At 37.6% G+C, this 72,089-nt stretch overlaps 6 protein-coding genes and 1 long non-coding RNA gene across 10 annotated transcripts; 2 read left to right on the forward strand and 5 right to left on the reverse strand.

Annotated features, from left to right (window-relative positions):
* Positions 1 to 1,614: 1,614 nt before the first annotated feature.
* Positions 1,615 to 2,466, reverse strand: LOC116167469. Its single transcript, XR_004144538.1, has 2 exons — positions 2,356 to 2,466; positions 1,615 to 2,296 (listed from the first exon to the last, which is right to left on the reverse strand). It is a non-coding gene; the product is annotated as an uncharacterized LOC116167469 (long non-coding RNA).
* A 7,503-nt stretch (positions 2,467 to 9,969) lies between these two features.
* Positions 9,970 to 10,608, forward strand: LOC116166525. Its single transcript, XM_031481498.1, has 3 exons — positions 9,970 to 10,306; positions 10,373 to 10,474; positions 10,538 to 10,608. The coding sequence occupies exons 1-3, from the start codon at positions 10,092 to 10,094 to the stop codon at positions 10,545 to 10,547; spliced, it is 327 nt and encodes a 108-aa protein (XP_031337358.1). The 5' UTR covers positions 9,970 to 10,091; the 3' UTR covers positions 10,548 to 10,608.
* A 1,721-nt stretch (positions 10,609 to 12,329) lies between these two features.
* LOC116167335 lies at positions 12,330 to 18,316 on the reverse strand. 4 transcript variants are annotated; one of them, XR_004144506.1, is made up of 8 exons: positions 17,246 to 18,316; positions 17,126 to 17,187; positions 17,004 to 17,069; positions 16,885 to 16,944; positions 16,760 to 16,828; positions 16,533 to 16,703; positions 12,884 to 16,477; positions 12,330 to 12,814 (listed from the first exon to the last, which is right to left on the reverse strand). XR_004144506.1 is itself a non-coding variant. In XM_031482675.1 (7 exons), the coding sequence occupies exons 3-7, from the start codon at positions 17,019 to 17,021 to the stop codon at positions 15,536 to 15,538; spliced, it is 1,260 nt and encodes a 419-aa protein (XP_031338535.1). In that variant the 5' UTR covers positions 17,022 to 17,069; positions 17,126 to 17,187; positions 17,246 to 18,316; the 3' UTR covers positions 12,330 to 15,535. The 4 variants fall into 4 exon arrangements, 2 of the variants coding, with proteins under 2 accessions (XP_031338535.1, XP_031338536.1); XR_004144507.1 differs by having other exon boundaries at positions 12,330 to 12,822; XM_031482675.1 differs by having other exon boundaries at positions 12,330 to 16,477.
* Positions 14,773 to 15,243, reverse strand: LOC116167084 (probable DNA polymerase). Its single transcript, XM_031482323.1, has one exon. It carries the CDS (start codon positions 15,241 to 15,243, stop codon positions 14,773 to 14,775), a length of 471 nt encoding a protein of 156 aa, XP_031338183.1.
* Positions 18,317 to 29,077: 10,761 nt separating the features above from the next.
* On the reverse strand, positions 29,078 to 30,075 carry LOC116167141. The gene has a single exon (XM_031482385.1). It carries the CDS (start codon positions 30,046 to 30,048, stop codon positions 29,104 to 29,106), a length of 945 nt encoding a protein of 314 aa, XP_031338245.1. The 5' UTR covers positions 30,049 to 30,075; the 3' UTR covers positions 29,078 to 29,103.
* Positions 30,076 to 32,966: 2,891 nt separating this feature from the next.
* LOC116167085 lies at positions 32,967 to 33,974 on the forward strand. Its single transcript, XM_031482324.1, has one exon. The coding sequence runs from the start codon at positions 32,967 to 32,969 to the stop codon at positions 33,972 to 33,974; it is 1,008 nt and encodes a 335-aa protein (XP_031338184.1).
* LOC116166357 lies at positions 33,714 to 37,673 on the reverse strand. Its single transcript, XM_031481315.1, has 2 exons — positions 36,782 to 37,673; positions 33,714 to 36,722 (listed from the first exon to the last, which is right to left on the reverse strand). Exons 1-2 carry the CDS (start codon positions 36,879 to 36,881, stop codon positions 36,034 to 36,036), a joined length of 789 nt encoding a protein of 262 aa, XP_031337175.1. The 5' UTR covers positions 36,882 to 37,673; the 3' UTR covers positions 33,714 to 36,033.
* Between the last annotated feature and the right edge of the window lie 34,416 nt (positions 37,674 to 72,089).

Below are 72,089 nucleotides of genomic sequence, written 5' to 3' on the forward strand. Positions count from 1 at the left end.
TTTTCCCCTTTTTCTGCCTTCAGCAGATTGGGGGGTTTTCAACTTGAGGGCACATTAATCTTTCCGCGAGTCCCGACATCTGCCATCAGCAGGCACAGGGTAGTTTGGCCCATAAATTTTAGTACAATTAAATAACAATAGCCTAATGCAAGCTATGTTGCATTCTTTCACCTTTCTTCTCACTTCGTCCCGTTACCTAATCCGGCCCTGTTTAACCTTGTTGTTTTTAAATTTCCCGCTTTTTATTTCCTTCTTTAACCTTTCCCTTTTCGTTACCTTTCGAGTTAAGTCGTTGACTATATTTGTACAAGATGGCTGCGTCCATTTTCTAATGGCATGAATTAATTAATCGTCGTTGTATCATGACTATGTTAATTTTGTTCCACTTTTCTATGTCCTAACACCAACTGTTTTATATTGGATAAATTTTTTCCTGTAAGTATTAATTATGTTCAACTAGTGGTTAACACATGTTCTTTCCAGCATACTGATAAAAAAATGTAACTTCTGTACTTTCAATTTCCTATTTGCTGTTGTTGATGTTTTAAATTTTAAGGTATGTATAGTTCAAGATTGTTACTCGTTATTAGTTACAATTTTCCTACAGCTTGAAAATGACTTAGGTCGAAACTATAGTCGCTATGTGATTTTATTCACAATTTTTAATAAAGAAGTATGGGGAAGGTTTAGTGTGTTAAATTCCTATTCAACTGTAACTGTAACCCCGTTTTGAGCTTTACCACCATGGATTCCCACCAAGACTATTTATTGCCTTAAAGAGGTACGAATCATGTCCACTTCTGGTACGGAATAGATTCCTCTTTTATTTAACGGGACAGGAGGATTAATAGTGGACATTATATCAATTTCACTATATTCTAAAATATCGTCTCTTTCCGGCCACTTCCAATTTTTTCCGCTCATGGCCGTTGTTTTTACAGTTGCTCCTTTTTCATTTTTTTTATTATTAAACCAGGAAACAGTTCCTGCTCATATGTAACGATAACGTATAACGCGCAAGCTGCAAAATGCTAGGCGCTACAAAATACCATGTGCTTTAATAAAAAAAAAACACACGCCGCTGACCGGCCAGCTAGCTCTGTTGACCAAATAGTAAACAGCGGAGAGAGCAAGACAAATACACAGGGTAGTGGGTGACAGAATTAATACATTTGGTAATGGCTCATCATATATCATCGATTCCAAATAAATCTTCACTATTTACTTTTGTGGCTTCTTGTAAATTTCCTGGGCGCCACCTAATTCCAATATAAGTTTCGCTTACACTATCGGAACTAGGAAAGGTAGCTTTAGCTTTAAAATAGGCAACTAATGACCCACAAATAAAAAGTTTTATTCGGTGCACTGCACCATGAAATAAATTCAAAATTGCACAACTTAGATTCCCCACTGGGAATTCATAATCTTATTTAAGGTAAGCAGCAACTCAAAATATGAATCCTCCCAAAGTTAACAAAAGAAGAGGTTTACATAAAATTTCCCATAAAATGTTGAATAAAATACACCAGAATCTCTGGAGTTAACACACAAATATCGTTACAGTGGCAAAATAATGAATTAAATTGAAAATAGATACCTTAATTTATAGCTTAAGTGGGCAATGAAATTATTCGGTTCTTACGAGCTCGTTCGTACCTTACATAAATTGTTATCACTCCATAACGAGAGTAATCTTTTGACTAGCTAAAATATTGTACCCCAAAAATGTCAAGCTTACCAATTAACAGTAATAATCTTGGCTCTATGCAGGCCAATTATCAATTGATCACCACCGAGGTGGGTCAAATGCAAACACACAAATTTACAAAAAGGTTTAACAATGCTACATCACCGTACGATCAATATTTAGGTCTTCTTTTCCACAGGTCCTGGTATATGGTTGCACGTTGAATGACAAATGCTGCTGTAAGTGTTACACAAAGTGTCGGAAGTAAGGTAGCGGCTTCAAGATATGTACGACTCGGCCATTAAGTTATTTCAATGGTTTGATGCTAGATCGTACACACTGCACTCCAGTACTTAGTCGATTTACTTTCCTATGCCCCCTTATCCGCAACACAATGTGGTCTATAGTTTCGTTTCACAGGTAAACAGTCGGATCGTAGTTCTTGACCCCAATACGTGAACTCTAAAATAATAAACTAATGGGTGGTACGTTTTTACACAAGAATAAATGCGAACCTCTATATGGAGAGAGTCAACGGAAAATAAAAGAGCTTCGTGAACGTACGAAAGTGAATGGAAGTTATCCTACGATCGTTGTCAGAATGGTCCCCTAAAATAGAAATAACGGTAGTGTGGATTCGAACACACAGAGAACTTACAAATGCTTACGTTCCTTTAGAAGAACTCCTTTCGGATTAAATGGTTACCATGCCCAAAAAGAAATGGCAGGTACAATGATGGTTCACTTGTTTTTAAAGATGCTTTCGCCAAATTGTTGAAAACAAAATGAACAGGAACTAAATTAGCACTTAAATCAGGATGAACCGCACGACCGTTCTCTTCGGGTTAGCAAGTAAAACACGCTGAATTTTTCCATTTCCGGCCCCAATGAAACAACGAAGTTTTGCTCCAACCAATAACGCGGTCAATCGAAGCTTACAATACCATATATGGTTACGGTATCAAATTACATAGGTTATCTAAAGCGGAAATTGGCTTTTAGACCAATAATAGAAATATAAAACATTAAAACGGGCAGGTACGGAAATAAACGAATGTGAAGGTGACTACCACAGAATAGAAAAGTTATAAACAGGGTGATTGAAATGGAAATACGAACAAAATGTTGATATCATAATAAAACTGTTACAAACGTAACAACCCTCGTCATATTTGCGATTTCCCTCACTTTTGTTGAGGGTCTTGGAAGCATTTCCTTTTCTCTTCACAGTTCTTTCCGCTTTAGCCGTCTCTTTCCTTTTCTTCTCAGCATCAATTCTTCTTTGATATTCAATGAACTCTTCATGAGTTTCTGAACTACCACTACATTCGGCTTTAAATTTTCTCCATAGAAAAAAGACTCATCATTGATTTTACCAGTCCATGATTCTTTTGACATGCGGAATTCCATAAGGGTATATGGATCAATCCTTTTCTCTAATTCTAACAAAATACTTGGTGATTTTCTTGAAGTTTCAGTATGAATTTCATTGTCACGTGCGGAAACTGTGGAAGTCTCTTTTGAATGTTGACGTCCAACTTGATCTATTAATTTGGGAAAGTCAAAATAGTCAAGTGAAAATGGATACAAGCCACAAATTCTAAATCCATTTTGAATTGTATTCCCTGGTAGAACTTCTAATATACAGATCTCCATTTACGAAGAAAAATCCTCACGCTTTAATTTTTGACCGTTATTACTTAATCTCCACTTCTGCACTTGATTTTTCCATGCTACCTTTACTGGCCGAAAAACTGCAACATCCAAAGGTTGAAGGCGATGAGTTGAATTGGGCAATAAAGCTGTCAAAATGATTCCTCTAGCTTTTCAAAACTCTGATAGATGCAGAGTCAAATGAGAAGAATGGCCAAGAATAAAACTACTGGCATTGGTATCTCGAATTTCATTAGCCATGGATGAAATACGTTGGTTATGTACTAATAAAAGTTCTCCCCCGTCATCAACCCTTTTGTAGGACATTAAGACTAAAGGAGGTTGCCTATTCCCATCCGCAGATACCGTAACCAACACAGTCAAGCACTCCTTTTCGTCATTTTGAATCCTCGTGTAGATTTTTGTTGAACCCTTTCTAACAACGACTTGTTTTTCGTTCGGTGCCAAAAAGAACGCGCTTTCGTCACAGTTAAAAATACTTTGTGGATCTTTGAGAACATCGCCGAAGTTATTTTCTTGGAAGTAGTTTTTCACCCGATCGAGCCAGTTACGTGTGGCTTGTTCTGTTATGCCGGCACGACGTTGCGTTAGATTTTGCGATATACGGGTAGTTCCATATGTCTAGATAAGAAGCCTTCATACCTATGCCGACCCGGCATTCCATTTTTAAATGTATTGGGTCGACCGAGACTAGTCACTAACTTTGCTACACTTTCCATTAGTTGAGCTTTTGTTACTGGAAAGCCCACCCTCCCAAGGTACAAGATCCATTCCACTAAACTTTGTTCTCCTCCCGAGGAGAGAACTGTGGGAGCCCCAGGTCTTGCCCCTTCTTTATACTTGTTCTTCATTTTATCTATTAACGTTGTTTTGGGTATGTGAAACTGAGCAGATGCTCTTCTAATACTCATTCCCTCCTTTTTACTAGTCAATGCGTTGAGCAATGCCTCATTAGTTTTCTTGTTGTTGTTCCATGGTTTGTCTATGCACAAAAATAAGTTATGGTAGTTTTTTGAAATTTTTTATTAAATTAAAAAAATCCGAAATATGGTTGGTATGATCTATACGATAAAAATCATGCATTGCACGAATATCGACCATGTGGACAGGGTTCGATACACGAACAGAATTATTGTTCATAAATACCGACCACACTTCAAATGCAAATTATAGAAAACTGGGTTTATTAGATTAATATCTACAGGCAATTTATTCTCCCTCAATATAATATTGTATACACTAGGTAAGTAGTTGTTCTGTCTAATTAGATTAGAAATAAATGAATATGTAAGTGCTGTGTAATGCAAGTTAGTTCATTGAAATGAGCACGAGCACATTTAGTTTAACTTATGTTAGCCAACACATCGATCCTGTTATTAAAAAGGGTGGTCGGAATTACATTTTTGTGTTGATATATGTCAAACAATTTTAAATTGTTCTGCCAATAGATAATTTATGGCTAATATAAAAATTAGGAGAGTATTTATGACTAACCCAATATTCTCCATTTGCGGTTTTGGGCAAATACTCACCTAATATTGTAAAAAACACAATTCAAAATAGCACACTTTACAGTGACAAGCATGCCAACTTCTGCAAATAATTGTACGCTTTCCCACAAAAATACCTATGTTGATAAGTGCAGGGTGAATCATCAATAAGTTGTATAAAAGTGCTTAAATTAATATTTTACAACTTGTTTTCCTTTTTTAAATAGGAAACGAAAAAATGCGTCCGGGTAGCATTTAGGTAGAACGTACCACGTATTAACCATTCGGCAAAAATTGGCCGTTCTGATTGGACCACGGCGAAACGCGGTACGTTTTTCCAAGTTGGGTCCTAACGCGGTACGGTTTGTCACCGCTTTGGTGATGGCGGCAACGAGGTACATTTTAACTAGATGGGTTCGGAAGTAGGTATAGGTACATTTTGCAATCTTGCGTTGTTGATGCAGTGTGCATTTATCGTTTTGTTTTCGTGTTTTTAAACGAGAATAATAATATGGAAAGAGATGTACTAAATTTATTGCCACAAGAATTAACCTACAAAATTGAAGATAATATAAACGGTGAATTTACTCTTTATTCTAATCTTGACAGTGAAGAAATGGATGAAGCATTTTTCGCAACTAAGTTCAACGCCGTGGATTGTACGACTTACAAAATCATAATCAAATAAAATTTTACTTATGTAATCAAAATCTAAAATATCTTAACCTAATTATTCATGTTTTTTTTTTAATTTGCTGGCGAATGTGATTAGTTTGTGCTATATAGAGCCGTTGATTGTATTCTATATTTTCATCAGTGTTGCCAGATCAGTGACACAGTTAAGCTTGATCTAGAAACTGGTTAAAGTAGGTAAAGAGTAGGTGGAGCAGGTTCGGACATGGGGCACCTCCGGACAATTCAAATTTACCACCTTAAAGTACTATGACACTTGCCATATTGACAATGCAATATGTTTAAACACTAGTAGTTCTGTAGTACGTAAATGTTTGGCGACTTCGATCACTCAGGAATTATTTATTTGAGAAAATTCAAAAATAGAGTTGTTCTTATAAATTTCAATAGAGCTATCGTAACCTTTGTCGGCTTGAGAACACCAGTGAGGTAAGTTTTATCCCATTTACTGTAGATAATAATATGTTTAGCGATACATAACCTCATAAAACGGCATATAATTATATCTCTCAATTTGTGTTTAACTATGAATCATCTTATTTTGTTATTGATATCTCATTATCTTGTTTAGTATACTATCATCACGCTGTTTGCCTTCTCTTCATTGTACTTTAGCATTAGAAATTTAGTTACTTAATTATTTCTTAATTTGTTTATCGATAAGAGGTATATAAAATGCATCACAGCTTAGCAAAGTCAGAGATTATTCATATTGGCTTCGGTTAGTGAGTATTCTCGTGTATGGTAGAATTATTTTACAATAAATAATTATCAACTAAAACGTAATTATACAGGGTGATTCCTATAGTACCTGCCACCGTTTGGGAGCGTGTAGGTGGTGCGTAGGCGAGTATTTTGATATAGGACACTTGGGGTCGGAAATCTAAAATAAGGGTGCCAGAGCCAAATTTACCTTCTGGAATTTCGCGCCTGTAGGTAGGCAACCCAACCGGCCGGCTGTGCACACGGATTGGCAAATGGTAACGCACGAGCTGCACGACGAGCGTACGCTGAGCGGTATCCAAACCGTCAGTTACCCTGCAGACAGGTCTTTCAAGTAGTTCACTTCCGACTGTGCGAGACAGGGCAATTGCAGGTAAGCTGACGGAGGCTTAACTTTACACACAGATTCGTGATGCACATCGATACTTGGGTCATTTAAGCACCCAGTTCGAAAAGTTTGTTTGTTTACACCGACCTCCTCCTATTTCGCAGCCCACTAGCGCCCGTGATCGCGATCGCCCGTTGGTAAATGCCTTAGAGGAGGATGTGTTGGAAAGTTTCGAGGCAAACCCGCGTACTAGCACTCGACTTGTAGCAGATCAGGTGGGTTGTAGTCAACACACAGTGTGGAACATCGCCAACAACAACAACTTACACCCTATAAGTTTAAGAAAGTGCAAGAGTTACGGCCGGGTGACCATGAAAGGAGGCTGGAATTCTGCAACTTAGTCGTCCAGGAGGAAGAAGCTAATCCGAACTTTCTGAGGAGCGTGCTAGTTACTGACGAGAAAGGATTCTCAAGAGAGGGGACCTTTAATCCTCGTTACAGCCACTACTGGGCGGAGCACAATCCTCATGAAACGTTTACGCGAGGATACCAGGACAAGTTTTCTTTAAACGTTTGGGCTGGCATCCTGGAGGACAACCTACTGGGGCCTTACATCCTCCCTCCGCGTCTAAATGCCCATAATTACCTGATTTTCCTGCGCGAGGTGCTACCAGAACTTTTAATGGATGTTCCAGTGAACTTGTACTGGGACCGCTGGTTCCAGCACGATGGGTGCCCTGCTCACTACGGGCGGCAGGTGAGGGAACACTTGGACCAAACCTATCCGGACAGATGGATCGGCCGTGGAGGTGCGGTGGAGTGGCCTGCCCGCTCGCCCGACATCACCCCATTAGATTTTTACTTGTGAGGTGTGATGGAAGCGCACGTCTACGAGACTCCCGTCGAATCCGAAGAGGACTTAATTGCGCGCGTCGTCATGGCCGGAGAGGCTGTTCGCCAGGACATAGGAGTTTTCACGCGAGTTCGAGGGGAGTGGTTGGCTAGATGTAGGAAGTGCATTGAGAACAACGGTGGCCACGTTGAACACTTGTAAACGTTATTGCTTTTGACTGTCGTTTTCCCTCCTTTCCTCCCATGTCGCTTCCTCGCGCTAACTCGCTCTGCATCGCTCCGCGCGAAACGTCGGTCGGTTGGGTTGCCTACATACAGGCGTGAAATTCCAGAAGATAAATTTGGTTCTGGCGCCCTTATTTTGGATTTCCGACCCCAAGTGTCCTATATGAAAAGACTTCCCCTAGGCACCCCCTATACACTCCCAAACGGTGGCAGGTACTATAGGAATCACCCTGTATATAAACCATGTGCGAATTTTTATTTTATCATCTATGGATTTTTGTAACATGGGGCACTTCCGGACAAATCTAGTGGGATAGCTTCGGACTGTCCGAATGTGCCCCATGTTACATATTATGAAGTGATACTCTTAAAGTTGCTCTGTCCGATTCTCTGGACGAGTTTCAAGACAATGACGATGAGCTCATGCTATTGGATGATGACGTAATCCATAGTAATGATTATTTGCTTGTCAAATTTCCGACCAACAAAAGGACACTTCATTACATCGGCAGAGTGGAAGCTTGCAATAATGATGACTCTTACACCTTGAATTTTTTGAGAAAGTATAAAAACGGATTCCGCTTTCCGGACTTGCAAGATATTTCGACTGTTTCCAGAGAAGATATAGTTTCGAAAATACCTAATCCCGAGGCAGCACCAGGCACTTTCAGGATGTGTTCGCTCTTCAAAATCCATGTCTATTTTGATGGTTATATTATAACGTTCAATAAACTTTTTCTGATATATAACCTTTTATTTCTCTTAAAAATTAATAAGTTCTGAATTTTATTAGACTTGTCCGAATATACCCCACTAATGCATCTTTTTGGAAAAACTGTAACTGAACGAAAACCACTGCAGTTTTTCGCTTGAGATAATGCCAAAATGTTAGAAATAGACTAAGGTGTGCATGGCAGCTGAATAAGTTTCAAAATGTTATCTTATCTCTGAAATATTAATGTTTGAAAAAACTTGTCCGAACCTGCCCCACCCTACCCTACTACAACAATTTAAACGGAGGTGGTTTGGTTATCTATTTTTGCGTGGTAAAGGTAACTTCTCAGCATCGATAAAAAAATGTTTTTAGTTCTAGAAATCACAGTTCGTTTAAAAAAACCAAGTCAATCTAAGAATCTCAATTGCGAAGCTTCAATTTCAATCATCGTTAAACGAACGACTAAGGACACAAAAAAGACACACTCAAATAAACGTATATATATATATATATATAGTGTGGTGGTACACGCGCCGATCACGCGTAACTTCGGCAGGTACACGTGTCGATCACATGCCAACGCCATCGAGCACACGCGATCAACCCATTCACCGTCGCCGTCAACGACCCAAGACGTTTCGTCGTACGCGACCGGCATCGGAAACAACTCGTGCTCCGCCTTTTCGGCGACGATTAATACCTTTGTATATATTATCTGTATTCTAATTCATGTAAAATAAATAGTTAAGACCACCAATAAAGAACACGCACTCAACCACCAAAATAGCATTTGAATTAAAAAGTAAAAAAAGCTTACCTTGTGAAATCAAAATGGAAAATGGCAGTTTACTGTTATTCCTAATAAATTCTAATAAATAACCTACAGTCTTTGGTTTTTTAAATCAAAACAGTTAAGACAAGCGCAGTAATGCAAAAAAAATCAATTGATGTGATGATAATCCGTCTGACACCTAGTTAGGCAATACGTACCTTGTTTCGTCGCGGTCCAATCAGAGCGGCCAAATTTGGTCGTATAGCTAATACGTGGTACGTTCTGCCTAAATGCGTCCGGGTAGTTATATAGAGGAGTTTGTTAGCGCGGGGCCTACAAAATTTGTAGTACACCCTATAACTATAATTTAATTATAGTTATAGGGTGTACCCGTAACCGTATGCAAAGTTAAAGGTATAACTTTGAATTTCAAAAATTCTTCTGTAATAAATTTCGATCTGATGCGCGATATGGTTCTTAATAACGATAAGGGGTCAGTATATGTTTATAATGACCGAAAAAGTGTTAGAGGTAATCACTATAATGGGATTAGCAGAGCAGAGTCCAAAAAATATAGAATAAGCTGTTCCAAACGACGAAGAGTAGAAAATTTCGAAACTTTTGGATAGGTATAATGAAAATTTGTAAAAAAAACAAGAGCATTTTATAGTAGACAAAACTCCTTTGAAATATTTATTTATATCATTTTTAAGGTTACCTACCTTAAAAATGATATAGGTAATTGTGTAAGAAAGTGTAAATTAGCAGGTACTTAAAAAAAAATTAGTACGTTAAAGTGCGTTACATAATTAGATTTTTTTTGTCTAATGACGAGCTTCACTACTATTACTAATACAATACCGAAATTCAATAAGTATTCCCACATGTCAATGTTTTCATAAAATAAAATTTTATTAACACTGTAAGAACAGATGATAAGTCATTCAAATTTTCGCTATAATCGTTATTCTACAATTGCACGTGTCCAGAAACAATGGCATTCAACTTCCGTTTCCAATACCGTCATACGTCGTCATGTAAATGCAAAAAACGAGATTATTACATTTAATTTGATTTTTTTAAGAAGTGACAGCGATACTGAAGGAGATGATGACTTTCAACCGCTGCCATATGTGAACTTCGACACGTAAGTACCAAAACTATATTGTAAGATGTTATTTTTATCATGTAATTGGTCTTTTTTTATTTTAAGGAGTGACAGCGAGGCTGAAGGGGATTCCGAGGCAGTGAACAACAACAACAACGTTCCGCCGCCGCCGACCTCGTCCCCTATACCGCGAGAGTATCTCTACAAGTAAGCTCCAAAAATTGTTAATTATTTTGGTTGCTTTTTTATTTTTTTTTTAATTTTAAGTAGTGACTGGTGACGAGACTGGGGCCTTGATGGATCGAGATGATGATGATTTGCCTAGAGTTACAGATCCTGACGACTTCTATACTGTAATATATAGAGGAATAGAAGAAGAAGAATTTTATTATTAGTATAGAAATGTAATCGTATAAAAACCAGCATAATATAAATACTTAATATCTCATCGTTTTGAATTAAACACGTTGTAAAAATATCTACAAAATCGGACATTATTATATTGTAAGCTCTAACTAAAGTAAAGGAACATTAAACAGTGAAGACCACACACGTCCGAATGATAATCTTGAAGTACGTTGTTGTTATAACGAAAGTTTACAGAATTTGCTTTCATAAATCTCACATGATCGTGTTTTCGTCGATATCGTCGTCGTCGTTGTTGGTTCCTCTGTTTCTATCCTTCCGCAACTAATCTGCAAATTCACATCGTTGAAGATTAAAAAAGCAAAACCCCTAATCCTACCAGAACTCAAGTTAACTCCGAATAATAAATTCAAACTTTTGGTAACACCAAATATTAGTAAAATCGATATGGCCGGAATTTACGAATTAAAGAACCTTGCCAACCAATTATCGCCTGTGCCACTCGACTATCCGGAATACCACCCAAATCCTTTATTTTGGACCATCGTGGGTCTTGGTATCATGTGTACCGGAGTTATCGCAATAAAGCCTCGTTTTCATTAGTAGCGTTAGCAGTAGAGTAATCTGGGCAAGTACTAACTATACTTCAAACTCTACCAATGAAAACGTAATTGGGCGAGTAGAGTACTAGATTTTAGTAGAGTAGAGTTAGATCGCACGGTGGTAAAGTAACTCGCCGACTTGCCTTCTCCCACTACCGATTTCTCTCTCCTCTACCGTCACTCTACTAATGAAAATAGTCTTGGTATTAGTGGAGCGTGTACTGAAGAATCGCCGGTTTATTCTTTATTGTTTAATGTGGTGCATTTTGAAAATGAAGTGGTCCGAATCCGAGACTATAAAATTAGTTGAGTTATATGGCGAGTACGAATGCCTATGGAATATTACTAGTGTCGATTATTAAAATAAGCATAAAAGAGAAGCAGTGTAAGTAGAAGACCGACACTTCGCCCCTCCACTTTTTTTTAATTCGCGGGGTCAATCAAGGTTAATTAAATTGATTGGTGGGGTTCGCCCACGTGGGCGGGGTTATTTCTGGGAAATTTGATTAATTTCTTGGAATTTGGTCTTAATTAATTAAAATTGGTACGATTTTGGTCTTTATTGGCATTTGATTTGATTGATGACGTCATCAATTAATTTAATTCGCGGTTTGATTGCTCTAATTAATTTAATCCGAGGGTGGATTAATTTAATTCGCGGATCGATTAATTTAATTCGCGACTTAATCAATTTAATTAGCGGTTTGATTAATTTAATTCGCGGATCGATTAATTTAATTCGCGGCTTAATCAATTTAATTAGCGGTTTGATTAATTTAATTCGCGGTTCGATTAATTTAATTCGCGGTTTGATTGATCTAATTAATTATCGATTAATTTAATTCGCGGTTCGATTAATTTAATTCGCGGTTTGATTGATCTAATTAATTTATCGATTAATTTAAATTGATCGTATAATCAAGAATTACACACATGTGTAATTACATTTTAATTACTCTAATCAAAATAAAATGGCTGAAAAACAAAATGGCGGATGGCGGGAAATTTGAATTTTTTTTGTATCTCTTTCTTACACATTGCGTCTATCTTTCTCACTTCAGTATTCTGAAATAGAAGGGAGAAATAAACAAAGCACGTTTTAATGATGTTTATTATAATACTGAAATAAATGAACAAGAATAATTACAATCACCAAACAAAAATTACAATTTAAAAAATACTATCGTACCACCTTCTAAGTTGATCGTTGCGACGTTGAATATTTTCGTAATCGCTTATCAGTTGATTAGCGGTATTAATAAAAGCTTCAAGCATATCCAGGGCGTGAGTTGCTAACCTAGGAAAGTCGTTATCGGGATCTAGCGGGCTGTCAGTAAACCATTCGATTAATATCTGTATTGCTTCGATTCGCGTGATGATACTGTTGTAAAGGACAATCCTGTCAGCGTTCAGGTATGCTACCGTTAGTCTAAGGTCCCGGGCATCATTCCCAAACATTACTTGCTCTTCCTGTAGCGACCTAATCCTGTTAGCAAGCACGAGTGGTAAGGTTTCTCGTTTTACTTCGGCATTGATGATTCTTCTTATAGTTAAATCTTGCAATGTCGGTACACTGTATCTAAAAAACTAGATATTTACATAACAAAATAAAAACTATACCTTATACCCATAAGGTAATGTATCGTACCCCTGTTCTAAACGACGACGTTTCGTGTAATGTACACGATACGTTTTCTTTTCAGGTTTTGAAATGACCTCGAAAGTACATGTCCGTGCAATTCGGCGATCCGTCTCCACAAACGTTTCAGGGGTATTGTTCAAAACGTGATCTTTAATTGTGTCAAAGTTCACTATTGCACTATTTTTATAGTTTAAATTTAGTCCTTTAACTTTACACATCGTCACTTCACGGTTATCACCGAGAACAAACACATTGTACGCATAGTTTTTAGGGCCGCCACTCACAAATTCTACTATACGGCTCCCCGGACCGTAGCACTCTATTTCGTCCGTCATATCACCCAGGAAGTTTCCGGTCGGAGGTGACCATTCTCCTGACTGTTCGGTAAAGATGACGGAGTCTGTGTCAAAATATAGTACACGTTGGTCAAGCCGTTCCAAATACTCGTATAGTACTAGGCGAGCGTTAGCGGTTGTGTAGGCCGCCAGCACGACGCTGCTAGTCTTCAAAGGTTCCACGGCTTCTTCAGTCAGGGCCGAATTGACGAAGATGACTTCGTCGTTGACAGGTATGATGGAGGTTACTTCGATTGAAGGATTCGTCAACATATTGAAGAAATCGTGCGCTTTGGACACGATAGCTGTCTTGGTGAGGTTATCCCTCTGGCCAAATTTCCCCCAGAATGAATTTAAGAACAGTTTGGTGATATACTGTAAACCTGCGTTGTCACCGATTTTTGTAGGGTCTAACCTAATTCCCTCACGTTCCAAGTACTCGAGCACGAATTAGTCTTTTGTCCTTTCCTCAGTGCACCATGATGGCCATCCGCTGCATTCTTGTTTCAGCGGAAGGAAATTGTCCACGTACCCGGCGAATAATCCACCGCTCTTACGTGCCCTGTCGTATTGAGTCATGGTGTACTCCCATACCTCATGAATCTCCTGCACCACGTACCCTAGGGATGTGGCTTTGCGTAGCTCATCAGCAATTTATGTCCCCGTAAATTGTCTATCCTCTACAGAGTGATTGCAGACCTCCTGTTGCATGGTCTCACAGCATGTGCGACACAAAGGGAACATAAGGCGCTGATGACATCGATACGGTAGTACAGGATAGTATAGATTCTGCGGAGGAAGTATGGTGCACTTTACAAGTCCTTCGGCAGTGTTTAGGTTGACAATTCCAAGTTCTTCAGTCGTAACGAGCACCCATGAATGCACAACAGGGTACTTACCGTACTTGTTCACGTAGGGGTATAGTGAACAGACGTCAAGGTACCTTATGGCTTCTTTCTCCTCGGCTTTGTGATAAAGTTTGACAGCATTGGTCCTGCCCTCAAAGAAACCATTGCGTGGATTTAGAGGCTCGTTTTTCATAATGTTGTTACCTTCCAACAAAGTAGCAATTTCCGGGTTGCTCGTGAGAAATGTGCGGAATGCACATTCCCACATCTCTACAAGTTGGTATCCGGCTGCTCGTATACGGGATGAAGTGGCTAAGGTCTTCTCGCGGCGCATGAACATACTGTCTTCCTTGTTACCATTCAAAGGAGCCGTTTGATCTGGGTAACATTCTTCACAGCCGTGGTAGTAACAACCATGAAATTGAAAAACAGTGTTGGTTGCTGGTGAGAATCCATCTACGAGAAGTCCTTCTTGGAGACGAACTTCCCGAGAATTTCCGATATGTTTGAGATCAGGCGCATATTGGGCTTTCAACAGCAACCATTTGATGGCTACTTTACTTTGTTTGTCACCACAGCGATAGCCACCAGGGGGGATAAGACCTATGGTGTTTTCTTGAAGGAAATTCCGACGAAAGACAAGACTGCACGCAGAGGCAATCGTACAGCACTCTCGGAACGGATCCACCATATTCTCCTTCACAAAGTTTGCTCAAAATGCTATGCAAGCACGTCGCAAGATGTTGACGTCTTGGGTGCAGTACGTCACAATTTCACGTTTGAAATCGAAGATGACGTCCCTGGCGATTTCTGCGTCGTACCATTGCATAAATTCCTTACGATTTTTCGGAGACATTTCATTGGCTCCGTAGAAATCTATTGCAGGTAGGGCTCCGACGTAGTCTTGGTTAGCAATCGTGTTAAAGAAATGTGGGAAATATCCTTTGGAGCCTTCAAAATTGAATGTCTTTGGCAACGCACTTAAAGGGACGGGTAAAAAGTTCAAGCTATCGATGAAACGGACGTTGTTGTTGCACGCTAGCGACGTAATCTTAGTACCCGTTGCGATAATTTGAGGGTTCCATGCCGAAGGGTTCTTCATAATCTCCCTTAGGATGAATATGCTGTCGTAACCCTTACTATTGTGGGCTATGGCAACAACTTCACGATTTTTTCGGGCCATATTAGCAATGTAGTTTAAAAGTTCGGTAACGGGGGATGTTTGAAATATATGTTGTCGGGGACCCCAATTTACACACGGAGTATTGATGCTTGTATCATTATTTATACACTGACGGCACATATGCTGCACTTCACACAAATTTGGCACGTGCAGAAAAGTGGCTGGGCGGTTTTCATACGCGTCGTCCTGTCGGCACTCGAAGTCATAGAATGCAAATACGAAGTCTTTCTGTAACTTCTTATTGTTCGGTGAGTTCTTTGACATGTAACACAAATGTCTTCTTATAGGACGATCAGCTTGGCACGTAATGCATTTTTTTGAATCCGCACTTGTGAGCTTTCGTACCCTTCCAAATGGAAGCTAAGCAGCTACGGCATCTTTTAAGACTGTCGCACAATCCCTGATCCTTGTGCAGTTGAAAACACTCTTGTCCCCGGAAATCGTGATTACAGTTATCACACTTGACTTCAGCGTTGACTTTGCTGCACGGCGGATTGTTGTGACAGCAAGGGCAAATATACTTGCAGTCCTTATGTTCCCGACGACCATTCATTCGCATACGACACAGCTCACAAAAGTACCCACACGTGAACGCAGACGTCAAACTTGTGATGACGTTATAGTGTTCCTGTTCAAAGAGGAGGTTAAGCACTTTACGTTGTGGAGACCGTGGCCCCTCAAAGTACCCCGTTTTTCCCATCCTGTGGTTGTACACTACGATGGTGTAATCCTGAAACTGACGTATGTGATCGATCGTTCCTCCATTGCTCAAGTCGACACTGGCAGCAGCGCACAATTCCAGGGCTTTCTGCCGCTGAAGGGGGTGACCGGACTCGAACAATCTTAAATTAGCTGCTTTGGTCTTGAATGCTATGACCGTCACCAGGGCACGGGCAAGGCACAACGTATCGTGATTCTTTATTGAAATGATACCACGTTTCTTAAGGCAGAACTCTTTAAAACTGCATCCTGTCATCCATTGTCGTCCTCGCCCAGCGGGTAGAGTAATCAGGCTTACGTCTATACGGAGAGCGTCGCTGCTGAAGAAGGATCGGTTACTCTGCAGAACTTTCTCCATCATCTTTATCATAACTTCTGGCGACAGCTGATCAACGCGGCGGAAGGAGAAAGCGAGTGGTTTGTCAGGAAACTCATCATTGGACATGAGCATCCCGATTCGGTCATCCGCAGCACGGCCCTTAGTTATGTACTCAATTAATTCAGTTAAGGATTTCTGTAACAAAAATTTCAGTTGTACATATATCCATAAAATATTAGCGAATGCGTACCTTGAGCCATTCTAATGCTAATTCATTGTCTGTGACTTCATTAAATTTAATCGTTATCCGCTTAGCCGAAAGGTTAAATTTTTTTACCACAGTTTCCCCTTCGGAGAGTACCTGGTAACGGGTAGTGGTACCGCAGCCCGTAAGAAGAGTGTTTTCCGTAGATGTTTGGGGCTATAACAAAAACGGAAATTAAAATTTGTAGGCAAATGATTAAATCCTAAACTTACATTATTTACACACGGAGCAGCACGCTTTCGTTTAGGCATCGCTCCTGAAGTCGAAGGTTGCGCTGGATTCTGAAATGATGATTCAAATTAAAAATACACAACGTTAGAAATTAAAGTAAACTTACATTGACAGTAAGATCTATCGGCTGCGATTGTTCCTTCGCAAAATGAGGTTGCGGAATTGCCTTTTGCCCAAATAAATTTCAGTTAGGAAACATCAACTTAAGAAATAAGATGTACTCACATTTACAGTAAGGTCCATCGCTTGCGACTGTGTTTTAACAGTAAACGCAGGTTGTTGTGGAGGATTCTACAAAGAAATTTACAATTAAGACATGCACAATTTTAAATTAAAAGTAAACTTACACTGACAGTAAGTTCGAGGGGTGCGACGGTGGGTTGACTGCCGCACGAACCTGATGAGCATTCTACGAAGAAAATTTGTTTCTAGAACACGTAAAAGTCCTACAAATATTAAAAACTTACCATAATTTGTCCAAGAAGTCGAGTTTGAATTGCGCCAGCCGCTTCACGAAGGCGCCTAAAGCGCACAATATCATCGGCGTCGGGTGTAACTTCCCCGGAAGTAACCATCCTAAGCATGTAATAATATGCCTGCACCATATCATCTTCTGAGAGAAGGCCACTCTCGAACACACGGCACAACAACTTAAAATGGGTAGCCATTGCACAAATTCAACAAAAACACAAACAACGTAAAAACACGAAAAAGCACGCACGTACAGAGTAAGAACGCAAGTAATTTTCTCCCTTGAACATCTCTGATTTTATACAAGCATGTACAGTCCCATCAAAAGTAGTCTATCGTTCTCACAAAATCTCTGATGACGCATCGCAACAACTATGACTCATAGGGCTTAAACCGATTTTCTGCGCAAGTATGACTCATAATCACCTGCAAAATGATGACTCATTGTCAGCTGCACAACGGTGACTCATCGTTCTATTGTTATAGTGTAGACATGATGTCGTCGCTGTCAATCAGTTTCTTTTGTTTTCGTGATGACTCACAAAAATGCAGGTGCATCAATATGACTCATCTTTTCAAATTAATTCGCGATATTATAATGACGTATTAGATTTACAGTTACGCGGGATTTATAAAGCTTCTGCATAAAACCATCTTAAGGCGTATGGTAATACCCCGAGAAAAGATAAAAAAGAAGAAACAGATACTAATTCAGAACGGAGGTGCACTCTTACCCTTTGTGTTAGGTCCGTCTTTTTCAATAATCATGGAACACGCAAAGAAAATGTTACTCGTACCGCAGGAATTTATGCAACGAATTAAAGCGAATGAAACTAGGAAGGAAGATGTTTTATCACAGATTGATGACGAAATGTCACACGTATTAAATTCTACACATTCTCCATATGAAAAGTGGCAACAGTATTCTCAAGTTTTACAGAAATATTTACATTTTGCGGAACAAATGCGAAAACCTGTAAGCATAGCAATTGAATCGAGGCCTACAGGAATATCACAAGATGAAATAAATGCGTCAATGCCGCAAACTTTTAAGAAGAAGGCCGAAAGTTTTCTACGAATACTCAACGCTTCGGGCGATATTTTATGGGACAATAGAGGAATTGTATAGTCAATTACTAGCTCCCCTAATTATTTTAGAGCAAAAGTCTAAATACGTTTTCTTTAGAGAAAAAAATACTGCATCTGTTTATACTATTACTTATAATTTTCCGTTTTTCAAAACCGTAGAAATCGACAAAATAAAAAGGTTCATTTTACAATAAATCAAATATGCCTTTGAATTACCTAAAAAAACGGCGATCACGTTTCATTATTTGCCTTTGACGTATATTAAATTTATACTTGTTTATAAATTAGTTAAAGAACTGCAAGTGCAATAACGTTCAAAATGTCCGTCAAAACCATCAGGAAAACGACAATACATTCAACGTTTTGGTTGCAGTAGCGGAAAATCCGAATATAAGTTTAAGAACAAATCTTCTTCAAATCCGTTTTTTTTCTTCGATTATGTAGGAGGTACTCTGATTCCGGAAAATGATAAACAAATAGTATCTGATGCAGATGCAGCATACATTCTCTAAAAAAACATTACCCTAAGATGCCTTTTATTGCGTCGGTTAGTAGTTAGTTGAAACAGAATTAAATATGAAAATCGTTCGACGTCAAACAACCATAATAAATTTAGATGCGATGCGCTTGTAGTTTGTTAAAAGGTTCCAAAGCATCACTGATTTATAAAAATGTAATTTTTTATTTTGTCGATTTATACGGTTTTGAAAAATGGAAAATTATAACTAAAAGTATGAACAGATGCAGTATTTTTTCTCTAAAAAAATATATTTAGACTTTTGCTCTAAAATAATTAGGGGAGCTAGTAATTGACTATAAAGAAATTACCATTGAAATCCCTATGCTGCGTTGCGCTAGGCACCACCCTGTATAGAGCCGTTGATTGTATTGTTCTATATTTTCATCAGTGTTGCCAGATCAGTTACACAGTTGAGCTTGATCTAGAAACTGGTTAAAGTAGGTAAAGATATACTACAACAATTTAAACGGAGGTGGTTTGGTTATCTATTTTTGCGTGGTAAAGGTAACTTCTCAGCATCGCTAAAAAAGTGTTTTTAGTTCTAGAAATCACAGTTCGTTAAAAAAAGTAAAACCAAGTCAAGGAAAAAAATCTAAGAATCTCAATTGCGAAGCTTCAATTTCAATCATCGTTAAACGAACGACTAAGGACACAAAACAAGACACACTCATATAAAGGTATATATAGCATTTTAATTAAAAAGTAAAAAAAGCTTACCTTGTGAAATCAAAATGGAAAATGGCAGTTTAATCTTATTTCTAATAAATAACCTACAGTCTTTGGTTTTTTAAATCAAAACCGTAGTAGTATATCAAAGTACGTTCTGGACCAGGAAATGACGTCAGTCCAATGGGGAGCGTGGAAGTTGGTCACGTGGTCACGTGTGAGCCAATGGGAGCATATTTGTCGGCCATTTTGTGACGTGTTGATTAAACTTATTATGATCTGTACGTTCTGGGCCAGGCGTGACGTCACAGCAATTAATGAAAGAAAAAAAGATTTTTGCCGTTGCGAGGGTTTGAACCACGGATATGTGAATTACGAGCGTGACCGTTTAGCGTATTAGACCAGCAGCGTATTCGTGATATGAAGATTTAGAGGTTGAAGTATTGCGAGAAGTTTTGGCGCGCGATGCGTCGCCGGTGTGGCGATAGATCGTACGGCGTAAGGGGTACCCGGTAGGAGGTACCCCCTAAAGGGTAGGTGCTACCTCAACGCTTTTTTCCTATAGCTTATCCATAGCTCGCTCGAGATTAAAATAAGAGACGTATAGAAACGTAAATCATTTTATTTTTCAATGTATATAATAGGAAATTATGGAGTTACATTATTTTTTAGTGTACGGTCTAGCATGCAATTTCTACAATAAATCATTAACGGCGGTGGACCATCGATGTGAATGCGATCTTCCGGTCTGTTCCAATGTGTTGTACACCTTATTTTATCACGCAGCTGACGATCTCCTTGAAATACAGCGGGGATCTTGGTCCAGATTTTCAATAGATCATTCACGCTTAAACTTAGCAATTCACTTTTCGTTTTAATATAATTACTTTCCTGTTGTTCCTCTCGTTGAGCAATGTTGCGAAGTATTTGATCCATTTTAATGATCGATATGAATTGAAGTGTAATCACCTGACAACTGCAAATTCACATTAGGCGGCTCTTATTTTATAGTTTCGGACGCTGAAGAAATTACATTTTTCTTTTTAATGGAGAAAAAATAAGAGGATGCTACAATACTTGCAATCTAACGTTTCTGAGAGGATGCAACATCCTATTGTCTATTCATAGCAGATTAGATATAAAAAACACTGGCTCGCAATCTCTCTGAACTTACTGCATGCGAGAATTTTAGATAAGAAGAAAGAGAAAAATAACCGCATGAGATTTATCTCACTTTTTATAATTATGAGAGGATGCTACTAGATAATTGTTGACTAAAAGGAAAATGTGTCTATCTTTTACGGATGTGCAAATTCTGTATAAATATAAATGTTTTTAATATCATCCCGTAGTATTTAAAAAGCGCGTGCAATTATGGCTCAACAAGAATCTGATATGAATAAGTGTCAATGGGTGTACAAACAAGTGTGTGATTTTGTGCCGCGAGTAGGTTTATTTATATATTATATTATTTCTTTTAAATTAATATTCTTAGGGATACAAGGTGATGTGTCCCTGCTCGCATAATTTACACTATCAGGAAAAACGGGACGTGCTGCTCTATATGGAGCCCTTTTTCGGAGACAATTATATATGGCTGTTTGCGAGCTCGTTGATTAACACTGCGTTCATCAGAGTTGGACCGTAAGTGAAAAATTGATTTGCAATACAAGTATAATAAAACCGATATCTTTGTAGAAGATACCTTTCTCCACCAGACAATTGTCTGAAAGAATAAAAACAAGTAGATAAATATTAATATTTCATGCAAGTATAGATTATTCATGATTCTATAATTGTACGCTTTTTAAATACGTTTGTAAATTCGATATCTCTTTAGAAGATACCTTTCTCCACCAGATAATTGTCTTAAAGAATAAATATTTCATGCAAGTAGATTATTCATGATTCTATAATTGTACGCTTTTTAAATACGTTTGTAAATTCGATATCTCTTTAGAAGATACCTTTCTCCACCAGATAATTGTCTTAAAGAATAAATATTTCATGCAAGTAGATTATTCATGATTCTATAATTGTACGCTTTTTAAATACGTTTGTAAATTCGATATCTCTTTAGAAGATACCTTTCTCCACCAGATAATTGTCTTAAAGAATAAATATTTCATGCAAGTAGATTATTCATGATTCTATAATTGTACGCTTTTTAAATACGTTTGTAAATTCGATATCTCTTTAGAAGATACCTTTCTCCACCAGATAATTGTCTTAAAGAATAAATATTTCATGCAAGTAGATTATTCATGATTCTATAATTGTACGCTTAAACGCACTTGTAAATAAACAATAACATTTTGAATATTATTTATTACACCCATTTCAACTACAGCTATCAAGGTAAGTTTGGTATTGTAACAAATCAATTTTTGTAGGATCTACATTTACATGTCTATAAAATCTATGATACGGTAAACTTTCCAATTCTAGTTGAGGATAAATACGTAGACTTTGTTTATCCAGTTCAATTCGATTAACTAAACGATTGATTCGAAATTTATAATCTACTTCATTTTCAAGCTCATTCATTTCAATCGATCGAAAATCTTCCTGCTCATCCTCACCACTAGACGAAGGCATTGAAGAAGTAGATGATAACGATGGAGATGCCGGTGTATAAGGTGTTATCCAGGGATGCGTATATTCCAACACTTGCGCAGCCTCCTCATACTGTTTACGAGTGAGCGTTCGATTCAGAACAGAGGTGTTATTAATACCAACGATCAAAGTAGAAGGATATGATTTTTTTAAGTTTTGAGTTATTGTTGTCTTGTAGATTCCCCTGTTAGATAACGTTTCAAAAATTTCGGTTGTACAGATAATTTTTAGTGTTCTTGCTTGCCATAATTTTAAAACACTTTCAGGTAAGTGGATGTGCCCAAATAAATTTTCATGTTGAAATGATCGTAATTTAAATTGGTTTAATGTTACAATTGCGCTGATTGTTTTCAAACTCCTAGGTTGGTGGTGATAGATTAATTTGGAAACGCCTTCTGTAGTATTTACAAACTGGAATTGCACTAGACCTGCTGACAGCAAAATTTCTTCTTCTTGAGAAATGCGGAGAGTTTGACGATGACCATCAATAACTGGTAAACTGGCAAACACAGTATCAACAAAAGCTTCATCGATATCTTCCATTATGATTTTTTTAAAACGTGTTGAAATAGGTGTACTAAATAATATTGAAATTGAGAAGAAGCATCAACATATTTATATGAGGATTCGCTATGGTCACCAGGTCTCCCCCCGCCACTTGCTACATCGTCTGATTTCATGCTGGCATTGTTTCACTTTTTACTTTTTGTTCTAACGTTTTTCCTGCTGATTAGTGTTATCGTTGCATTTATAGTTTCACTGTTTCCTGCTGATTAAGCCGCCACTCGCCACATCGTCTGATTTCATGCTGACATTGCTTCCTATAATTAGCTTAACAACCCGACTTCTTTTTTACTTTTTGTTGTAACGTTTTTTCCTGAATGTTATCGTTGTCTTTATAAGTTCACTGTTTCCTGCTGATTAAGATTTCCGTAGGTTGCCGCGTATTGTTTTTATGTTAATGTTCCTCGTTTGTATATTTCACTGTTTCCTATTGATTAAGACTTCCTGTCGAGTATCGTTTTTCTTGCTAATGAATGTTTTCCGTTTGATAAAGATTTCCGGCGCAGGATGCCGCGTTAATATATAAGAAGCGGTTTGATATTAATATAGTCAGTACCTACATTGTTTGAGTAGAAGAAAGTCTTTCTAACTTATATAGTTGGTGTTAACTATTCCAATAAATAAATAATGGATCTAAATAAGTCACTTCAACGAATTAACGCGATCGGAAATATTGTTGAAAGGAGTGTCCTTAAATTGCAAGACATGGAGGGCGGAAAAATATACGAGATTGAAAAAATGAAATCGATTATCACGCATTTTGGACGAGGAATCGTATGTGAAGTTGTCAATAATACATCAATATTTTTACCGCAAAGGATGGTTCGAGAAATGGATGATGAAGTAGTCAATCAATTAAACAAATTAAAGATGGGTATAGTGTTAACTGGTTTTTTCAAAAATGATATACCGAAAATAGAATTAGTAACTATGAGCAATTGAATTGATATTGTAATAATATTAATAAATGCGATATGCTTGTTATCATAATTGTTTTTTAATGTACCTGATGCAGAGGAGGGGAGCACCTTCATATAAAAACAATTGGGTATACGTCTAATATCCAGTTCATAACTAGTATCTAGGTATTTCATTAGCTAAAGCTACCTAATTTACCAATCGTTTAAAAAAAATGTCTTCGTCTTCAATTATCGAAAATATACACGCATCGGTCAATTTGATCGAACATTTTTATAAAAATTACCATCATGGTATGGCATGCCAGATTCCAAAAATGATAAACGTGATCAACGCCAACCTAAAGTCGATTAAAGTTTCATTAGAAGCTATGATATCGGTAGCGGATAAAAAACATCTTGCAGCAGCCGCCGGGAAGATGGAGCGTTATAAGCTGATAATCAATCAATTGGATGCATCTATATCCGGCACATCCCTCGAAGCAAGACCATTAGTGGAATGGAGGGATTTAGTAACAGCCTTTAAGTCAAGGGTGAGCACAGGCATTATTATTAATTCGGGCCATAAAACACTAGGAACATTTTTTAGTGATAGTAGTAAAGTATTTTCAAATAAGATTAGACATATTTTTAACAAGTATAATCAACCTTTAAAAGTAAATTGTGAATTTTGTGCAGAATTTGTTAAATCATCTTCAAATAGCGATAATTTAGACTTAGATGCTCGAGAATTTAGTTTTAATACAAGAAATTTTCTTATTTTAAATTGTAATTTGGAGGAGGAAGATTTGAAAAAATTATTTAATTCAAACGTAGTAGACTATCTAATGAATCGTTTGCTTGATTTCGAAGAACAGCAGAGTGGGTGGGCTTTATCGCGAATTATTTCGTTAACTGTGAACGCTAATAGTACAACTTTAGTAAAAGCTTCATCGTACATCGATTTACCTAATGAAGTTAAAGTGAAACATGCGGTCATCAACGTTAAAAATAACGATGAGGCTTGTTTCGGATGGGCCTTATCTTCAGCTCTTTTCCCTGTGTCCCAACATTCCGATCGTGTTTCCTCATATCCTTATTATGCTGAAATCCTAAATTTTCAAGACATTAATTTTCCTATGACTCTAAGCCAACTTCCTAAATTTGAAAAACAAAATGCTCATTTATCACTTAACGTTTATGGGCTTATCCGAAAATCGGTCTCTAATTACATCACCGTCCCCTTTTACTTATCATCAAATAAAAAAGAACAGCATGTAAATTTATTAATGATCCAAGATGATTATGAAATTGAAGATAATAATAATAATAATAATAATAATAATGACAACGTTGATGATCATAGAGATAAAGCTGCGAAATTCCACTTTTGCTGGATCAAAAATTTGTCTAAGTTAGTGCATTCACAGTTAACGAGGAACAACAGAAAATTATACATTTGCGATAGGTGTCTCCACTATTTTAATTCTCAAACGAAATTGAGCAGACATGAGTCGGATTGCAAGCAGATGAACAAATGTAGGCTAGAAATGCCAAAACCAGGTACTACCGTACATTTTAAAGACTATCAATTCAAACAGACCGCTCCTTTCATCATGTATTGCGATTTAGAATGTTTAGTTCAAGATTTTCACGGAGATGAGACACGGAACACACTCAAATATAAAGAGCATATCGTGTGTAGTATTGCATATTATCTCCATTGTACGTTTGATAACTCTTTATCGAAACTTGAAATGAAAAGAGGTGAGGACTGTATTAATTGGTTTACCGAACAATTAGTGAAAATTGGAGGCATTTTACAACAATATTTTGATAATCCTGTACCAATGAAACCATTAAGTGATATGGAAAAGCTAGCGTTTAATGCGGCCACTCATTGTCATATTTGTGAAGCTCCAATATTAGAGGAGCAAGTTAAGGTTAAGGACCACTGTCATTTTTCAGGACAATGGCGAGGAGCTTCACATCAACAATGTAATCTAAATTATAAGACCCCTCATATTATCCCCTTATTCTTTCACAATTTTAGCGGGTATGATAGCCATTTCATTATAAAGAACCTTGCTCAAGCTATTCCCGGTAAAATTAAACTGTTGCCTAAAAATAAAGAACGCTACATCTCGTTTACCAAATGCATGATAGATACTGATGTGCAATTTAGATTTGTAGATTCTTTTCGTTTTATGAATGAATCGTTAGAGAAACTATCATCCTATCTAAAATTTGATGATTTTAAAATTTTACGCGGTACGCTAAGTCATTTAAGCGATGAGCAGTTAAAGTTGTTAACCAGAAAAGGCGTTTATCCCTATGAATATATAAACGATTGGACGAAATTCCAAGAATCTTCTTTACCTGATAAAAACCAGTTTTACAGCAAGTTAACAGAATCACACATTTCAGAAGCAGAATACATGCATGCGCGAAACGTTTGGCGAAAATTCAACATTCAAAATTTAGGTCAATATAGCGATCTTTATCTAATGACAGATGTGCTTTTACTAAGTGACGTTTTTACAAATTTTCGAGAAAAGTGTATTATAACCCATAAGTTAGAGCCTGCATTTTTCTTTACTGCTCCTGGGTATACATGGCAATGTATGCTCAATTATACAAAAGTGAAATTAGACCTTCTGTCAGATATAGATATGGTTTTATTCATTGAAAAGGGTATACGAGGCGGGATAACCCAGTGCTGTACAAAATATAGTAAGGCTAATAACAAGTATATTGAAAACTATGATGTAAATAAACCTTCTTCTCACATCCTTTATATGGATATGGTTAATTTATATGGTTGGGCTCAAAGTCAGTGTTTACCTCAGAATAATTTTAAATGGCTTAGCGAGGCAAAATTAAAATCATTAACACCTGAAGCGGTGATGAATCTATCTGATAACGCAAATGAAGGTCTTATATTGGAGGTAGATATAGCATATCCTAGACAGCTACATAACAATCATAAATATATTCCGTATTGTGCGGAGCATGGTAAACCACCTAATGGTAAATTCAAAAAGCTGCTTGCAACATTGGAACCTAAAACTAGATATGTGATTCACTATCGTAATTTAAAACAATGTCTTCAAGCAGGCCTTGTGCTCGAAAAAATTCATCGTGCGATAAGCTTCAATCAATCTCGTTGGCTTAAGTCGTATATAGATTTAAACACGCGGTTGCGATCACAGACAAGTAATCCGTTCGAAAAAAATTTGTATAAGCTACTAAATAATGCAAATTTCGGAAAAACCATGGAGAATGTGAGAAACCATAAGATTATCAAACTTGTTACACGATGGAATGGTAGATATGGAGCTAATTACTATCTTTCTCAACCTAATTTTCATAGCAGGGAAATTTTCGATGAGGAATTGATGGCTATCGAGCTATCCAAGGTTGAAATAGTCATGAATAAGCCTCTCTATGTTGGAATGGCAATTCTAGATATTTCTAAAACCCTAATGTATGATTTTCATTACAATTTCATGCAGCAACAATTTACAGATGAGCAGATGAAAGTCTTGTACATGGATACCGATAGCCTGGTTTACGAGTTAATATGTGATGATGTATACGATCTGATTCGAAACAATATTGAGAGGTTTGATACATCTGAATTCTCTGAAAACAACGAATATAACATTCCAAGGCGCAATGCTAAGGTGATCGGTTTGATGAAAGATGAACTGAGCGGAGCAGTGATAACAGAGTGGGCGGCTTTAGCGTCAAAAATGTATTCTTATAGAACTAGAGATAGGGATATTAGAAAAGTAAAAGGTATTAAGGGTAATGTTATTAAAAATAGAATAAGTTTTGATGATTATTTAAAGTGTTTAAGAAGTGGAAAAGATAAAAAAGTCTCCCAAAGCAGCATAATATCAAAAAACCACAGGGTATTTAGCGTGGCGCAATCCAAAGTTGCGTTACGCAATATCGATGACAAGAGGTTCACGCTACCAAATGGAATCGATACACTACCATGGGGACATTATGATGTTCCTAATAAAATGGATTTAGAATAAATGTTTTGTTATCTGTTTTTTATTTATTTATTTATTTATATAGTACAATAGAATTAGAAAAACTAGAAGTATTAATTATATTATAAATACATGTATGAAATTATCATTATATTATACAAAGTCTGATTTATTAATCCAAGAGTCGTGTGATTTATCCATGCCAAGCCAGCGAACATATAATTTGTTCCCCTTGTGACGCAACACTTTCTCCACAAGAAAGACATCTGGATGAGCAGTTTTCTGCATTTCTTCAGCATAAAATTGACCCATTATCGGTTTTCCTAATAAATCCTCCAGTAGGTAAGTAACAGGGTTACCAACATTCACTTTAACAACTTTAAATAGTTCCGTAGAATAGTTTGGAGTGTAGCCTTTTGCAAAAATAGATTTGTATTTGGAGATTCGAACGAAATCGCCAATTTTAAATTTAATCGACCCCATTACTTTGATATTATGAAACATGGGTAAGTTGGTCTCGGAGGTTACATTCTTAGGCTTCATTTTAATCGTGGAATGCTTAGTATCATTGTACTTAGAAGTTACTTCCGACAACACATCAATCCATTTGTATTTACCTCTAAGACTGAATCGTTTATAGAGGGTGTTCTTCAAGGTCCTTATCACTCTCTCCGCTATCGAAGCCTTTTTTACGCTATAAGTTGAATAATGTGTTATCCCATGCAACATCATAAGCTTTTGAAAATCTTTATTATAGAATTCTTTCCCATGATCAGTTTGCAAATTGTTAGGAATTCTACCCTCACTTATAATCGACGCCATCTTCTTGCTCACTTCGCTAGCATTTTTTGATTTTAGAGGGCGTGTCCATAGGTATTTGGAATAGCAGTCAATCACGGTTAACACATATTTATGCCCTTGATTATCTTTAGAATATCGCGTGAATTCAGCCAAATCAGCTTGCCAAAGATCATCACGATGTTTGATTATCGTTCTTTTTCGTTTAAAATTTTTTCTCGCCGATCTGTGTAACTCTTCAACAACACCGATCTTCGCCATCTTCTAAAACACTACCAACAAATGGCGGAGATTTAAGCATTATTAATTCGTCGAAAGTCTGCATACCCAGTTTTGCGCGAATTTCATTTAAGTGGTGCCCTATTTCGTATATAGCATTCAGATGACCGTCCATGATTGTCTTCAACGATTTAAATGCCATGCGTAGGTATCCATTTGTTACGGCATCATCATCGTTCACCGGATCAGCTAGATGTTTCAACCGATTACCACGCATATTGTATTGTTGGGTTGTAAAGTTCTTAATACAATAATCCACATACTGTTTGGTGGCAACATCGTTGTCTCTAACAGGATCGACGACGTTACAGATTCTCTTGTTTTGCATATCATAATCATCGGTATCGGTAAATTGTAGGGTATTATGGTTATATAATCTTGATGACGAATGTCTTCCAAACTTGTCAACGCTCATTTTCAGGCTAGGCGATTATACCTTCTTCTCGGAGCTCTTCTTCAATGCTTAAAATCTCGTTGTTGTGTCCGGTATGACCGGCCGCTTGCGATGCGTGTAACAATCTGAGACGTTCGACTAGTTCGTGAGGAGTATTCCAATACACATACTCCTTTAGTTTATCGTTAACCTCTTTCATCATACCCGCTCCAAAATGCTCTGATAGTAACGGTTTAATAATATTAACGTATTTGTATGACTTGGTGCCCATCATTTGTTGACGAGGGTCATAGTTCCGTTTGTATGCGTTAGTAGCTAATAAAATATCTTTATACAACTGACGATCCTTGAAGGAGTATGATTTTGGCTTCTTCAATACAAGCAATTCATATAGCCCTGGAGTACCAGTATAAAGGGTATCTTTTATGGAAATATCTTGACCTTCAAACGCTACTGTAGAGTCTCCAATAACCCACTCATTGGATCCGGGGTCATATCGAAGACCATAAACGTTATCAGTGTCTCCTGTTGTATCCCTAATCAACCGTTCGATATATTGACGAGGTAAATGATGGTATTCGTCTAGAAAATGTAGCTGCTGTGATAAGTTGCTAATCGAAGTTTCCTCCGGTTCACTGTCTTCTTTTTCTTCGTTAAGCGCTATTTCACTAATATCAGGCGGAAAATTAGATGGTGTAGTAATTGCGGTATTTTCAGCACGGCGAGGCGTTGTAAATTGTTCTCGCATTGGAGTTGATTCATATTCAATTTTTTTTTCAATTTTTGGAATTAATTCTGGTTTTTTCAACTCGTGCTTAGCTAGTGCCTTCAATGGGTCAACTATAGGCTTATAAGTCTCTTCTACTAATCTGAAAGTCTCGGTTTCGCCCCTTTTAAGAGCCGCAAGTTTACGTTTTATGTCATTGCGAGTTTTAGTTAATTTTCTTTTAATAGTCTGATCTTTTGCGTTCATCTTAACAGGCTGCTCGCAATCTACTAAACGAATTTAATACCTCTTGAAACTATTTAATCGGTTCAAATGGTCGAAAAGTGGTTAAAAGCGGTTCAAAAACGGTTTCAAAGCTGTTTGAAAGCGGTTCAACGGTGCTGTCCAAAAGCAGTTCAAAACTGTTCAACCGTAATATAGCAATCAAAACCGCTTCGATATCTCCCATAATCAAAATCCTTTACAATGCACATGAAATCGTGCTTATGCTTCCAGCACTTGGAACCCATTAATTTAAACTGTTCAAAAGTCATATCGCTACCAACATGCTCGTCATACACATGTTTTAAGTTTAAATAGTCTTGTTTAAATAGAACAATAACGTTTACATTATCGCGTATTAACTGCTTCGGTATCTTTGAATATGTTTGACAAAGATAAAATGAGTCCACTCCAGAATGCCGACCTCTACAGAAATAATCTCGAATTATGTCTTGATTTAAACAAGCAACATCATCAAATATCATGATCGAATTCTTGCTAATATTTTCTAGGGTTATTACATCATCTTTATCACTATAAGCGTTATAGTTAATGCCTTTGATGGGTTTAAGTACTTCTTCTAGATATTTATACTTTGGCTGCTCTAACGATTTGGAGTATACATATACATTTTCAAACTTCAGACCATTCGTTGCTTCCAACAAACTGATCATTACATTCGTTTTTCCGGATCCTGATGGTCCGCAGATGACCGCCCTAATTGACGCCGGAAATAAAGAGCCATGTTTCCCCGCCACTTCTGATTTAGTATAAAAATCATGATCTTCAACATCTAATCGCTGAGGCTGTTTCATAAACTTCATTATTACTCCACAGTTTGAGTTATACTAATCAGTTCATGGCTGATCACCGAGTAGGAAAGGGTGTTATAAACAGCTTGATAAATAAATTGCCTGTAGAACTTCATATACCGGGATATCAGTACTGTGGACCGGGAACCAAACTACAAGAGCGTTTAGCTCGCGGTGATCCAGGAATAAATCCGTTGGACGCTGCGTGTCAGCAACACGACATCGCGTATAATAAATTCAAAGACGTTGAGAGTCGTCATCAAGCCGATAAAGAACTTCAAATTCAAGCTTGGAATCGCGTAAAGGCACGAGACGCTAGTTTTAGAGAGAAAGCAGCCGCGTTGGCCATAGCGGGAGCGATGAAAACCAAAAGGAAACTTGGAATGGGGTCAAAACGACGTAAAGCAAAGCGTGGGAAGAAGAAGCAAACTTGCTCATTTAGAGGAGGGGTTTTAGATCCAATTCGAAAGTTAGTAAAAGGCGTATCATCATCAACAAAGTTGAATAAACTCATCAAAATGAGTTTGGTGGCCGCCAAGAAAGCGGTTAAAGCTGCAGGCGGTAAACGTAAAGTGCGAGTACCTCGAGTGATACCGGTACCTAAAGTAGGAGGTTTTCTTCCATTTCTAGTACCACTATTCGCCGGTCTTTCGGCTGCGGGCGCACTGGCCGGTGGAGCTAGTGGTATAGCTAAAGCAGTTAACGATGCGTCGACTGCAAAAAAACAGTTGGAGGAAAATAAACGACATAACATGACAATGGAGGCAGCCTCGTTAGGCAAACAAGGCAGCTCGCTATATCTTAAACCCCGTAACAAAGGATACGCCTTATATTTGAAACCGTATTCAACAAAAAACTTATAAACTTGCCGCGAAAAGCATTAACGGACTCGGATCTAGTAAAGTATGCCAAAGACGTACCCTTCTTCAGAGGAGTGTTTATGCGTGATTCATTACCGAGGAAACCTCATCTAAACGAGTGTGCCATCGTAAACCTGGATGATACGAAAGGAAAAGGTACGCATTGGGTTGCTTTCAAGAAACGCGGCAAGAAAGCGGTTTACTACGATAGCTTCGGCAATTTAACACCACCATTAGAAATAATCAAATATTTATCCGGTTGCAGCATCACATATAATTATGTTAAGGAACAAAATTATAATACGCTGATATGTGGCCATTTATGTTTAAATTTTCTGTATAATAAATAATTCTATACAGTGTTGTGTTTACTTTATCCTGCCAGTCATGTCTCGAACGTTCACTTTAACGGGCGTAGGCAACGTTCTTAGTACATCGTATTTTCCGCCAATTGAACTAGACCATAATCAACAATATGGTTTAGGATTGGTGGGTTTTTATGGCTGTAATTCTATACGCAATATCTTTAAAGGAAACAATAAATTTTACTATGCACCTGCCGATAGTAACATCTATAAAGAGATTACCATTCCGAGTGGTGCGTACGAAATTGAAGAGATTAACAGGATTCTACAGAAACATATAAACGAAGAACCAACCAATTCGATGGACTTTATGTTAAGACCAAATAATAATACGCTAAAATGTGAAATGAAGACCATACATGATATCGACTTTAGAAATCGGATTCCATCGGTCGCATGCTCGGTTTCTCTCCTAAATTGTATGAAGGCGGTAGAATCCATGAATCTGATCTAGATGTGCAAATAATCAACGCAACAAATATACACGTTGAGTGCAACCTAACGGGTGGAGCATACAGAAACAGTGCACTATCTCATACCATCTTTGAATTTGACGTACACGTTGAGCCTGGTTATAAGTTAATCAAGGAGCCAGCTACTATTATATATTTACCAGTGCTCACACATCAAATAGATAACATAACCTTACGGCTCGTTGACCAAAACGGTTATTTAGTGGATTTTGGTGAGGAAAAAGTAACTATTCGATTGGAGCTGAAAAAGTATGGGGCTTAAAATTTTCTGTAAACAAGGTTCTTCGCTTAGTCATCCTTCATCAGTCAACACGAGTGTAAATGGTGGTGGTGCATTAACCGAAGACGACGTACAGTTTTTGCAATATCTCGGCTACAAAGTACTACAAAAGAATGGAAGAAGCACTAAAAAACCTATTCGTGGGCGTAAAGTATGAGGATATGATCGTGGAATGTGATCGTAGAACTTACCATCCTTACTCCGCAAACGCCTACGACAACTCGGATGAGATCAATCTTGTTATACAGAAAGCGGATCTCATCACAGTCACCTATGATAGCGTCATATACTTGGAGGGAACGCTTAATCCAACAACGCCTAATAAAACTTATGATTTCACTAACAACGCGCCCCTCTTTCTCTTCGATGAAATTAGATTTATTTTGGGCGATCAGGTGATAGAAATCGTTCGATTGCCGGGGATAAACAGCACTATCAAGGGTTTTTGCTCATACACGACCAACCAAAGCAGATGCTTATCGCATGCAGGATGGAGTCCTGCCGACTCTCCTCAGATCCTCAATAGCACGAAGACGGCTTTTTGCGCTTCCATACCACTAAAGCATGTGCTTGGGTTTGCCGAAGGATACAAGAAGCCTCTAGTTAACATACGTCAAGAGCTGATATTAATTCGTTCCAAGGATGATAGAGATTGCTATAAAGGAGAGACAGAGGTTAAGATTAATCTTACGAAGGTAACATGGAAGGTTCCATACGTAATTCCTAACGATGCAATGAAGCTGTCAATTTATGGAAGAATTAACAAGAATTCGCCGATACAAGTGGCGTTTCATGCTTGCGACCTTTACGTATACCCAACCTTACCCACCAGCAGATCGTTGGTTTGGTCGGTAAAAAGCAGCACTGGTTTTCAACGCCCTCAATGGCTACTGATTGCGTTCCAAACTAAGAAGCGAAATAACAAAGAAGCAGATGCGAGCAGGTTTAATCATTTGAGTGTTTCCAATATAAAGGCGAACATTAACAATCGAAGATATCCTTATGAGCAGCAGAATCTGGTCTTTACCGACAATAAGTATGTAGACGCTTACGAAGAATATTTAAATTTTCGAAATCAATATTACGACGCTTTGCAAGAGGGATCGCTTCTTAGCTATTAAGAGTTCGAAGATCAGCCCATCTTCGTTATCAATTGCACTCGCCAAAATGAGAGTATCCATAATGTGGTGATCGATTTAAAATTGGAAGTGGAAGCATCAGCCGCATTTGCACATGATACCATCGCTTATTGTGTAATTTTACATGATGTATTAATCGAATATGAGCCATTCACTAACATTGTGCGCAAAATCTAATTTGTAACACGTGTTTTCTGATAAATAATAAAGATTAAGATTATTACTGTAATCATTTCCCCCTACCACATATCTTTCCTACCGGTCCTTAAAAGAAAAGAAAATTTGAATTAGTATAAGTTTTGTGATCATGCAGACTGCTGTCATTGCACTTTTTTTGCTTTTTCAATGCTGTATTAGTATCAACGCTAATACGGTTGATGATGGCGATGATGATGATGAAAGAAACACAATCAGTGAGCGTGAAATCGATATGGTGTTTAGTCATCTCGCTAAATATGGATACATAAAGGAGCCTGGTGATGGTGAATCAACTCAAGATAATCGTATAAATATCACGATCAGCGCTTTAAGGAAATTTCAAGAACGTTATAAACTACCTAGCGATGGCAGGTTAAATGGGGAAACATTACAACTCATATCTCGGTCTAGATGCGGAAATTCTGATGATCCATCATCGTATATGACTCATCTCATCAGTATAAATGGTTAAAACAGACTTTGATTTACTATGTATCCAATATGCATGATGTGAAAGTTTTACAGATGACAGATGAAGCTTTTCAAGTTTGGGCGAAACACTCAAATTTAAAATTCAAATACAGCGCGCAAAACCCGAACATATTGATATCATTTCATTCCCGCAAGCATACATTTGCTTTGCCGCCATATCCGCAATGTATTTTTGATTTTGATGGAATGGGTGATGTATTGGCGCATTCCTACTTTCCATCTAGAGATCAGCATGTCGTTGAAATTCACATTGATTGGGATGAACGTTGGCATAGAGCAGATGTAAATGCACCTCCTCCTGGTTATACTAGTTATTTCCACACCATATTACATGAAATAGGTCATGCTCTAGGATTACATCATTCAAACAATCAAAATGCGCTTATGTTTCCTTATTACAATCCAAATACTATCAACCTACATGAGGATGATATCGCCGGAATCCAAGCACTATATCCTCATGATACTATTACATCTTCACGTTCACCGGATAATAAAACTTATCATCTTTCAACACGTATTAAGACTACACCTGCTACTACCCGCAAGACTACTACTACTCGCAAGACCGTTAAACCGCCTGAACTGTGTAACGTTCAAATCGAACACTTTTTGATTCTAAACAAACGACTATATATGTTTTATGGACATTGGGTTTGGATATCTACGTTAAATAGCAGCAGCAAGGTGGAGTCCGCTAAGAACCTATTTGAGTGGCTACCGTTTCTTCCGAAATCTTTTAAACGTTTCGAAGCAATATATCAGAAACCTAACAGCGATGTTGTCTTCTTTAGTGACGGTCACATTTACATAGTACAATTCCCTACTTTACAATTGATGTCTGGATGGCCTCAGCCTTATAAGCGCTTCACAATTCCAGATAGCCATAAAGTGAATGCCGCAGTAAACACCTATACCGGACGCACGCTTATTTATCACGGAGTAAATGAACTGATAGATTTCGATGATTGTAGTCATCAACCTAAAAATCGGTTAATATTTGCGGATGACTTTCCAGATATCCCTCTCAAGTTAACTTCTATATTTAAATACATGGATGGATACCTATACTTTATCGCCGGAAATAAATTTCATAAATATAGCGAATATACAGGTCGTGTAATTCAATCAGGTGACATTGATCTATCCTTATTCAATATTCATTGTGCTAATAAAGGCGTTTTAGAGCAACTGTATGATGTATTAGCTAAACTTTTAAAGTTCGATAAACATATTGAATTGTATTTAGATCATTAAATAAAGGAAATTACTATTACTAATATAATAAGTTTGTGTACACTTGAACTATGGGTATGGATGAAAAAATAAAATTTTTTTGCTCGAAAACTGTTTATTTCAAAAACTTCATTTTACTAACAACCATATTTATAAATTTTTGAGGGTGAATGTTTACAATTTCTGTTAGAACAGTAAATTCTTGCAAATTATCATATCTATCCTTCCAAGCGGATAGCGATGCTAACAATTTGAGATTTTTACATATAAATTTTCCTCTTGATAAAATACTATCTTTCTGTTTATCGGTGACATTTTCTGTATGTAGAATTTCAGCCAACGCGCGCGTAAAATCGTCATAAAGACAATACATCGTATAACGGTTACCAAAATTCAATTTTTGAGTAATGACTTCGGAGGCGGTAAATATCATCTCGATTGCTTTCTTGGAAAATAGTATAGATCGACCTGAGTGACTTATTCGAATACATCTATCATTTTCGCCTTCCTCTTCTTCTTCCGTTTCAAGTATTATTTCAGGTTCTATAAATATTTCATGCTTGCTCCTTCCTTTTGGGGTATACTGTAGCATTTGCCGAATTAAGTGCTCAGTTTTAAAACTGAATATTTCGTTCCATTCAGAACATTCAAATTGCAAATACTGCAGGTCTTTATAACATGAAGATGAAGGATGAGATATTTGCACAACAGAATTGAAAAAATTCCCCTCCAGTAAACTCCCCACTTCGAGTATAATTCCTCCATCCAAGAATAACGACCATGCTGCTATTAAAGTTTCTTTTCCTGTAAACATTTAACATATTTATCATTTTGCTCTCATCATAATCGTTGATATTCATTACCTTGCTCGTCTTTATTAGCAGAAGTCGATAAAAATTCATCATCATCTTCGCTACTCCATGAATCTTCTTGCGATTGTTGCTGTGATATTGGTGTACTCATCTTGATATATAAGCGATTTTTATTTTCTTATTGCTTTTATACACTTCAAACTACTTTGGTGGGGATTTTTCTTATAGAAAACCATATAAGAAATTTAAATCTATAGTTTCTAGGGGGTACCTCCTACCGGGTACCCCTTACGCCGTACGATCTATCGCCACACCGGCGACGCATCGCGCGCCAAAACTTCTCGCAATACTTCAACCTCTAAATCTTCATATCACGAATACGCTGCTGGTCTAATACGCTAAACGGTCACGCTCGTAATTCACATATCCGTGGTTCAAACCCTCGCAACGGCAAAAATCTTTTTTTCTTTCATTAATTGCTGTGACGTCACGCCTGGCCCAGAACGTACAGATCATAATAAGTTTAATCAACACGTCACAAAATGGCCGACAAATATGCTCCCATTGGCTCACACGTGACCACGTGACCAACTTCCACGCTCCCCATTGGACTGACGTCATTTCCTGGTCCAGAACGTACTTTGATATACTACTCTTGTTATTTCAAAAAATCCATACTGGCGTACGATCGTTTTAATATACTTTCAGACAGCTGGCTATCGCGCGATGGGCGATGAAATGCTGTGCAATGCGATAAATTCAAACCTCCGTTTATTTTATGCGATGCGATGCTACTTTGGGCGATGGTTTGAAATTCAAGCAAGTTTGATTGATCACCAGTCATCGCAAGCGAAGTATGGCTTTATTAACGAGCCCTAGCGAGTTTATAATTTTGCGGTGTCTGTCCGTCCTAGGGAATGCAATCCCGCAGCAAAATCTCCATCCCGGTATTTGCGGGATTGTTAGAAGTTAATCCCGCGGGATCCCGGTATTTGCGGGATTCCGCAAAATTTTAAATAAATTGGCAAATAAGCAATTCTGTGCGGTCTGTATTAAAACAAATCGCTAATTATCACAATATTTAACAAAAAATTACCTTCAGCCTAACTTAGAGCTCAAAAAAACCTCACCTGTAAAGCACAAAAGGTGAACTAAAGTGCCTCAAAAATCATAGTAGGTACATTTTTAACGAAAAAAGTTTAACAATTATTTAAAAAATAACTTCTCCGTTATGAGTTTCATTAACAAAGTAAACAAGAGTCGCCCCTTGGTCGACAAATTCCTCAGTGTCGCAAATCCCGCGGGATCCCGGTATTGCATTCCCTAGTTCGTCCGTTAGCACGATATCTCGATAACGAATGGACCGATGACAGTAAAATTTAGTACAGGGATTCTTTATCAAATTTGTAGATCGGAGTTCGTGAATTGGCAATGTAGCCCAAAAAATAAGGAAGCCCCTTTTGACATCTCTGTGAGTTATGAACCGAATTGCATGAAATTCAATATGCATATAGATTTAGCTATATAAAACGCAATTTCAAAAATTGAGCCTAATCGATCAACATTCACAATGCCCTTTTCGCATCTCGACCATTTATAAACTGAATTGCAAACTTTTTATTTATGAAGGTATTTAAATGAAATTTGATACATGGGCACTTGGAATAAAAGCAAATTTAACGCCAGTTTCAAAATTTGGTTTTGTGCATGCGCAGTGCCAACTTTCATATTTATGGAAGCAATTAAATGAAATGTCATACAATTACATTTTAAATAAAAGCAAAACTAACATCAGGATTAAAATTTGGTTTTGCACATGCTACAGCCATACCCAGGAGCTCGTTTTCTATATTTGTTTATTTGATTCTCAATATAATTAAATGTGTCCAAAGTCATTTGAAAATACTTATTTTACAACAACCGATATCAATTTCACAAAAAGGTGATAAAATTCACAAAATACCGTTCCTTTCATATTGATGTATTTACCAATTTACGATTTTATCCGGTTAATTTGGATTCTACCACTGCGCCTTTAATGAGCCTTTCTTTGGAAGATTTTGTGAAGTCTTCCAATCGGAAATGTTTTTCACAGATTTTTTTATTTTTTAATGAATTCGGTGACAGTGGAATCAGATGTGTAGCCCCTGTAAAGACGTGCTTTTTTATCTATAGGGAAGATTTATTTGATGATTGTATATAATTGGGCCACCGTGAAGTTGGTCACCAAAAATGGGTTCGAAAATGTATAAGGTACCTACCTATTCAACTTGATGAGAGCTGAGAGCCCCAAACAAATTCTGCATAAATCCCCAAAGATAAATGAATTACCTTCTTCAGAATTCAGTGTAGCAAAACTTGTTTGGATGATTCAAGGTATCTCTCCCGTTTCTGGAAAATCCGGTTCCAGAAAATCACAGCCGGTCAACTTCATCATAGTATACCGAAATGATTTCGGAAAACCTCCGGCGATTAATATACCCTTCTTCTAAATTGAATGTAGGTATCACAAACCAGCAAAGCTCAAAATTAGATTGTTTGCATCGAAATCGATGACATTTAAGAACAATGTCGGCAAGCTTTTATATGTGCAACATTTAAAAGTAGGAAATAAGTCACGCAGTAATGAGAAAGTGAAACCTGAAAACCTCAACCTCAACAAACATTAACAAATGACAAAGTTATCTTCGGTTCTGCAAACGAAATTGATACACACATTACACATAGCGAATTTTTGATGCCGTTTACTTAAACTGCGTATAGTATTTTCAATAATATAACATTCGATTCTCGTATATCTCACCACGTAGAGTAGTTGCGACACAACAATTCGTTTGAATTAAGGATTAGATACCATTCGTTCATTTTCGAACCACCAATTTTTCACGGCGAACTTCATAGCAGCATTAATTGGTAATAGTTCATACTATCAATGAAACAAGAAGGACTAACCAGCATTATTAACCCAAACGCGGCACAGGTTTTCATCCTTAAAAGGAAATCCATACATTTTTAGATTGGGTTCCACTCGTTTTGAAACACCACATTGAAAGTATTGACAAACATTTCCTGCTTTGGCCATTTTTATAACTAACAAGTATCTAGGTATTTAAAACAATAATTGTAATAATAGACTATTTAAAACACAAAAATACGTCTTTATGAAAAGAAAAGGTGTATATGAACTGTTCAAGTGTTAAGCTTAAACGCCGTGTCTTTTTTTATATCCCTTAACGGTTAAGTAATGCGATTCCCTTTAAACCTTAATTCAAAGTTCATATTCGGCATCCCACAATAAATGGTTACACAATGCAAAAACGGAGGAGCTCCGTCTCAGCGAAAATGGCCCACCTCATGAAAATGTATTTTTGAATAAATGGTGTCATTCCGTTGTAATCCGTATCCGTAAAAAAATAACGAGAAAATTTATTTGCAAATGTCCTAACTTTCGTAATTATAATATGCACCTGAGATGGGATATCCTGACCTACAGATAAAGTGTTTTGACTTAAGGAAATATGATATTCTTTTCTTTAAATCATTTAAATTACGCATGCCTTCTCATATTTATTTAACAGTATTACAGTACAGTTTCCAACCATTCGTTTACGATGAAAAAAGTGCATTTACGAGCTAAGCATTTGAACATTTTACGGCAGTAGCGCTAGCAGACGGATGTTTTTTCAGCGCAAACATTTCGTATATCTCATGAGCCGTCTGTAGTATTTTGTCTGTGCTAATACTAAGTAAGCTGTGGCAGAATTTGATGGAACATGGCCGCCGATCTCAACCGCCAATCAAAAATTAGACACCATATTGTCGCCACGGTCTCTATAAAGTCACTGTAAATATAAATCGCTTACGATGACATCTATTGAGTAGTTTGCGCGTAAAACGGAAATTTCTTGCCCTTAAGTATTAAATGTAATTCTTGCATTGTGAACGAAGCTTTAATCTGTCGTATCTCTCTCACCTTTTCTTTCACTTATGGTGTCATGTGTGCATGGGCAATATGGCGCGCTAGGGGGTGGACTGGCTTTGAGTGCTGCATGTGAGAGTGCAGTAGAAAGAATTTTTTGATTTTTATTGCTTCACTACATATTGAAAGTGATGAGTGCGGTTCAATTTTGCCGGGATTATCAAAATAAAACGTGCCCATACGGCAACGGGTGTCGGTACATCCATTGTAGTAAGGCCGAAGTCGGGCTTTACCGTGAGCAATGGATTGTAACTGAAAACATCAGGATGGAGTTGCACAGAATAGAATCGAGACTCGTGAGGTGTAAGGACTACCTCAGGGGTGGTTGCACGCGACCCCGTTGTCGTTTTTCACACAACAACGCCACAACTCTCGGGGATAGTTTCTTAAAATGCGCAGTTTGCTTCGAAGAAATATTCAAGGGAGAAATTGTGTTTCAATAAATGCAGCCACAGTTTGTGCAGGAGACACTCTGCAAGGCTACCATTTCTCAGGGGCTAACGTACAGCGGCGGGGGAAATTGTTGAAAAGCAGTGCCCTGTTTGCAGGCAGGAGTCGAATATAATAACGCTTCTATCCTAAAGTAAGTATACCTATCATATATACTTGTACTTTTAACTGAAGCTAAACTGATTTGCCAATTGGTTCACTTCAATTCAATTGCGTTGTATAATATTTTTATATTAAGTTGTCTCTGTCACGCTAAAATTAACATTTCAAAGTACACCTTTCAATCTAATATTCATGATTACTGCACCAGGGGTAACAAAAATATCAGGATACCTTTCTTCAGGTTGGACAAAACCAAGAATAGCTCTGAAGTGATGGCGTTAAAATTCTACAACCATCTCCCAGAATCTATGAAAAATTTGGAAAATGCTTAAGTTAGAAGTTAAAACACTTCTTTTGAATAATTGTTTCTATAACTTTGAGGTTTAAGTTTTTTTATGTGTAATATTTTGTGACGAATGCAAGCAATTTTTTTCCATGTAAGCATAAATATATATTATTATTATTATTATTATTGCATTTATGGAATTATTTAGTAGCGGTAGATTGCATATTCTGCCCTACTAAGCACAAAAGTGGTAACTGCACTTCACCTGATTTGTGGAAAAGCAACAATAAATTTTGAGAGCTGGCCATTTGTCATGTATACATAATTTTGTTATAGTTTAAATTCCAATTTTTTGTGATGTTTTGTTTGTTTAAATAATGCAAAATGAGCCTTAAACTCCATAATGCACGATTTTTATAGCAGTTACGGCTGATTTATGAGAACTCCTTGTGTTTAAATACTTAGCTTGTTGGCCGTAACTACATGTTGCTTGGCATGTTTAGTGGTATCTGTGTAGATACAGTCATAAATGCCTAGTAAAATGCACTTACCCCTTAATAAGTCTTGTAAAAATTACGTTCACTGGCTGTATAATTTATTCTTATTTTTTTAAATTCACTTTCAAACTTCAGTAACTGAGCCAATATAAATTCAAATATCAACCTTTAATTAAGAGTGAAGCCCTTGGATTGGAAAAATCCATGGGAGCATTATGCATTTTAAGATTACCTGGAGGCAGGGATAAAAAAAACACAAAATAAGCTTATTTAAATGATTTTTACTTGAAAAAACTGACATAGGTATCAAGTCAATAGATCATGTAAATAAATAGCATTGTTATTTTAGTTTTCATCGTCTCCAAGATCATCATCGGTCGTAGTTGGAAGAAAGTTCCAAAACTCCAGCCTGTTTTCAGGCACAATGCTGTTCTTCCCAGTCACAAGCTTGTCTAAAATCCCTCCTTCGCTTGATGGATATTCCTCTACATCTCTGCACTGCACTTGGGAAAGGAATACGCTTGGTTCCTCGATTTTTTGTTTAAAAAGTCAGATCTTTCCACTCAGAATTTTCATATATAATACCATAAGTAGTCGAAGTATTGTCGAAATATTTTTGAGGTGCTGTCACGATGCTAGTTACCTGTTATGACCACGAGCGAAAGTGAAAGTGATTGCTCGAGGAATTTTTGGTTATTATTAAGGCATCCCTTGAATTCAAGTTTGGGATTTATTGGTTTGATTGCCTTAATGCCGCTCGCGGGATTGGACTGATTTTCCTTTACGAAGTACGTGGTTTTGGGGCCACGCCACGCTATTTCGCCTGTATCGCCTTTAATTCATATAATCCGTTTTACCCAAAAGGTGAACAATAAATTTGCACAAACTGTCGGACAAAAACAAAAAAATCTAATGGTAATTTACATCTCTAGTAGTTCCATACTGACGTTATACCTTGCTTTAGCTTTTACCTATGGGTATTTGCTCCAGTTATGGGATCTACATAATTTTGTTGACGGGATAGGCCAGCAATTCATGTTGAAGTAGGGTAGTAAAGTACGTGCCCCCCCCCCCCCCCAGATGTACATTCTGTTCTCTTTTTTTTGGGTGTTTTTTTTAAAGTGAGGTTGTGTATAAGTACTTATACACAACCTCACTTTTATTACACTTAATTTTTCATTCCTGACAACTAATATAATATATAACATCGTCAAAATATTACATGCATCTTCACTTCACCAAATGACGCTCGGCCTGAAGATGACCTGATAAGGTCGAAATCCATAGCCGCAATAGTAATAAAAAAAAAAGTGTTTAAAAAAGATTTTCTTTAATTCCCAATCCTCATCATACAACACGTTTAAAGAACGATGGAACAATACATCAATCGAATTTTCAAAAAATGGTAAGAACGTCAAATTAACTTTAAATGCCCATTTCCAAAAAGAAAGTAAAAAATCCAAAAGTACACTTAAACGCGTATTTCCAAAAAATAATGGTAAGAAGTTTAAAATTACACTAAACTTAAAGGATAATTAAAAATTCAAAACTTCATAAAACTTAAACGTTAAATTAAAAATCGAAATCACTAAACCTAAACGTATATAAGGAAAAAAATCTAAAATCTACTAGTAACTTAAACTTTTTTTAATTTAATATCCAAAGTGCACAGTTTTTCGTTTATGCAAGAAAGATCATCATCAACTTTCACTTTCGCATTATATCCAATTAACGTTACTCTGTTGAAGAAGACGCTCTCCGTCGGTGACAGCATCTCCAATTGGCCCTGAGAGTCTATTAGCAACCCGTACTCATTGCGCCGATCGCCTACTGTGAACATTTTAATTTTTCTTACAGTCTCCCACATTTGTAGATCAAATTTTAGTTATTTGATGTTTTTTATTAAGGCCTCCAGCGTTCTCCTATCCTGCATGGTAATCCCTTTTATCCTTACGGTACGCCTTGTTACACTACCCTTGTTACGCATGATGACACTGTTGCTGAACTCGTAGTCACGTAAGAAAGCCTTTTATTATAAATGTGCAACCTTCAATTTGACACTATCGAGGTCCATGAAGGTCTTCACCTCTGCCTACTTTCCAAGGTGACGTCAGGCGACCTTTGAAATTCACCTTGATCCACTTTCCAAGGTCACCGCTACGTGGCGAGTAACCTTGAAGTGGTCAGAACCGGCCCTATGTAACTACTTACGAAACAAGGAGGGGAATTAAATTCCTTCGAAAAACAATTTTTGCGATCAATCGGTTTAAAAGTGTTCAAGAAATAAGTGAAAAATGGCCGAAACGTTAAATATTTTCCAAGACGTACATTTCGACGAAGCTATTACCAAATAGAATATTCATACGTACCTTCCATATAGTTCATCTAACTACGGACTGTCTGAGGAGATTCGTATTTTAATTCAAAGTCAAGATCTAATAACTGCAACGTATGATAGTGTGGTGTACACGCCACCACTGTAATCCGCACGCCCCTGAAAAAGAAACAGCAACACAAGCACGCGTCAACGGCGTGAGTAAGGGTTGTCGATCACGTGAAACACCGCACTAAGCAAGGGATGCGCACGTGATCGCACCCCAGGGAGCGCGTGCAAAAGGATCCCAAGTTGTATAAAAGCCGCAACAATCGAGAGACAAACAGAGAGAAGTTTTTCTGCTCACCATAGCGAAAGATCTCTAGCTCTGCTCACCATAGCGAGCCCACCACCTTCACGGTAGCCGCAGGCGACGTACCCAAGAGGACACCGATGACCGGAAGGCACCACGCAGAAGGAAAACGCTTGCAGAACGCAGTCCGCCGTTTTCTCCGGCGCTCGCCAATACCTCCACCGATCAGCCCTCTGCCACCGTCGCCAACACCGGAGAAGAAGTACCGTTTATGCCCGGCTCCCACGTCATTGGCGTATGCCAACGTTCCACCTTGGGAAATCAGCGAAGACGACCCGCGGAAACCTTTATTAGAACTCCGTTACAACTGTGCCCTTTTTGGCCCCGATTATAATTAAGATGTATATATGTAAATAAACCTTTTTGACCATCCAGTGGCGTACTCATTACGAACACACCGCACCAACGACCCCAGGGGGCCACGCCAACCCACAGTGGTGACACCGACGCGCCGACGTGAGTACAGCCATGCCCGGCAACGAAGGAGACCTCAGCGCCACAGAGCCGCCCACGCCAACCCACGGAAGAGCCGAGATTAGCAGAGTACAAGTGAAGTTACCACCATTTTGGCCTACCGACCCTGAATTATGGTTTGCGCAAATCGAAAACCAATTCACAATCAGCGGAATAACTACAGATGAGACGAAGTATGGATACGTCGCCAGCAGTCTCGAAGCAAAATACGCGTGCGAGGTACGAGACATATTGACCAACCCCCCGGCCCAAGGGAAGTACGAGAAGTTGAGAACAGAACTTACCAAGCGATTAAGCGCAACGCACGAACAAAAAATCAAGCAGTTACTGGAACGTGAGGAACTCGGCGACAGGAAGCCATCACAATTCTTACGCCATTTGCAAAGCCTAGCAGGAACCACGGTCCCCGACGAACTTCTCCGATCAATATGGACCAGCCGACTCCCGCAAACAACCCAAGCGATTCTAGCGGTCCGGAACAAGGCACCGTTAAGCGAAGCTGCAGACCTCGCCGACATAGTAACGGCAACAGCCGCACACGAAGTCCACGCAGTACAAACTACAACATTAGAAGACACAGTTAAGAACCTGTCTGCACAAATCGCCGAGTTAAAGACAGAAGTGCGAAACCGACCAACCGAACGCCAGCAGCAGAGGTTCCGAGGACGAAGTCGCAGCAAGTCTTCCAGCAAGCAGTACGATACCTGTTGGTACCATTTTAAGTTCGGCACAGCGGCAAAGAACTGCAGACCACCTTGCAAGCAGGCCCAGGGAAACGACAAGCCCAGTCGTTAGAGGCGGTTAACGACTTGGACAACAAGCCCCGCCGCCTATTCATAACCGACCCAAACACTCACGAGAAATTCCTGATAGATACCGGAGCCGAAGTGTGTACCTTTCCCGTTAGAAAGGTCCCCAAGAGACAAGCCTCGTTATACAAACTGTACGCAGCAAACGACACGCCAATCAATACGTACGGCACAGTCAACTTAACTTTGGATCTAAGGTTGAGGAGGAATTTCCCATGGAGATTTATAGTTGCAGATATTCCCAAACCCATAATTGGCGCAGATTTCTTGGCCCATTATGGACTCCTAGTCGATATACAGAATCAGAAACTGATGGATACCCAAACAGGAGTAACCCATCGTGGACAAGCAACTGACATCGAGGGCGGAGCAATACACACAGTCGCAGGAGAGTCTCGATACCATCAACTGGTGAGAAAGTTCCCACAGTTAACTCAACCGGCGGGAGTAGTAGCAGAACCCAAACACAACACACGACATTACATCCGAACCACTGCAGGACCGCCGGTAGCACACAAACCTAGAAGACTCGCCCCAGATAAACTCAAAACCGCGCAAGAGGAATTCCAGACCATGTTGCAACTCGGAATTGTGAGACCTTCCGCAAGCGCATGGGCATCACCACTACACCTCGTCCCCAAAAAGACCGGCCAATGGAGACCATGCGGCGATTACAGAGCCTTAAACGCAAGGACAGTCCACGACAACTACCCGGTCAAGCACATCGAAGATTTCTCCCAAAAACTCGACGGGAAGAAAATTTTTTCAACCATCGACTTAGTAAAAGCCTTTTTCCAAATCCCAATGGCCGAAGAAGACATCCCAAAGACTGCGATAACCACACCATTCGGGTTATTCGAATTCTTATATATGCCTTTCGGTTTACGGAACGCCGCACAAACGTTCCAAAGATTCATCGACAACATCCTCCGAGATTTCGATTTCTGTTACGCATACATAGATGACATATTTATCGCGTCAGCAAACGAAGACGAACACTGGGAGCATTTACAGCTAGTATTCACTCGTCTAGCAGAGTACGGGATCATAATAAACCCAGAGAAGTGCAAGTTCGGGAAAGAAGAGGTCGAGTTCCTCGGTTATCGAGTATCAGCGCAAGGAACAAGACCTTTGGACGCCAAGATCACCGCAATCCGTGATTTCCCACAACCCGAAAATGCCAAGCAGCTACGACAAATGCTCGGAATGATCAATTACTACAGAAGATTCATCCCCAGAGCCGCAGAGACACAAGCACCTTTACACGAATTATTGAGAGGAAAAATAAAAGGAAACCATGAGCTCCAATGGACGAAAACCGCTAAACAAGCTTTCGAGAGATGCAAAGCACAGATCGCAGAAGCATCACTTATAAACCACCCCGTACCAAATGCCCCACTCACCGTCACTACCGACGCCTCAGATTTCGCAATAGGTGGAGTAATTCAGCAATTCAACAAAGAAGAATGGCAACCCATAGCTTTCTTTTCCAAGAAATTGTCACCCACTGAACAAAAGTACGGAGCGTACGACCGCGAGTTATTGGGAATCTACAAGACAATCAAGCACCACCGACACTGGTTAGAGGGGCGTGAATTCACGGTCTATACAGACCACAAACCGATTACGTTCGCGTTCGACCAGAAACCAGACAAATGTTCTCCCAGGCAATTTCGTTACCTCGATTACATAGGACAATTTACCACCGACATCCGCCACATCTCCGGCAAAGAAAATATGGTCGCAGACGCATTATCACGAATCGAAACAATCAAGACTGGAATAGATTTCGAAGCACTCGCCAGCGAACAAGACACGGACCCCGAGCTACAAAGTTTACAACGAACGGAGACAGGTTTACAGATTAAAAAGGTCCACCTTCCAAACTCGAGCAAACCATTATTTTGCGACATATCCAAAGAAACAACAAGACCTTTCGTAACGAAAAGATTCAGGAAGGCAGTTTTCGAAAGCGTTCACCAGTTATCCCACCCAGGAATACGAGCCACAGTCAAACTAATTACTCAAAGATTTGTGTGGCCCGGAATCCGAAAAGATTGCACTCAGTGGACACGACAATGCAAGCAATGCCAGCGATCCAAGATACATAGGCACAACAAAACAGCAGTCGCACCATTTCCCACCTCAACAGAGAGATTCAGACATGTACATATAGATTTAGTTGGACCTTTACCCGAATCTCAAGGACACAAGTACATGCTAACGTGCATTGACAGATACACAAGATGGCCAGAGGCCACACCAATAGCAAACATCGAGGCAGAAACAGTCGCCGAAGCTTTCTTCAGCACATGGATATCACGATTCGGAACCCCAACCCAGGTAACTACAGATCAGGGACGTCAGTTCGAAGCCGCGCTATTTCGGAAATTAGAAGAGCTAGCCGGTTTCCGACGAATCAGAACCACGGCATACCACCCACAGGCCAACGGGATGGTAGAGAGACTGCACCGTCAATTAAAAACAGCCTTGCAATGCCATGAGTCCTCATGGACCCAAGCCTTACCATTAGTGCTACTTGGAATCCGAAGTGCATGGAAGGAAGACATAAAGGCTACAGCAGCAGAAATGGTTTACGGACAAACCCTGAGACTACCCGGCGAATTCCTCACTACAGATCCATTGCAAAACAACCTCGAGGCCGCAAGCTACGTAACGCAACTCCGTAATCATATGAGAAACCTTAAACCAAGCAAAGGATCCAACCACGATCGACAAAGACCGATATTCATCCTCAAGGACACCGAGACAGCAACTCACGTATTCATCAGAGTCGATGCAGCAAAACGGCCATTACAGGCACCATACGAAGGACCCTTTCCGGTACTACAACGGTCAAACAAAACAGTGACCGTCAAGAAGCCAAACGGAACAGTAACTGTATCCATCGACCGCGTGAAACCGGCTTTCACAGAAAACGACGACCAAACAATCCAACCAACGGAGCCAACTAACGAAACAAAGGCAGACATACATCATACAATACAAACCAGGTCCGGGCGCACCATAAAACCACGGGTGCGTTTTCAAATCGACACCTGATTCCATCACCAGCAAGGGGGTAATGTGGTGTACACGCCACCACTGTAATCCGCACGCCCCTGAAAAAGAAACAGCAACACAAGCACGCGTCAACGGCGTGAGTAAGGGTTGTCGATCACGTGAAACACCGCACTAAGCAAGGGATGCGCACGTGATCGCACCCCAGGGAGCGCGTGCAAAAGGATCCCAAGTTGTATAAAAGCCGCAACAATCGAGAGACAAAGGAGAGAAGTTTTTCTGCTCACCATAGCGAAAGATCTCTAGCTCTGCTCACCATAGCGAGCCCACCACCTTCACGGTAGCCGCAGGCGACGTACCCAAGAGGACACCGATGACCGGAAGGCACCACGCAGAAGGAAAACGCTTGCAGAACGCAGTCCGCCGTTTTCTCCGGCGCTCGCCAATACCTCCACCGATCAGCCCTCTGCCACCGTCGCCAACACCGGAGAAGAAGTACCGTTTACGCCTGGCTCCCACGTCATTGGCGTACGCCAACGTTCCACCTTGGGAAATCAGCGAAGACGACCCGCGGAAACCTTTATTAGAACTCCGTTACAACTGTGCGCTTTTTGGCCCCAATTATAATTAAGATGTATATATGTAAATAAACCTTTTTGACCATCCAGTGGCGTACTCATTACGAACACACCGCACAAACGACCCCAGGGGAGCTACTAAACCCACACCAAAATTAGCAAATGCCGGTGGAGGAGTCCTTCAACTGAAGCAGTTGGGTGGCTGGAGATCGACTGCGGGAGCAGAAGGTTATGTCGATCAATCGCTTCACGGGCAAGAGATAATTGCGACAATTTTAGCATCCTCTTCATCGACGTCTACATATGCAGGACTGTCATCCTTTGCTCTTCTCGTGGATTGACACCCAATGGTTCTACGGCCAGACAAGAATTTAACTTTTCTACGGAGAAATCTAAAGGGGGGCTAATTGTAACAATTAATAATAGCGGTAACTCTAATGTAGCAATTGATTTTATTAATTCAAGTTACCGGTCAGGTAATAAACAGTTTTTTTTTGTTTTGTTCGTATTGAAAGCATCCTACTGCACATTTATGGGTTATGCAATGAAACAAGAAAAAGAAACACAGATCATACTGGCATTAAGTTAGTCACAAGTCAATTAAACTAGGAAGTAATCTGTGGACTCTCATTGTGTTGCTTCGTTTCCATTTTTTTCAACTTTTTCGACTTTGTTGGTTTATTTGGAATTAAAACTTACAAAAAATAGCAAAGATAAAAAAGTTGTGTTTAAAATGTGGGTTTGTATAATTGGTACCTACTGTGTCAATCGCGCCAGCGCCATCTATTAGGATACTACCAACTAAACTGAGGTTAGTAATGAATATTACTACACTCGAGAATCTACTTTCCTCCCTCCTGGAAAAATAAGTGTTGTAAAATACAACTTCCTCATCCTTCAAAATGACAATTATGAGACTGATTACAATATAATCGTGAGTAACGTGAGTAAAGTTTATTACGGCAGTTTCTTTTTTTCAAAAAACGTCATCGATTATATTCTATAATGAAAAATAAACTTCAGTCTTTTAGCAAACGGATTTCTGTTCTATCGGTGTATAAAACGTCCTACGAACCTTGCATACCTCATTCAGAGTGCACGCCCCGGAAAATAGGGCAATCAAAAGTGAAACAAGAAGCAAATTATTGTACAGGTTACCTTCGTTCAATTAAATACATTACAATAAATTAGGTAATCAGTCTCAAAGCAACGCAGCGACGTCAATTAAGAACCTACTCCTTAGAGAAGAACTCTTCCTCAGTTTAATTGATCGTTACAGCGGAATGTCCATTGCCATCCGTAATTATTAACTATTGTAATAATGTATTTGTTAACATAATCTATACCTTTTTGCAAGGTGAATTACGTAACGCAAATGACATCTTCTGCATTTAAAGTTTACTTTGGTACCGTTAACTTGGAAAAATTTTCAATTTTGAAAGTAATTCATTGCAACTACGTGTGAAATAAGATGCATTTTAAATTGGCTCAAAGTCGAACTGATATCAAATGACTTGATTCGTTAATAAAAGCCCGTTTCTTTGATATTAGTTTTACTTAGAGGATTTCTTTTAGTTTGTTGTAAAAGTTTCCCTTTAATCTTCACAGTGTGAGTAAGTGGGCTTTATTCGCTAGCGAGTGTGATGCATGGTTTAGTGGGCGATAAAAATGCCGACAAGCACCTACCGAATTGAAGCTCATTCTAAATTAATTCAGGATGACAAATATTTGTGCTTGATTCAGGTATCTGACACCTATCGACTAACCGCAGAAGTTAGCGAATCTTAAATTGATGTTCGCAAATATTCGCTTATAATCTAGAGCTTGACAAGTAAAACACGCCGGTTTTGCATATATGCAAATATAACGCTTAATCACTAAATCTGATCAGGATTAATTTACAATGTAAATTGCAGCGAATCCTTTATAACAAATGGTAAAAAGGAGGTAACTCCGACAGACGCTAGTAGCAATAACATTAATGTGAGAATTTTCTAATGGTTGTTTATTGTAAGTTCTTGTTATATACGAAAGGATCATATTTCGGTGGCTTTCGGAGTGTTGCGTCAACAAGTTGTTTAGGTCTCGGTTCGGTCTCCCAGAACCGCGTGGCTCTCTTGCGATTGGTAGCAGAAAAGTTTTCCAGTTCTTAATGTACTCGTTTTGCACTTGACATCGTGACAGTTATGCATATTTCAAAGACGGTAACGTGGTGGTTGATTTTATTGATTGGTGCCACAAATGTGTTTAGTGATATTGCTACAAAATCCGAAAATGAATTAGGTATGTGAATTGAAATTATGAGGTTATTAAACTACGTTAATGTTTAATTTCCCTTTCTTGTCAATTATTTTTAACAAGGCAATTACTAAATATGCGGCATGCCATATTAAAGCTAAATGTAGATTTTTTTAAGTTCAAAAATATTAAAATACAAAAAAAATTGCCGGTTGTAATTATCTCGTTAACTTTAACACTTTTATGATTAAATGTGTCCTGGCCAAAAATGTCAACTATTTCAACGTATTTGTAATAAAATATTTGAATAACGGGTATATCGAAGAAGATAAGAGACACTCGTCTCTTACTCAAGGTAAATATAATCATTTTAAACGGAAATGTATCCATTCCATTAATATTGATAAGTTTAGTTAGACTGGCTCATCTAAATAATCATTAATTAATCTATATAGTTTATTTGCTTATGGTTAATACACTATAAAGCGGTTAGTGATTTAATTAGTTAGAATATAAATGTAATTAAAGAAACAAGAAAATAAACAGAAAAATAATGATTTCCTGAACGTGCGCGTGAGGTTTGATCTACAACAATTTCAATTTTTAAGGGTTTTGTCCACACATCCACATTTTCATTTCTTCGTATGTATAACAAATTTATTTACAGTAATATTTTCCATAAATAATGCAATTTCAGAATTAGTAATTCATTTAACAGGAATTCTTGTAAATTAGATTAGAAGGACGACGACCTTTTCCAGGCATACAGTCTTTTAAACATTTTGGATTGCATTAAATTTTGTTCCCTATAAAACAGCAGCAATTTCTTCATCTGTTGAACCGTTCATCTCGATGAATGCAATGAGATTGTTGACCAGTGGTAACTTATTAATTGGTTTTGAAAAAATCATCAACAATGAAAAAGCAGGTAATGTTCTCCAACTGTCTAAAAAACTTCATATACAAAAACCAAATCGTACATCGCTCCTCTTTACAACCTCATATAGTCCAGTTGGTAGGTATTGATCATGCACTGGAAATCTAACGCAGTTTGACTTTTGATTATTGTTGGGGGCATATAATCGATGTGTTCGCATTTCCGGGGTGGGCATAACATGAGGGGGAGCAGGCAAGTCGCGCGCGTGGCGGTTCAGGTTATCGCTTCTAACTCAAAGACGGTAATAGACATAGCAATGCTTGAAGCGCCTATCTACAGCCACTTATATTGCCCACAAAAAAGTAATTGGCATAATGTAGGAATTAAATTTATATCTTCAAAAGATTGACCGGTCACTAAATATGCTAATTAATTAAATTAATTTTTGCATATCCATCCGGAAGTAATTTTTGTAATCTTCATTCCTCGATTTTTAACGTATCTACAGTCACCTGGCGTATTCCGAACAATGAATGAACGTGAACGGTAAAAATGCTCGCTAGCATTGATGTGATGCAAAGCTCGAAGCAAAGTGCGTATACGTGTAGGGCTGCCTTTAGGCCAGTGGTGCTCAAAGGGGACGATCGCGATCGACAGGAGTGCTTTTTGAGTCGATCTCATGAAATATTTGGGATTTTCAGAGGAGAGCTACCTAATGGATTATGCGGAAAACTAAATTCTGCCGTTTCTACTATTTAACTAATTCTTTGTACAGTATTTTTATAAAATTCTGCAATGTCCCTATAAACTTATATTTGCGCGACGATACGGACAAAAACCCTGCATCACACGTGCAACCTCTCAGAGTCGATCGATCGGAGTCTAACAACATTGAGGTAGATCGTTAGCAGTTCAAGTTTGAGAACCCCTGCTTTAGGCATTCAAGTAATAATTATACAGAGTGACCCAACGAGAAGTACACAGAGGGCTTTTAGGGTATTAAATTTAGAAATTTCGAAAAATCCTCGAACACGTCAATTTTGTATTCGAGGGGGACAATTTTTGGAATACAAATCACGAACCCAAGTCTTCACCCCTCTACGTAGAGAGCTTAACCCCTAAAATTTTAAATGGAATCCTATGGCAAATGGCACATTATTTGAAAGCCAATTTAATCGTGATTACTAATCTGCTTTGCTTTTTAAATTCTATTGATTCGTTTCGGAGATAATTCGCATTTGAAATGGTTTTTTCTAAAAAAACCAAAACAAATGCGATCTAAGTCACCTTGTAATAAAATTTGATTTTGACGCTTCAATTTCAACTTAAGTGAACCTGTCAGTTCTCCGAAACGAATCAATAGAATTTAAAAAGCAAAGCAGATTAGTAGTAATGTCCCTACGTAGAGGGGTGAAGACTTGGGTTCGTGATTTGTATTCCAAAAGTTGTCCCCCTCGAATACAAAATTGACGTGTTCGAGAATTTTTCGAAATTTCTAAATTTAATACCCTAAAAGCCCTCTGTATACTTCTCGTTGGGCCACTCTGTATATAAATAATATATAAATATATGTCATTTAATAATAATTCGGTTTCATTCGTTCAGCCCAGCAAATGCAAAAACTGCTGCAAAAAACCGTGGAACTGCTTATCAAATAGTTTTTCTTGTTCTTATTGCAAATGTGGTGATGCAGAAACCCATTACAAACTAAAGAGTCTGACGAAGAGAGCAAAGGCGAGGAGACTTGTGACTGGGTGTCCATGTACGTGCTGGAAAATTTTAAATATCGTATAGTGTATATAAATAAGTATTTGAGTCTATAAAACCGGCACATTCCTAGCATAAGTGCAGATGCCGATGAGCACACCTGCAATAAAGCGCCACCAGAGGGCGCTGGCTATTTACCCGTCATCTCTCTACAAGGCGCCTCGAGGCAGATCGTTTGTCGTGTCGCTTAACAGTTGTACTGATTCGGTAATACGCGTGTTTGGTAATAGATTCGAAAATGTGTTACGTTTCGCAACGTATTTATCGTTTACCTGTTGATTTTACTTGACAATAGTGCAAGTGTTAAATTGATTGTGTTATTTCTTTTATTATGGCTTCGATTGAAAAGTGTTTTGTTTGTGACGAAAGTCTTTCGGAGGGTAAAACTGTAAAGTTGAAAGAACGGGGTTTGAATACTTTTAGACGATTAATAGGATTGAGATGTTCAATGATTTGGGGTGTCTGCAACGGGAAGATTTGTGAAACTATCAGCCAAGTAACACTGGACGAATCGGATGAAGAAGACCTCCATTCGCTGTTTGATGATTCTTTATCGACCGCAGAAGGAGAGTCCGACGATTTGAAGGAAATCGACATCGATTCTGAAGCTGAGGTAACCATTTTCCCCATTGAAGATATGGAAATCAACGAGCAAGGTCTGGTCTTTTAATTTTAGTACCTAAGTGGATTAGGCCTACAGGGGAAACCACGTTAAAAAAACGCGCCGTGTACTTTACCTCTTGGATGGTGTGGAAACAAGTATAGCATTTTAAATCGAAATTAATTGATCATAAATTATTCAGATGGATTAATTAATGAATTAATCGATTAATTGAATAAAAGATATGCCATTATTTCGTGATAAATATTTACTAGAAACATATTTTATAGGAAACTTCTTCCTCTTTAATTTTGCTCTCTAGATACTTTTTCGAAAAACTCATAGTTTTGGAGATATTTGCAAAAAACCGTTTTTGGGCGCCATCTTGGCAAGATAGCGGCACCGGCGGCATGTCTCGGATTGTGCATTTTGTGAATTTTAGTTCTAGATCCCAAAACCTATAAACCTACAAAGTTTCAACACTTCCGAACCTATTTCCAGGTAAAAACCCCGAATGACTGGCCTATACGTATCAAATTTCATTTAAATCCCTTCATAAATATTAAAGTTTGCACTCCGCATGCGCAATACCAAATTTTGAAACTGGCATTACATTTGCTAACGGACGGACAGACACCGCAAAATTATAAACTCGCTAGGAGCTCGTTAATAATTTATTTATAACAAAACGGTTAGAGATACGACTTTTATCCTTAACACCTTTTTTGTAGGCAATACAATTAGCTGTAAATAGCCGCTTCAAGCATTGCTCTATTAATTACCGTATTTGATTTAGAAGCGATAACTTGAACCGCCACGCGCGCGACTTGCCCCCTCATGTTCTGCCTACCCCGGAAATGCGACGACATCGATTTTTTCATCTACTATATGCCCCCAACAATAATCAAAAGTCAAACTGCGTTAGACTTTCAATGCATGCTCAAACCCTTTAGTTTTGAAATTAGCTTTAATTATTTACTGGCCGGCGAGATAAAATTTTCGAAATGGATAAAATACCGATATTAGGCCTCTTTCCACCCCCCAGCCGATCCAGGCAAGAGAGAAAGGTCCGCTAAGGGGTTGGTCCTGTGCTCACCTTAATATTTTCGGTCATTTAGGGTCAGATCGGGCCTCTTGTTTCTTTGCCCTGCATCCCTCGGGTTTAATTTTTCTTACGCCTTTTGCACTGTAGTTTTGCCATAACTTACATGTTGCTCCATTTTCATATACCCGCGTTTCATCCAAAAAGACACAATCAGTCCTGTGATGTATCAGAACCGTCAAACTTAACGTGCAGGTTATCTGCCAAAAAACGTTATTTTGAGTTATTAAGTATAGGGAAAATGACATTTTTGACAGATAACCTACACGTTAAGTTTAACGTTAGTGACACATCACAGGGCTGATTGGCGTTCAGTCTCAAATTGCATATTTTTACATACGCATCTAAAAAATGGACACTTCATCGTCCAATATCGGTTAACCCCATTAAACATTTTTTTGGATTATTTTTTTGATAGCGGAAACCAACATTAGCAACCATTTTTCTTAAGGAACTTTTGGACCCATTAAACGTCTTTCTCTTTTAGAACTTGCAAAATGAATCGAAGCGTAAGATGTTTTAAAATACAAACGTAAACTGCTTATAATATCTACACGATTAATTTAATATAATCTTCGCAGTTGACATAAACTGCTTGTGTGAAACTATCAACATCGCTAATGGGTTTCATACCATTACCTTGTTTTTTTAGGACTTTCTCGAGCAGAGATGGGAAGATAAAAACAATTTTTATCTGTTTGATGCCCGTTGAATTTCTCAATACAAAATTGAGACTGTGGGAGGCATAATTTACCTAGACAGCTTTATGGAATTTCGCAGAGATCCGAGTTTGTGTACCTTTGAAACGGCCACTTATAGCTTTATCATAACCTTGTCCTTTGACATTCTCAATATGTAGATTATTCTCAGTCTGTCTCGATTCTATGAACACGTAACCCTAGCAGTGCGCGCAAATTTCCTTCATTTAAACAGATACGAAAATAGTGTACGAGACCAGAAAGCTAAACAAAGAGTTTAAATTTCATGCAGAAAAAAAAAGTTCTGAAAGATCAAATTATGGTCGATTCAAGAAAATGTAGCAACCTGTATACTGCGACCAACTATTTTGATACTAGATTGTAAAAATTAATATTGATGTATCAAATTTGAAACAATTATCACAGAACAAGGAGAAAACGCAAATTACGAAAAAAAATTGAAACTTTGTCACCCTGTATAACTAAAACGAGGCCCTTTTGACCATGCATATATTTTGACGATTACTATAACCCCCTCAAATATCTGCATAACACCCTGTATATAAGGCGCCATTGTAGTAGCGATTCGGCGTTTTTTGTTATATACTTGGCAATACTTTTAAACCTAGGCAAAACCAAATTGGTCACACAAAACATCAAACTTACAGTCCACCCGTTTTTGATAAATCTTTACGAAAGTCCAATATAATTCAATATTCAATAATTATTACTTGGGTTTTTTAATAAAAAAAAACAAAACTATATGTGGTAATTTCATTCGTGTTTTATACGAATTATATTTCTAATTTAGACGACAAAATAATGTTTTAGTGATCCACGCTTCTCACGCAACTTACATAATATTGTGAACGACGAGAAATGCCATTGTCCTAATTGTTTTGTTATCGAATATTCTTTCTTCACAACATAATGGTATCATTACGGCGGAAATAGTCCAACGAATGTGACATAACTAAGCGATACAGATTTCACTTTCGATTTACTTATAATAAGTGGAGAGAATTAGGTTGTCAGATAAAAATATGTGAGCAATGTTTGAAATGCAGGTTCATTTATCATTCAAATGCAAATTGAGATATTTCTGTGGTGGAAACCCCCAAACAAAAATGTTCCAAACATTTGGTTATTTAAATAAAGAAGCTATTTGTAATCAATTTATTTTTTCCTTCTAACTGACATATGAATTCAGTAAGGCAATAAAGTGAAGAGATGTCTGGAAGATATGCCCATTATTTTAAATTTGCTAAATATTTCAGAATAGGAAACGAGAATTTCGAAAAATTTTAACGGAGGATTCATTTATTTCAATTCAGTAAGTAGGTAAACAAATCAACTTGATGTATTACTGCTTTGTTTCATTGTGACTTTCCGATAGTACCTTTATGCCTTTATAATACGCTAATCAAGTATCAAAATAAACTATCAGATTCGAGTAACTTAACATACCTCTGTATACCAGCTGTTTAGGTCTATGTGTATTTCAGTGTTGCTCACCATTTGCGATACTACACCCGGCACCGGTCGAGTAAATCTCTATCTGAGGTAGCGTGTATTCGCCATTCCTAATATAGTAAATTTTGACACTCGCTTGAGGGTCGGGTCGTAAACGTCACTTCTTAAATAATGACCATAATTACGTACCTGTTGTGTAATATAATTGTACTACATAACACCTAATTTCATTAGATTGCCATCGGTAACTTTAAGCTTAACTATGAATTTATGGCAGGAGTGCATAGGCCCCAAAATTTAGCAGATTAGAAAACATATTATTAAAAAACCTATAAATCGTCAGAGGAGAAACCTGGCAAAAGACAACTTCAATTAAGCTTTACGATCGAATTAAATTAATAAATTTTCGAAGGATGGTGCAAAGTTTAGTGCCAGTAGTGCAAAACCGAAATAAATTGAGTTGTTAATGGAATAGCATATTGTAAGTGCTTTTTTCTAATTTACCTTTAAAGAGTCGCAATGTGAGCTCCAAAAAATGCGTACTCCTAGGAATAATTACAGGGACTTGATTGTATATTAAGGTGGAGCGGAAAAAAAAATAACAAAACATAATTAAAGTTTGTTAAGATTGTGTAGATGAAAGGAAACAAAATAAAATAAGCAAGATAAGTAATTTAAGAATAAACCTGTAACATTGTAATTAAATAACTAAATGAAAGCATGGATATTGCCTAAATTTAAACAAATTTCAAAGTTTCTGGTACAGAGGAGATTTCAATACTTAGTATATTCGTTTTGGAAATGGGAATTATGAATGTCTTTGGAAAGCGTGAAGTGCATGCTGGGACAGGGATGTTAAGGGATTCAAGTAGGAAAGGATTGCTAAAATAATAGGACACATTTTTTTTTATTTTAAGAGCATGTGTTACGTCGCGGAAACATTAAAAACCGGCGTTGAAATGGTCAAATGCCCGTCGCTGTAGACAAGGCATTTTTCAAGATACGTAGCTCAAATTTGGAATAGAGTACCTTCAAATCTTGAGGTACAATCTGTCTGAATTAGAATATTAAAAATCGCGAGTGTTTTTGCAAAAATTACCCTTGAAGTATGACGTTAATGAGAAATATAGTCAATGTTTGACATATTTTTTAGAGGGTTAGAATAATAAAAGTGGAAAAACAATTCAGTCATAATGGAGTTTAGACTGTTATTTACCTTTTAAAAAAAATTGCGAGTCATTACATTTGATAGTAAAATAGTCCTGGGGTCGGGTAAAAAGTATGTTTTCGTCATAATTTTTCCGTGATCCAGTATTAGTTTCTCCCACCTTACATTCGCAACAGTTTGGTGTGTAATCATTCGGTTATACCCGCGATCGTACGGTTATTATGGGCGTTTATAATATTAAAAGCGACACAACGACTGACAATCCAAAAAGGAAGGAAATATCACGAAGAATTAGAAGTGTACTACTGTACTGTAGTTATTATTCTTCTTATTACTTATTATTATAACATTTTTGCGTTACGAGGTACGTACGGAGTTGTGACTTGACGAACGTACCATAGGAATTTCAATAGTAATTTTTTAATTTCCGATTTGGCTTCCCTAATTATTTTAGAAATAAAGTCTATTTAGGTTTTTTGTAGAGAAAAAAATTACGAATCCGTACATACTATTGTTTCCTATTTTATAAATTCAGAAACAGTAAAAATTTAAAAATTAAAAACCGTCGCGTTTAGAAAGTCGGTAATGCCATAATGGAATTATGAATTTAAACAAAAGCGCCCGCATTGTGTTTATGGAAAAATATAAAAAAAGAAAACTCGAAAATTAACAATCTGTTTTTACTAGTAAAATTCATCCGATCAATTGAAAATCCGTATTTGGTCAGTTCTTTTGATGACAAAACAATAAGACAAACCCGATCACCGTAGGTGCCATAGTCACTGAACGAGCTCCTAGCGAGTTTATAATTTTGCGGTACCTGTCCGTCTGTCCGTCCGTTACCACGATTTCTCGATAACGAATGGACCGATTACAATGAAATTTTGTAGGTGGATTCATTATCAAGTTTGTAGATCGGAGTTCGTGAATTGGTAATGTAGGTCAAAAAATAAGGAAGGCCCTTTTGACATCTCTGTTAGTGATGAACCGAATTGCATGAAATTCAATATGCGTATAGGTTTAGCCATATAAAACGCAATTCCAAAAATTGAGCCTAACCGATCAACATTCACAGTGCCTTTTTCGCATCTCGACCATTTATAATCCGAATTGCAAACTTTTTTATTTATGAAGGTATTTAAATGAAATTTGATACATAGGCACTTGAAATAAAACCAAATTTACCGCGAGTTTCAAAATTTCGGTTTGCGCATGCGCAGTGCTAACTTTCTTATTTATGGAGGGATTTAAATGAAATTTGATACATAACTACTTGAAATAAAAGCAAATTTAACTCCAGTTTCAAAATTTGGTTTTGCGCATGCGCAGTGTCAACTTTCTTATTGATGGAGGCATTCAAATGAAATTTGATACATAGCCACTTGGAATAAAAGCAAATGTAGCGCCATTTTCCAAATTTGGTTTTGTGTAGGACGTGCAATGCCAACTTTCTTATTTATGGAAGCAATTAAATAAAATTTCATACATACAATACACATAATGCACATGCTATAGCCAAACCCAAGAGCTCGATTTTTATATTTGTTTAGTTTATTTAAATAAACAAATTTAAAAAAACGATGCTTTGTCGCATGCTCGGGCCGCATCAAGCGATTCTTTAAAACGTGAACTTTTTTATGCTTCTATTGGAGCAAAATGTACGATTTCTATTAAATAGAGTGCCAAGGGCCTATTACTCGTATAGAGTTACCGTTCTTGTTATATTTCGGGAGTTATTCCATTTGTTAGTTAACTAAAAAAATTCCACAGCCTGTCTTCTTGCAAGAATCATCGGGACAATTTTTGTAAATTGTTGTCTTAGGGTTCCACTATCTGTAACAACATTAAAAACGCTCTGGGAGTTACCCAGTTTGAAAGAAAGCATCTTTTTTTTTAAATTTGTTTATTCAATCATGCAATAACTATGAAACCTCGTATGAAAATTATGGTGATTGGGTTTGTCATATTTTTTGTTATCAAAAGAAATGACCAAATACGGATTTTCAAAGATGGGATGAATTTTACTTAGTAATAACAAAATGTGAATTTATTTCTTATATTTTTCGATAAAAAACAATAAACAAAACAATGTTGCATTAAACGTACCGTGAAATTCCCAAAAGGCGTTATGATATGGGGATGTATGTCAGCAAAAGGTTTGAGGCACTTTGAAGTTATCGACTGTACTGTAAACGCAGAGAAATATCAAAAAATATTAAGGAATAAGCTTCTCCCGAGTGTGGATAAGCTGTATGGCGAAAAAGATTTCGTTTTCCAGCAAGACGGAGCCTCTTGTCATACAACCAAATCAACTCAAAATGGCTCTCTGAGAATGGGATAACAGCTCTGTCATGGCCTTCTACTTTCTAGTAGCCCACACCTAAATATTATTGAAACCCTTTGGCATAAGATGAAGCGCAGTTACTAAATAATCCCCAAAGAACAGTTCCAGATTTAAAGTCAAAACTGGCAGATATGTGGACTAAATTGTCACCTGTACAGTAACTGTAAAAAAAAATTGAGAACGATTTGGGAGTCGCCCAGTGTGAAAGACAAAGCATCGTTTTTTTAATTTGTTGATGTAAATAAACGTGTAAACAAATACAGCAAACGAGCTCCTGGGTAGGGCTCTAGCATGCTCAAAACTAAATTTTTAAACTGGAGCTACATTTCCTTTTATTCCAATTGTCTAAGTATCAAACTTCATTTAAATGCTTTCATAAATAAGAAAGTTGGCATGCGTAAAACCGAATTTTGAACCGGCATTAGATTTGATTTTATTCCAAATGCCCAAGTTTCAAATATCATTTAAATACTTTCATAAATACGAAAGTTGGCACTGCGCATGTGCAAAACCAAAACTGGCGTTACATTTGCTTTTATTCCAGGTGCCTAAGTATCCAATTTCAGTTAAATGCTTTCTTAAATAATGCGCAAAACCAAATGTTGAAACTGACATTAGATTTTAGTTTATTCCAAGTGCCTATATGTATCAAATTTCATATAAATACCTTCATAAATAAAAAAGTTTGCAATTCGTTTCATAAATGGTCGAGATGTGAAAAGGGCACTGTGAGTGTTGCATCGATTAGACTCAAATTTTGGAATTGCATATTATATGGCTAGAGCTATGCCCATATTAAATTTCATACCATTCGGTTAATAACTAACGGAGATGTCAAAAGGGCCTTCCTTATTTTTTGACATAGGTACATTACTAACTCACGAACTCCGATCTACAAATTTGATAAAGAAACCACCTACAAAATTTCATCGTAATCCATCCATCCGTTATCGAAATATCGCGCTAACGGACGGACTGACAGACACCGCAAAATTATAAACTCGCTAGGAGCTCGATAATAACGGTAAATGGTTTGTCTTAACAATTAGTTGTTAGGGCTCGTAGATTCTTAATTTTCGGGATTACTTTTTTATATTTTGCCATAAAAAACAATAACTTTTAAAAATGAACGTTCCATACCAACTGTATCGTATAGACAATTCGAGTATAAACAAATTCATTTCTATTCATTTTTTCCCTCAGAGCAATTTAGTTAACGAGATAATTGAAGTAAAATGCGAAAAGAAACGACATTTTGCCATTTTTTCTTCGTTCTTTGTTTATAACAATATGTTCCGGGAGTTTCCGGCCAGGGGGACTATGATTTTCAGATTCAGCGGATTTTTTTTACATACAGTACAATTGGTTTCGTTGAGTGAAATGAGAACATCCAGCCCAAACGGTAATTTGACTGGACTAATTGATTATACCTATATTTTATTTTAATAAGCGTTGAGTTGTCTTTGCTTTTCTCTTTGTATTTGTAATTCTAATTACATACTTACAAAGGGAAAAGAGAAATATTGTCCTTTACGGTCAGCGGTATAGAAGATTATTGCATCGTGAATGCATATTCAATATTGTATAATGCAGTACATCTCGCAGTACATCAGTATCAGTATACGCCATAACGCGACACGAGTGCATGATCCCCTTCCCAAATTTGAATTTCCTCTAAAAATGTGGCGGGAGAAGGGACTGGAATTTCCCCTTTCGAGTCTGGCCAGCCGACTTCAACGCTAACGTTACAAATGCTCTTTAAGCAATTGTTGAATCTCAAAACACAGTCGCTGTAAAACGGCACCTCTTTTTTCAATATTGAAAGTTCAGTCATTTAAAATTCAATATTGAAAGTTCAGTCATTTAAAATTCAATATTTCCTCCGGGACTCTTTCTCATGGATCGTATATTTACAAAGTTACGTATCAAACAAGTATAAATTGTGCAAAGCGCATTTTTTAAACCGAAGTAGCTTAGTGAATAGTTGGGTTTTAAGGGAGTAACATGCTATTTATCGATGTTTACCTAATTGGTAGGTTGTGGAGGATCTTTATACATAAACATTTAAAGGCCGCCTGTGAGATATTTAAAATAATCTTAGAGAAATTCACACAAATATTGCATTTTCCCTTTGTAGGTGCCTTCCTCCATTTTCCAGATATTCACAATTAAGTTTTCATATCACCAGTAAAAGTGTCTGGTCTAGACGATCTTTCTCCCTTTGAGAGTATCCTTCTCCTCTGTTCTTACTTTCATAAAATCAAACGAACATACCCAAGTGATGTTCGATCTTGATTATATAAAGAGCTCGTCGAAGTAAATAAGGTCCCACCACACCCCCTGAAATGTGCTTCTGTATGGGTTGCAACAAGGTACTTTGAAGAAACTGCAGCGTACTTAGCATGCGATGCGGGGCTGGTCATGGAAGGGGAAACGCAAGCTTTAAAATTGTGACAGGATTGATAGTACTACATTATGCTTATTTACGAGACGTCTGGTAACACGAATTACTATTTGTGAAATTTCTGCATCGGGAAATTTTAGATACGTCTTGGTATTTTGTAGGACATAAAGTAGATAAGAAATACTATGTAAAGAATTAAACAATGCAATTTAAAAAAAATTCTCATATTAGACAACAGTAACATCGGAATGTTATAATGTAAGAGATACGTGACGCGATTTCGGTAGATTTTACTTTTCGGAATAGAATCCGGAAACGCAATAGGAAACGTAATGCGCGTGTTGGACGGATAGGACATAAAGAAATGTCATATTACCACCTTCGCTTTGTAAAGAGGTAATAGAGTAGAACATAGCACCTAGTACATCTAGGTGAGGCGAGGCGCATTGCAGGGGATTACATACCGCTTCAGTTATAAAAGGATATACACAACCGAAAAATTGAAATTTGAACAATATTCCTCTTGGGTAGCTATAAATACAGAAGGAACAATAAAATCTTGCACATAACCTCGCTATATGGGTCACATTACATTCGTTAAGTTGAAAGAACGTTTTAATTAGAATAATTACGCTCATAATAACTCGAATTCGTATAATGCTACCAACATCGTCGTTACACATTACGTTGGCAATTAAAGTCGTTTAACACAAATTACAAAGTATTCCCTATAGAGATGATTTTTTTCTCCGTGGAAAAGTATACATAATAGAGTTTTCATGCAACGAATCTGTTATAAAAACGTGATTGTACCCATATATGTAATTTTCGAAGGGATCTGACGAACAGATTTTAAATTAGGTGAAAGACAATGAAATAGCAATAAGTGTGCCGCCCAAGGCGCGCTTTGAAGAACTCCGAGGAATATGTCACATCTTAGTCTTCTGAAAGTCCAAAGCAGCAATAACAAACCTGCTCTATGGAGAATTTCTATTTGTTAGGACAATAAGATGGAGTAAATACTGAATTGTCTGTATCAGTTAATTAACGGTCCATTACGTTAATACAGCGACTAGGGTTTTATTGCTAAAGCTTACTTTGGCTACGATATCATTAGGGAGCAAACAGTCGGGTGTTTTATTTAGTTTTGTGATTCTGAGCGTTTTAAATTCTTGCGACATAATTGCAACTGCTAACAATACATTTTACACGAAATTAAAAATCTCTCATGAACTTACAAAAATAATGCAGATTGAAATTTTATGCCGATACACGCTCCTTTATACCTTGTTTCTACGGTGGGGGATGTCCACGCTGGTACCGAGTGGCAAGATGTTTCTTTGGTGGGGGTAATGTCACCTTCAGCTTGTTGTTGACATTAATAACAGCTGACGGCTGAAAGTCAAACGCCTGCCAGTTTGAGTCACAAAATCGTACAACCTTCTTCACTTACTTTCCGCTACTTCTGGTCTTGATAACTGTAGTTGTTATCTGTGGTGCTGCGTCGTTGATTCGAAGTGCTGAATTTCTTGGGTTCCTTTCTGAATAGTGATGAGTTTGCTGTACCTAGTTTTTACTTCGAATGGTCGAGATTCAAATTGTGGTCCTTGGTCGGTGGTTACTCGAAGCGGTTCACAAGGGTCAAAGTCCCTGTGTGTTCTCCATGTGGGAACTTTCCGTCTTTGACTTCCCACTGCATTCTGCCTATCTCGCACTTGTCGATTGTCTTTCTCTCCTGATACCTCTGTGTTAGTCACACACTATAAACTACGCAAGCGTTCTAAGTGCATGAGACACTACTTTGAGCCTAACTGTTTATCCATTTAAAAATAAGTAATGTCTTAGTACAGTCAATCTGGCACAAATTTGTGGAAAAAAATACCCTATAACTTTTTTTGCTGCATAAATCGTTTAAGTTGCCTTAGAAAAGCTTAACTCCAAAAATCCGGGATGGTACCGTTGGGCAATTTTGAGAAAACTCAAAAAGTTTTTGGATTTGATTTATCTCGAAAACTATAAGTTTTACACAAAAAATTTATTGAACAAAAAATGTTGTGGACATTATTATCTACAACTGTTGTCATTAAGCGGGTGCTCTAACATGAAAAATCAATGAAATAGATGGCACCAGTCACCAAAAAACGGGTTTTCTACTTCTTCACCGAAAAATTTTTTTTTCCCTCACTATTGCAAATGCAAAAGTTATTGGCCGTGAAAAAACCTACAAAATGCATATACGCTTTTTTTACGTACAATGGACCGTTGTTAAGTTACAGTGGGAATGATTTAAAATATTGTACTGTAGTTGTAGAAGTTAAATGGAGTTGTGCGTTACTAATGGATAAAGTTCATGAAGAGGATAAAAAATAAAAGAAAAATGAAATATTTCAATAAGTAAACATTTTTTTAAAACTCAATAAGCACAAGACTATCATTTATTGTTCATACAAAATCGAAGAATAACCAATTTCAGCAACGTGGCTGGTTTCTTTTCTGTCATTGCTTTTTTTCGGTGGCTGTTTCCACGATTCTACTCCAATGGATGCTGTTGATGAACTTGACGTTGATCCTGCATCACTTGAGTCCGACTCTTCATTTCTTGACATTGGAGTCCAGTGGACGACTTGAGAATGGTCAACATCTTCAACGGCATCATTTTCCATGTCAACGTTTGGAACATTGCTGCAATTTTCACCACCACCACAGTTTTTTTTTGCATGCCTTCAGCAACGACTGCCGGCCAATCGAACCCACACGTTGCTTATCTTCGACGACATTTTTTTTGCAAATAAAACAGATACTCATTTTTGGGAGAGAAAGTTATTAACGTTTTCACTATCCACCTATTGGGCGCATAGAAAAACCTATTGTAACGGCCACGTTATAGAAATTCCACAATCACCGTCTTTGTCGCGCTACAACTGGGAAACTATTCATTGTACGTAAATAAAAGTGTATATGCATTTTGTAGGTTTTTTCACGTTCAATAACTTTTCCATTTGCAATAGCGAGGAAAAAAAATTTTTTTTTCTACAACTGTCAAAAAGACCTGTCTTTTTCTAACGAATTTCGAAACTCGAAGTACTAGATTTTTAAATGGTTAATTAATAAGTAAGGTTGCACTTGACAACGTGCGCGAAATCGTCACCAGTGAAAAAAAGTATTTCGCGCACGTGACAAAGTTGAACTTAAAACAGCAAATTTAATTAACAATCGGTTCAGTAGAAAAAATATTATATATAACGCTAGCGCAAAGTTATTTCGCTCATTTGACTGATATCGGCTTCGCCTCGTCAAAATACCTTCAGTCTCAATGCGCGAAATTGAACTTCGCGCTTTTGTTATATAAATAACTATTTCTGGAAAAAAAAGTAGAAAAACCACTTTTTGGTAACTTTGGCGCCATCTATTTCATTCATTTTTTATGTTAGAGCATCCGCTAAATGACAAAAGTTGTAGATAATAATGTCCACATTTTTTGTTCAATAAATTTGTTTGAAAATCTTATCGTTTTCGAGATAAATCGAATCCAAAATTTTTTTGAGTTTTCTCAAACTTGCCCCACGGTACCATCCCGGATTTTTGGAGTTAAACTTTCTAAGGTAACTTTAACGATGTATGCAAACAAAAGTTACGACGCTTTTTCGTGCCAGATTAACTGTACTATCTAGTGGCTTTGGGATCTTCCTCTATTATGTGTTTTATTTAATCTACAGTACTCTCTCAATGGCTTTTCCCTTGCATATAAGTGCCGCTTTATCGGTTTCTGAAAGCAACCTGCATCAACTCTGGATGTATACGAGTACAATGAATCGATTTTATTCCTCTTGGCCGATCCGATTAATTTATAATAATGCTCAAACATATTTACAATACTACACTTTTTTAAATAATGTACGAAAAAATCGTCACATGAAAATACTCGAGCGCGTCAGATATTGAATGTGTATATTCCCACGCGTCTCTGATATTGGAGGTATCGTCTCACATATTTTTTCTGTAATTGTTTTCGGTTGACGAGTGTTAAAAACTTTGAATGTTTTATTTACACAATTTAAGTTATTATTATTATTATTATAATCTGCCGGTTTGCATGGTCGGGGGGGCTGTACGGAAGGGTAGAAAACGGGATTTATTCTTATTAAAGGATAATTTCCTTCGAAATAACAAAAATCCAACGCGCTCGAGAATGTCAAGGTAACGTTTTTATTTTGCAAGTTTGTGACCTCAAATGCACACTTTACAACACGTAGTCAACCCACCTTACTCTAATCTCACCAGCTCGAGTAAATCCCATACTGGTCTCCCCTATTACGAGTATAACGTCGTGTTCAGTTTAATATTGCAGGTTACTATTAACAATGCGGTTGCATAACAAGAGACGGTTGGTCATTTAAAACTATCTCACTTAACATTAATATTTTATCTTTAGCAATAAGTGTTTAAGAGACCGCATCCTGAAACCAAACGTTACAGGCTCATCCCGAATAAACTCTTTACATCCTTCTCTATTGTATAATTTCATCATGGATTCATCAGTCTAAATGTTCAACAAGAATAAAATTTTTTTGAAATTTTTCTGGAAAATTGGTCTGAATTTATAGTTCATCTGCATTGCCATTACTATTATTATCTGCGCAATAAATATCCTAATTATCTGTATGAAACAATCTCGTCTCAGTGTATTGAATCGTGTAGCCAACAGTCCAGATTCCAACAAAGCAATAAATTTCTTCCGTTATAATGCAAAAATCCGTAAACTTTTTGAATATTAAATAACTCTTATCTCACATGTGCTCACATTATTATCTAAACAAAGTTGTTTAAGTAGAGCCTGAAAATCAAGGGTCTATTTAATTTGTCCAAGAGGTATATTTTTCAAAAATTTCGAAATAGTTTAAGTCTATGTTCACATATTAAATTTGGTCTAAATTTTGCGTATTTAAAAAATGAATAAAATTCAGGGCATGATGAAGATTTTATCAGAGGGGAATAATCTTATATCCAATGATCGTGTCCTTGAAAACTGTAGTCACAGCGTTAAGATGTGAAGAGTTTGTAAAAGTCTTATCTGAAGTCCTCTTGGAAACTTAAAGGTGACATCCCAGCGTTTTTCGAGAATTTCCTACGAGCCACGCCACAATGTAAGTTTGCTAAAGGTGGTTCGATTGGTAAATTCTTAATCGCCATTAAGTGATTCAACAATATTATGTTCAAGTGGGTTTTCATATAATAGGTTACAATAGCGTTATTAACTAGGAAATATTTACAGTAGGTCGCAAAATTAAAGCAGGGCTATAAATAAAGGCATATGTTTTAAGTTTATTTTAAATTGTATTCATTACTTAGTTTTTTGTTGTTTAACTACGATGTTGTACGCGCTGTAGTTGGAACCACTAGACAACATTTAATTATGCATAAGTATTATTATTGCGTTCCCAACCGAAAGGCAAAACATAAATGTGACAATATGCACGCAGAACAACCCGCGCACGCCACGAAAAACACATTTTCCTTCTTTTACGATAACACTTTCAAAATTTGTGTTTCCACAGACCTCAACTTGAAAGAATCCGCATACCGTAATACCCCTATAACTTTTAATGTTTCATTAGAAGACATTTGGGACATGTGACGATCACTTAATTGACAAGCAAGTGAAGGGGATATCCGAAATTACGATATTAATATCAATTTTGAATTGCCCATTTCGGGGCGCACAATGCCTTGTTTAAAGTTTTAAGAATGTTCGCCGCGAAACAGAATTTGTTATGTAAAATGGAAACCATATTTATTGCAGTGTAGCCACAAAGTAAGCTATAGTGAATCGAAATTTGGCCCGTAACTCTTTACGATGTGTAATAACAATGCAAATCAGGCGGTTTAAGAACGGCCTTTGTAAGATCAAGGGATGTTAGATGTATTTAGCATAAACCTATGTATATCGATTTCAACTTCAGTTTGTAAGCTTGTACACGCTTTGTATAATGTATACACTTACTCGGAGGCCTTTTACATACACTTTGACTAAAAATAACGGCTCGTCATCAAAGGTTTTTCTCAAAGTGTTTGAATCACATATTTTCTCTTTGAATCCGTTTTAAGATGTTACAAGTCAGATAATAATTGGTGACTTTTAGGATTTCATTTCTAAATACTTATGTTTATTGTATAGCGTTGGCATACTTGACAGTCACCTTCGGAGAGTATTCTCACGAAGCTGCATTCTATTACAATGTATCCACCGGAAAGAACGTGTAGAGTCTACAAGGACGTAACAATCCAAGTGTGTAAAATCAAATCAAATTTAAAAAAGCTATAAGACAGGTAAAAGACCTCCGTTTTTGCAGCAAATGGGTACCGCACAAGTACAGAATAAAAACGCAACCACATGATTTTGCGGTTAAATTAAATTTTTTTGTGGACAGATCCATCCATTTCCCACCTGCCACGGTACAGGAAAGAAGTTGCATAAGGTCATCAAAGTAATTTAGTACTTCACAATAACTAACATAAATAATAGATATCCTTTGATTTTTATTATACTTAAGCAAGATGATTAACAACTTGTGACAGCAATTATTCAGTCGTGAGAGTCGTTCAGAAATCGACCTACAGATCTTATCCTATTTCTGTTCTCTGAAGTTGTTAGTTTTCAGAATTTCTCGAGCTAGTGCAACACGAGAAAGTTGAAAAATGGGAAAAACAATAAAATAAACATATGGGTAAGACAAGACAAGACAAACCCTATGCTACTCCTGGTTTTATGATCTGGATAACCGACTCCGTGCTAGCTAGTGTTGCCGCGAGACGAGACGAGACGAGACTTTCGAAAGTCTCGTCTCGTCTCGTTACCTCGAGACGAGACCAAGTCTGAGTCTCGTCTCGTCCTGGTTCAGTCTCGTCTCGTCTCGTCTCGTCTCGTCTAGTCTCGTTTGGTCTCGCCTGGTCTCGAGACACTATCCAAATATAGTGTATGTAGGTAGAGCAATGAGCATATGGCATATAAAAGACCACGAACTACGAAGGCATGACAAGTAAATAATAGGAGTAATATAGTAGGTACGAGAGCCGGACGCATGGAACCAGTAGTGATAAGCTAACAAGATGAAATCTTTGTTACTGGATTCCTTGCAACTTGAATAACACAAAATGAGTTTTCTGCCAGCCTTTTTCTGGCCGGAATGTTATTAAAAATAGGCACTTCCGGTGAATTTTTTTCCGCAAATTAAACCGAAAACCAAACCACCTGAAATTGATAACCGTAGGTTGAGGGCGATGGGTTTTAAGGAAAAATTCTTTTCTACCGAGTTTTGTCCAGCCGGAAATAGCGGCAGAAGCGGATTAATTGAACTGTTTTTTTGTGAATTGCTATACTCATAACACAACTGGAAAATTCACATGCATATAAATTGAAAGTCACCTTTTCAGGAAATGTTGGTCTGCCTGCAGTTTTCCGGCCGGAAGTTAATTCTGCCAGCCCCTTAAATATCGCCTTTCATAACCACGGGTTCTCTTTTTTAGAGGGTAAGTGAGCCTATGGACTAGACAAGCAGGCCTCAAGATGGCCTCCGTGTCCGTGGGCACAATTAAACAAGATATGTACGAAGAATCGCATACGATTTTCAGGGAATTTTTTGACAGCTCGTAATCGGAAACACGACTTCTAATCCGCAGTGATCCTTGAACTCGTAGAAATCGATTCGCAAAAGTTTATCTTTTTTTGTTCTCGATTTAGACTATTCTGCTAAAACAGTACAAATAAATACAAACAAATTCGAGACCAAACGAGAGTCTCGGCGAG

Source organism: Photinus pyralis, unplaced genomic scaffold, assembly GCF_008802855.1.
Source record: "Photinus pyralis isolate 1611_PpyrPB1 unplaced genomic scaffold, Ppyr1.3 Ppyr1.4_LG3b, whole genome shotgun sequence".
Classification (NCBI taxonomy): Eukaryota; Metazoa; Arthropoda; class Insecta; order Coleoptera; family Lampyridae; genus Photinus; species Photinus pyralis.

Excerpts from the sequence above, each read along its gene's own strand:
- LOC116166525 (XM_031481498.1), top strand. The coding sequence starts at position 10,092 with ATGATAAGTCATTCAAATTTTCGCTATAATCGTTATTCTACAATTGCA. Across the intron at positions 10,307-10,372 it reads CCATATGTGAACTTCGACAC|GAGTGACAGCGAGGCTGAAG; the intron begins GTAAGTACCAAA and ends TTTTATTTTAAG.
- LOC116167084 (XM_031482323.1), bottom strand. The coding sequence starts at position 15,243 with ATGGCCCGAAAAAATCGTGAAGTTGTTGCCATAGCCCACAATAGTAAG.
- LOC116167335 (XM_031482675.1), bottom strand. Across the intron at positions 16,829-16,884 it reads CGATAGATCTTACTGTCAAT|AATCCAGCGCAACCTTCGAC; the intron begins GTAAGTTTACTT and ends TCATCATTTCAG. Across the intron at positions 16,478-16,532 it reads TAGCATTAGAATGGCTCAAG|AAATCCTTAACTGAATTAAT; the intron begins GTACGCATTCGC and ends TTTTTGTTACAG.
- LOC116167141 (XM_031482385.1), bottom strand. The coding sequence starts at position 30,048 with ATGAACGCAAAAGATCAGACTATTAAAAGAAAATTAACTAAAACTCGC.
- LOC116167085 (XM_031482324.1), top strand. The coding sequence starts at position 32,967 with ATGGAAGAAGCACTAAAAAACCTATTCGTGGGCGTAAAGTATGAGGAT.
- LOC116166357 (XM_031481315.1), bottom strand. The coding sequence starts at position 36,881 with ATGAGTACACCAATATCACAGCAACAATCGCAAGAAGATTCATGGAGT. Across the intron at positions 36,723-36,781 it reads TGCTAATAAAGACGAGCAAG|GAAAAGAAACTTTAATAGCA; the intron begins GTAATGAATATC and ends AAATGTTTACAG.